The 72089-nt window shown below is 32.0% G+C and overlaps 5 protein-coding genes and 2 long non-coding RNA genes across 13 annotated transcripts; 5 read left to right on the top strand and 2 right to left on the bottom strand.

Annotated features, from left to right (window-relative positions):
- Positions 1-356: 356 nt before the first annotated feature.
- Positions 357-5103, bottom strand: LOC123261846 (26S proteasome non-ATPase regulatory subunit 1; the record flags this gene model as incomplete). The annotated part of the gene is given in 6 exon segments (XM_044723700.1): positions 357-421; positions 532-747; positions 1423-1611; positions 2699-4028; positions 4525-4642; positions 4917-5103. Coding segments are annotated over 6 exon segments (1943 nt in total), but the record flags the coding sequence as incomplete, so codon positions are not given.
- A 5829-nt stretch (positions 5104-10932) lies between these two features.
- LOC123261868 lies at positions 10933-13395 on the top strand. Of its 2 annotated transcripts, none has more exons than XR_006508789.1 (5): positions 10933-11033; positions 11144-11319; positions 11432-11571; positions 11643-11781; positions 13090-13395. It is a non-coding gene; the product is annotated as an uncharacterized LOC123261868 (long non-coding RNA). The 2 variants fall into 2 exon arrangements; XR_006508790.1 differs by having other exon boundaries at positions 11643-12457.
- A 10199-nt stretch (positions 13396-23594) lies between these two features.
- On the top strand, positions 23595-24674 carry LOC123261865. Its single transcript, XM_044723734.1, has 2 exons — positions 23595-24516; positions 24601-24674. The coding sequence occupies exon 1, from the start codon at positions 23745-23747 to the stop codon at positions 24408-24410; it is 666 nt and encodes a 221-aa protein (XP_044579669.1). The 5' UTR covers positions 23595-23744; the 3' UTR covers positions 24411-24516; positions 24601-24674.
- Positions 24675-25615: 941 nt separating this feature from the next.
- Positions 25616-35900, top strand: LOC123261856. Of its 5 annotated transcripts, XM_044723725.1 has the most exons (9): positions 25616-25789; positions 32565-32610; positions 32993-33082; positions 33154-33340; positions 33410-33699; positions 33765-34628; positions 34690-34813; positions 35211-35267; positions 35355-35900. In XM_044723725.1, exons 4-9 carry the CDS (start codon positions 33172-33174, stop codon positions 35489-35491), a joined length of 1641 nt encoding a protein of 546 aa, XP_044579660.1. In that variant the 5' UTR covers positions 25616-25789; positions 32565-32610; positions 32993-33082; positions 33154-33171; the 3' UTR covers positions 35492-35900. The 5 variants fall into 5 exon arrangements, with proteins under 5 accessions (XP_044579660.1, XP_044579655.1, XP_044579658.1 ...); XM_044723720.1 differs by having other exon boundaries at positions 33154-33699; XM_044723723.1 differs by lacking the exons at positions 25616-25789; positions 32993-33082 and having other exon boundaries at positions 32593-32610; positions 33154-33699.
- Positions 35901-36446: 546 nt separating this feature from the next.
- On the top strand, positions 36447-56493 carry LOC123261858 (putative uncharacterized protein DDB_G0277255). Of its 2 annotated transcripts, XM_044723728.1 has the most exons (12): positions 36447-36676; positions 36774-37027; positions 37118-37203; positions 37324-37572; positions 37726-38118; positions 38232-38544; positions 38992-39230; positions 53463-53719; positions 54138-54201; positions 55258-55506; positions 55750-55907; positions 56022-56493. In XM_044723728.1, exons 7-12 carry the CDS (start codon positions 39024-39026, stop codon positions 56332-56334), a joined length of 1248 nt encoding a protein of 415 aa, XP_044579663.1. In that variant the 5' UTR covers positions 36447-36676; positions 36774-37027; positions 37118-37203; positions 37324-37572; positions 37726-38118; positions 38232-38544; positions 38992-39023; the 3' UTR covers positions 56335-56493. The 2 variants fall into 2 exon arrangements, with proteins under 2 accessions (XP_044579663.1, XP_044579662.1); XM_044723727.1 differs by lacking the exons at positions 36447-36676; positions 36774-37027; positions 37118-37203; positions 37324-37572; positions 37726-38118 and having other exon boundaries at positions 38130-38544; positions 55750-55892; positions 56001-56493.
- On the bottom strand, positions 51833-55810 carry LOC123261874. Its single transcript, XR_006508796.1, has 4 exons — positions 55722-55810; positions 53084-53230; positions 52842-53017; positions 51833-52433 (listed from the first exon to the last, which is right to left on the bottom strand). It is a non-coding gene; the product is annotated as an uncharacterized LOC123261874 (long non-coding RNA).
- A 9879-nt stretch (positions 56494-66372) lies between the features above and the next one.
- LOC123261861 lies at positions 66373-68817 on the top strand. Its single transcript, XM_044723731.1, has 4 exons — positions 66373-66537; positions 66631-67079; positions 67166-67486; positions 67545-68817. The coding sequence occupies exons 3-4, from the start codon at positions 67237-67239 to the stop codon at positions 68045-68047; spliced, it is 753 nt and encodes a 250-aa protein (XP_044579666.1). The 5' UTR covers positions 66373-66537; positions 66631-67079; positions 67166-67236; the 3' UTR covers positions 68048-68817.
- Positions 68818-72089: the final 3272 nt, after the last annotated feature.

Raw genomic sequence — 72089 nt, 5'->3', positions numbered from 1 at the left:
TCCTTCAATTAAAGTGTTGATTAAAACTCTGCGAAGCTAGATCTCTTAGCCAGGCACCTAGATCTTGTTCCTTCCTCGGTGTGCCTTCTTACACGTACAAATAATAATATAAAGCTTGACGAGATCTTATCTCATTAAAACCTAGCTTACACAATATTATATTATGTGCACGCCTTTTGCAACGGGGAAGTTATTATGCGACACAGATTGCCGCATTAATACCATCAGCATCGTTTATTAAATTTCATTATTTACTTTTTTAAATTACCCATCCTGAAGGCTAACTTCCGCTCCTCAGTAATTAACACGCAGTGTTTCAATTTTTAAAATTTTAATAGATATTTAAAGAAACTCACCGAAAGAGCAGAAAACCGAGGCCAGTAACCGCTGCCCGACGAACATCGTCGTTAACATCCGAGACCTAGAACGATTAAAGATTTATTATTGTTTGACTTTATTTTCTATTACACTCTACTGAGTATCAGAGAGGAGAGAAAATAAAAACTATTTAAGGGTAAATATTTAACGTACAGCTACGTGAAGAAGTTTACGGATCGCCTGATTGTTGCCAGTTCCACAGTAAGCCATCGCCAGAGTGTACATTCCACTTCGCCGGAGAATTGGATCCTTGTCAGCGCAAAGTGACGTTACAAGGGGATCCGCTTCTTCTAGCCGACCATACATTGTAAAGGCAATACCTACTGCCAGTCCACGGAGGATTTTTTCGTGCTGAGTTTCTTGAGCGTACTAAAAAAAAAAAAAAAAAAAAAAAAAATTCATTAATTTTTAGTACAAGATTTAAAAAAAAAAATTTTAGTCAAAAATAATGTTAAAAAAATATTAGTTTTAAAAGCTTTAAATAAATAAAATATCTTTTATTAATTTTACCATCGTTTTTATAAAAAAAAAATATTTATATTCATAAATATCAACTTAAAAGAGAAAAAAATAAATAAGAGAACTTTATTAGAATTTTTAAAAACCAATTATCAGACAATTAACCATTGTAATGCAGACAATAAACGTGAAAGAATAAAATGAAAAGCATGAAATACGGTAATAATCGTTTGTACTCAGGTTACTTTTTTTACAGCCAACAACTGCAAAAGCTATCGGTACAACAGAGGCAATTTGTACCTCATTTATTCTTACATACTCTTAATAACTCCAGGACATTGTGATTAAATAGCTTGATTCAAAGTTTTACTGGCTCTTTTCTTCATCTATTGATTGAATTTAATTATGCAAATTTGAAATGAAAAATGTAACTCGAGAGTTGATATTAAATGATTAATATTCAACAAGGTATTTGAGATTTTATATCAACTTAATAAAAATTTGTATTTGCGTTGTGAAATGCCTGATTTATACTTGATGTTATATTAATTAGATTTCTGTGAAGGATTAATATTAATAACTTACAGCAACCATGTCTTCGATAGCTTGAGTGGATTTAGACCCAAGCATAACCATTCCCATTGAGATACCTGCGGCTTCTCCGGTTACTGCGTCGTCCTGGTATAAATTAAACTTCAATTGTTCGTAAACGTCCTGTCTGTGTGACCCCATTGCTGCTAGACCTAATCCTAAACATCCTCCGTGACGAACCATCTGAAATATTATTATTATTTTAGTAAATATTAAACAAGAGATTAATTATAAATATAGAATTGATATATCAAATTAAATTAAAATATCAAAGATCAATAAACAAAAATTTTATCCAAACTTCGTCATTGTAGTCTGTCAACAAGTATATATTCATCAATCATTGTTATTTTAATTCAACAAAAATAATTATAATTAATTCTTTTTTTAATTATCACAATATTGATATATCATTGAATATATGATTAAAGTTATTTAATTACAACACGGAAAAAAGTAAACTGTAAAATTCACTCAGATTTCGGTCAATTTTTATAGTTTCAAACAGTACAGCAGACATCGGGGTGGCACAAATGTAAATATTACAAAACTTAATGTAGTAAGTGTAAAAGGCACAATTTATAATTTAATATCGAAAATGTGATTAGTAGCTGTCACTATAGTAAATAACGACTCTCTCATCTTAAAAAATTACATTTTCAAACAGTAAAAATTGCCGTTTCAATATTTAGTTTATACTATGAGGAGAAGAGGAAGATCTCACACTCGGAGAATTTAAAATTTGAAACAGTAAAAATTTTACTCTTAAAATATATATTTTACCAGTCCAAGCAAATCAATAATTATAGTTTGATTTTTAGCGTTGCTTTTAAAATTTACCATTTTACTTTGTAAATATTGACGTTGCTTGTATAGAAATTTATTAACTGTAGTTTATATTTTTTACATATCATGCAATCATTTTTTAGGTACGAAATGACAAATATCAAAGTCACAATTCTTAATTATTATACTTTAACATTTTCGACATTCACATAGCGAGTATTACTGTTTGAAATAGCATTTTCTTCCATGTAAAGAATAAGTTGTAGCATTTAAATGATAAATATTCTAAAGTGATTGTTAAAATCACGATTTTACTGTTTGAAATGGTAATTTTTTCCAGTTGATCATTAGTTCATTACTTATTATAAATCGACTACTATTTATTACAGTTTACTTTTTTCCGTAAAGACTAGATTAATTAAAAAAAGTTATAGTATTGATTAAAGTACCTGTCGCAATTTAATAATTAAAAAAAAATGATTACCTCATTCTGAGCATCTTTCAGCTGTCCCAGCAAATAATCAGTAATAGTAGCTCCATGATTCGCATGAATAAGTCCCAGCGCATAGAGACCACCACCCTCAGAGTATCCAGCTCCAGCTCCTTGGTCTCTAGGTAAGTAGGATTGCATCAGAGCAAGAGCTTCTTGTTCATGCCCACGATGAATCACTCCAAGAGAAGCGGTAGCAGTGAGCTTAGCCCAGTTTGTAGCTCTGGCCAGCCAGTCAAGGTTGTCCCTTAAGAACTGGTCGCTGGTGGTTCCGGAGTGCATGAAAGCGTTGGCAATAACCGTAGCAGTGTGACAGATAGAGACTCTGATCGCATCCTTGGTGTTCTTGAGAATCAGCATATCCGTGTGGTTGCTTCTTATCAAAAACTGCAAGTGCAAGTCGATGGAAACCTCTCCTCCAAGAATGCTGGACAGCGCATCAACGCGCTCTTGCTGCTCGCGCTCTTCTTTGGTCAGACTCTCGACACTTCTCTCAGTCTTTTCTTCAACGGGAGTTTCTTCTACTGGAGCGGCAGTGGTTTCCGAGGTAGAAGCCTCAGAATTTGCAGCAGGTGTCTCCGCAGCTTTGGCAGGCTTCACGATGGGCTTCACCATCAAGGCACTGGGAATAGGTGCGGTGGCTCTCAGCGCTTGCAGAACTCGTCCTAAAAATTGCTGAGTCGCTGACTCGTAGAGGTCGAAGGCAATCTGGTAGGCCATCAGCACGCACTCCTGCGTTCCTCTGCTTAGTCTGTCCAAAAGCTCAGCGACTGCCAGAGGGTCGTCCAGGAATATCAAGCACTGGCACATGTTGACATAGTCTGGCGTCCCTAAATTACGATAGAGGTTCACCAGGCAACGCAGAACTGTATTGCGGAATCCACGATTCTGAATCAGGCTCATCGCCACCTGGAACGCGTAGGAAAGCATCCCCTGGACGTCGTCGGACTGCATTATTGCGGCCTCGAAGATGTCCATGCGACGGGTCTCCAAAGCCAGACCCAAGGCTTGCCTGAATTGACCGTCGTCTAAGCACCGCTGGAACATTCGGTTAACGATTCCTTCCAATCGAGGATCAATGGCCTTCGCACCAGCTGGCAGCTTTCCTTCAGCCTCCAGTTGACGCTGCTGAGTGTAGAAGTCTATGCATTTCGCAATAGTAGTGTCAACGTACTCATTCCGTGCGTTTACGTCGAACAGCTCTCCAGCTCCCAGAGCGTACGTCAGCGAATCTTCGAAGCTTCCTAGGTGGTAGTACACTTTGCTGGCCACCAACGCTGCCAGCTCGTGCTGATTGAATGTCTTATCCTCATGGAGAATTTCACTGTAATTGTTTTTTTAATCTTTATTATTTAATGATAATGAAATTAAGAAACATGTAATAATTTTTAAAATCATTATAGTAGTTTAATTATTATAAAAAAGTTTACTGAAAAATTTCACATGTAGAAAATGAATGATATTAAATTTAGCTGTCACTTGACAATTTTTTAATTTTCTTTAACAAGCGAATTTGCTCCAAAAAATTATTTTTAAAAAATTGCATTTTTAATTTTTTAAAATTTCATCATGTCAATTTTTTTTTTTCAATTTTTTTTGTCATAATTTATTTTTTATAAAAATTTTAAAAATGATCAAATTTCTGCTAATTTAATTTTCATAGAAAATGAAAATAAAATTTTCAATGCAAACATTTAAAAATAGTTTTTTAATCACAATTGATTTGTTCTAAATGTCAAAAATTGTCAGATGTCAAATAATAGATTTAAACTTTTTTTTTCTTTCAACAAATAAGTTATTGTTGAGACAATGTCACTTACATTTTTTCGATGGCTTCAGATATTTCAGGCCAGAACTCATCAACAATCATGTCTAGCTTTTTCAGAGCAAAGACTTTTAACTCCGGCATTGGCTCCTCTAATAAGGAGATTATTCCAGCTAAAAAAATTCATTTGTTAATATTTTTTGGAGTGTGTATAAATGAAATAATAGAATTTTCAAAAATTTTTATGAAAATTGTTTGATAATTATTTTTTTAAATCAAGAAAGTACAATGTGTTTTTTTTTTTTAAATCGTTTATCATTTCTATTTTGTAAATTTTATTTCGGTAATATTAATACATTGCAGATGAGGTTATGGCGGCCATGACATGCAATTCATGGTTCAATATAACAAAAACATTTAAATTTTCTTGAAAAATAATAAATTTACCTGCTGAAGTGATATTCATCTTCATAGTTTAACTTTTTATTAATTGATCAGATATTAATTATCAATAAATGCGATAAAAAACAATTGTTATCTTAGAAAATTGACAATTCACAAGTCACTAGCAGTTGCAGGAGACTAGTTTAGAGCAAGTGGAGCTACCGTCAGTGTATAAACTTGTGTGTGGCACTGTTAGTACTATATTAATTACAAGATGGCAGTAGTATAGTCGCGCGGTTTTAAAAATGTAAAAAAAAATATAAATCAGTAAGATGAAAGAAATGGGATCCGAGTGGTGATGGTTTTTATCTTTTTTACTCTGATTTGAATATTCTGTGAATTTGAGATTGAAAATCACCGGAAAACAGCAGTGGTGGATCCTTGTCACTGTACAGTTAAAAAATTTGTTACAAAGGTGGGTCCGCAAAAAACAAAAAGTCCCAGAGGCACGACCTGTGAGGGTCTAACCTCAAAAAGTCATAGCAGACACGTGGCTGGGGGCCCGATCCCTCAGAGTAAGGTCAACATCAGTAAGATTTCTGAGGATGTGATTAGAAAGTTTGTTGAAGAACAAAGACAGGGTAGAAAAGAAATTAAATTCACGGAGTATTTACTACACAACAGTAAAAGAAGTAGAAAAGAGGATAAGGCAATCGGAGTCACACTGAAAAAAACAAAAAAAAATAATAAAAAGGTCATAGCGCGGATGGGAGGTCGAGAGAAAACCCCTCTGGCAAAGCAAGATGATCTACTTCAGGACGACACCAGTAGCACCTCGGAAATTGAAATGACTGAGGATGGTTTCCCCGAAGCTGGTCCTCAGAGATATGAAGAGGACTACAGAGGTCCCTTTTTCACGCTGATATGCCCGGTAGAAGGATCAAATACCCTCAATTTAAGTAAATTGAGCATCGCGAGGATTCTTTTCAAAGCTAAGATCAAATTTGCTGATATTGTGGTAAGCAAAAAGGACACAATGAATGTGTTGTTCGAGACAAGAGAAGAGGCAAACCAATGTTTACAATATGATCTGAAATCGGAAGGATTGAAGGTGTTCATACCCAAAGCGGTGCTCTCTCGTAAAGGAGTAATTCATGGGATCCCTGATGACATATCCGTCGAGGAAATAAAGGAAATGCTTCTGGGAGAGAACACTTTAACAAATATCGGCTCTGTCTATCGGCTGAAAAAGAGGAATAGAGCAGATAAATCAGGTCTTCAACTACCGCGAGGTGACAAACCTGAATGGATCGATTCAGGAGCTTTATGCATAGAATTCTTGGGACAGTCTCTGCCTGATCGGGTGAAAATCATGGGTGTGTCACTTAGAGTATCTCCATATATGCCAATAGTTAAAATCTGCTATAAATGCGGGGGTCTTAACCACATTAGTACCAAGTGTACAAAAGAAGAAAGGTGTCTCAAATGTGGTGGCGATCACCCAAAGCAGAAGGATCATCCCTGTGAACTGGCAAGCAAGTGCTTAAATTGTGGGGGAGACCACTCAGTATTTGCCAAGGACTGCCAGAAGAAGCGGAAGGCTGAAATGATAAATAAGGTCATGGCAAAGGACAACATCTCATACTATGAAGCTAAGAAATCAATGGAAACTCCAAGCAATCGGGTGATAAAGACAAACAAGAGTATTGAAACGTCACAAAAGGAGTTTCCTCCACTACGAAAAAGACTTGGAGAAGTACTGGTCGATACAGAGCCAGTAATGAGCAATCAATTACAGTCAGAATGGACAGAGATCGGTCGGAAGAATAAAAAACCAAAGAGAGGGCATCCAGATGAGGAAATAAATCAGGTTCCTGGGTCAATTTCCAGCATAGAAGACAGTAACAGAAGAGAGAGTAATGTACCAGATACGGTTGTTAATTGCCTCATTGATTTGGTAAAAGTACTAACAAATGTTCCAAATGTCAACTTGCTGCTATCAAGAATTAGGCACGTGATAAAGCTTCACTGTGATTTTCATCATGGATAGGAGCAGAAAAGTATCCAGTTTAAGAATCATACAATGGAATGCACGTAGTATTAAGAATAAATTACCTGAATTAGAGTTTAACTCGGCTAATGTAGATATTTTCATTGTTTCAGAAACTTGGCTTAAGCCTAAAGATGTACTGTACTTGAAAGGTTTTGACGTGGTCAGGAAGGATCGAAGGGACCAGAATGGAGGTGGTGTAGCGATACTGATTCGTAGTTCTCTGAGATATAGAATAGTTCATGATTTATATTACTGTCAAAGTAAAATGGAGGTTTGCGCAATAGAAATAACCTTGTGTGATGACCCAATGACTATCGTCTCGTGTTACCGTCCTCCAAAAGGTAATGTCAGAGTAAGTGTTCAAGAATGGGAGGATTTCTTCAAGCAGTTTAAAGCAAGAAAAATAATTTCGGGTGATTTCAACGCACACCATGATCTATGGGGGGATGTGCAAATATGTGAAGTAGGTAGGAACATAGCTGCAAGTATTGAATCTAATGATCTGGTTTGTTTAAATAGTGGATCGTCCACTTTCCTCAGTTCAAGTTATGGTTCTAGCTCTTCCATAGATCTAACAATCTCTGATGAAAGCTTAGCACTACAGACTCACTGGAAGATCGGAGAAGATTCCTGGGGTAGTGATCATTCGCCTATTTTCATTGATTGGGGTGTACATGCACAAGGTGAGCGTGAGTCTATGATTTCTAAAAGGAGGAAACTATACAACAAAAAGACAGATTTCTATGAATTTCGCAAGACAATGACTCATCTGCTGTCTCAACAACCAGAACTGTGAGAGCCAATGGACATCAAGATCAAATATTCTACCTTCACAGCGATCATTGAAGATTGTCTTGACCAAGCAACTCCTAAAAGGTCAGGTAATAACCGCATGAATAGAGCTCCCGTAAAAATACGAGCAGCGCCTTGCCCATGGTGGAATGAAGAGCGTGAAGAGCTAATTCAACACCGAAAGAATTGCCTTAAAAAGTTTAAAGAAGAGTTTAGCTATGAAAATTTTCTTGTATACAAAAAAGCAGGGGCAGAAGTAAGTAGAGGATTGAAGAGAATCAAGAAGGAGAGCTTTCGTAATTTTTGCGAGGGTTTGAATAAGCATACTAATCCATCATATATCTGGAAAAAGATCAAAGCTTTTCGAAACAGATGGAACTATCAAGAAACCTCCAACGAATATAATGATGAAAAGTTTTTACAGTCGACGCTCTCTGTATTGGACCTCTCTGTATTTGACCACATTCTTCCTCTGTATTTGACGATTTTACACAGCTCTTATGGACAAGGACGAGTCAAATACAGAGAATGGTCCTGTACGGGCGAGTCAAATACAAAGAGCGTTGACTGTAAACGGGAAAAAAATGGTTGATGATCTCTGCCCACCCTGGGTGTCTACGAAAAAACCGAGTTTTGTGAACGCAGACGGCGATGCTTTCCTCGATTTACCCTTTGATGAGGAGGAGCTAGCTTTTGCAATTGAAAATTTAAATATTCGTTCCAGTCCAGGATTGGACGGAATAGATTACAAAATTATAACTATGCTTTCCCAAGAAGGTAAAAATTTGCTATTAAATATTTACAACGAAATTTACGCTTCTCAAGAATTCCCTGAAGATTGGAGGAGGTATTCAATTTTTTTTATTCCCAAAGAGGATAAAAATAAGCTAAGACCCATCTCTCTAGCTCCTTGTTTAAGCAAGGTTATGGAAAAGATGTTAAATAACAGATTAATGTGGTGGTTAGAACACCATAACAAACTTCCTAAATCACAGTATGGCTTCAGAAAGGGCAAGTCTTGTATGGATAATATTGGGATCCTTAGTACGACGATTTTGCGGTCATTTAAAGAAGACAAAGCTACATGTGCAGCTTTTCTGGACATTAAAGCGGCTTACTTGCTGACATTTTAATTGACAAGCTTAAAAATCTTGGTATACCAGAAAATCTAAATGCATTTATATATAATCTCGTTTCCAGAAGATCTTTATCATTTCAATTTGGAGAAATCGACGAAACTCGATGGTCATTTAGAGGTCTGCCGCAAGGAAGTGTTTTGAGTCCTCTATTATACACAATTGACGTGCAAGAACTAGAAAGATTAATTAAAGAAGATAATACCTGCGAATTGGCTCAATATGCCGATGATATCTGTGTACTCTCTACTGCCTCTCCTACATGTCTAGGCCTTAATAAACTGGAAATCGCGGTGAACAAAATTGGACATGCTCAGGAGCTTCAACTAAGAAACCAAGGAAAGATAATTGCAGGACGGAAGGTTTGGAAAATCATTATCAATGGTACGGAAATCCAGAATTCGGAGTGGGTTCGCTTCCTTGGAATGTACTTTCAGTCATCTCTGAGCTGGGACAAACACATCGAAGAAATTAGGAAGAAATGTTAAAGTCCCCTGAAAACAATCAGCTGCCTTAGACACACTTGGTGGAGTGCGAATCCGACGCTCTTAATAGGATTATACCGAGCACTGATCCGCTCATGGATTGAATACGGAGCCATGTTCTTCATCAAATTGACACAAGGACAGATCAATAAGATGGATAAAATTCAGTTTAGAGCATTGCGAGCCGCTTTAGGATATAGAGCGTCCACTCCCACTAATGTTATTTTAGCAGAAGCGAAGGAACCCCCGCTACACCTCCGATTCGGTTATATATGTAACAACTTTTTAACGAGGATGCTGACTACCAGCGATCATCCTCTCATCGACAAGTTGGAGAATATCATAGAGCTGGAGGATAATCCGACCAAAATTAATAGAGATGGAAAAATATTATTTGTAGACTGCTTCCGGGATCACCAAAAAATCCAACATTTGATCAGATCATCGTTAGCTCCGGGTTGTTATGACTACCAACTCAGTACTACATGGTATAGACCCTTGATATCCTTCGCGGAGGGAGAAGAAATTAAAAGATTAGATGCTAGTGATGCTTTTTTCAATGAAATATTTCAAGAGGTACTCAAGAGTTCAACATGCTTTTTCACAGACGGCTCTTGGTCTCCCAACTCCGTGTTTGGCAGTTTTGCCATCGTAGGAGGTAGTGACAATGTGGAGCTGGAGTTTCGAACTTCTAAAATAGCATCGATCTTTACATTGGAAGGAATGACGATCATGGAGGCTTTGAAGCTAATCCTCAAATCTTCTCAAAGGAAATTTGTGATATTCTCCGACTCAAGGAGTGTGTTAGAAGCTCTCGCCTCCAATAAATATTTAGGTAAAAAGTCTTATATTATACTCTGCATCCGGGACCTAATTCTAAAGTTCCAGGAGGAAGGAAAAGAGGTCAGGCTGCATTGGATACCTGCCCATGTGGGTATCAGTGGCAATGAGTGGGCGGACCAGGTGGCGAAAAGGGCAGCTGTAACAGGGAAAGACTCTAATCTAGAGTTGCCAGCCAATGACTTTAAAAAGAGATGGAAAATGAAATTAAAAGAAGATTTTAACGCTTGGTGTCTTGAGTCTGCAGCTTTAAAAGGTACAAATTACTTTAAAAAATTTTATAAGGAAGAAGCTAGACCATGGTTTGAAAGTGTTCAGTTGGCCAGAAGGCCTTTAGTTTCAATAAATCGACTAAGAAGTGGCCACACGTCTCTTAAGGCTAGTCTATCTATACTTAATATTGTATCGTCCTCAAGATGCCCGTGCGATATGGATGAGGAGACCCCGGATCATATTTTTTGGATTTGTCCTCGTTTTATATCTCAGAGAAAAAAATTAAGAAAAGCACTCCAAAAAGTCTCAAAGTCTTATCCTGATAACGTTGAAGCCTTACTAAATAGGATAGATAATGGTAATATTTTAAATGCACTGTCTCAATTTATTTTAAATATTAATATTTTTATATAATGTAATTAGTTGCAAATGTTAATGAAATGAATTATTTTAACTAAATTTAATGTACAAAATGTGAATGGAATTTGTAAAATTAATATTGACTGATTTGAATATAGACGACAGATGGCACTCGCTGTGTTAGACGTAGTGTAAGACTATATATTTTATGTGTAATATATTTTATATGTAATATTATAATAATATTGGCAATCTTGAGCTCGATGGATATTGTTCCAGAACCATCTGTATTTTTTCATGTGTAATAAAAAAATAATAAAAATATAAATACTAATCAAAATGATTTATTTGCTAAAAAATGATTAAATATCTGCTAAATTAATATTCATAATTAAAATAATTTTTTTACAGCTATAATAATAATTACTGATGCGTCATAGCATCTCTGTTGGTCCTGAAAGAGATGTAAGTATTCCAAAAAACAGCGACTATTTGATTGACAAGAACTTGATAATTAAGTGGAACAAGACCAAAGTTAATTAACTGAACCAGAGGCCAAAGCTGAAAAATTAAATTATTAAAAATAAGTAAGTAATAATTTTAACTTAAATTAGCTTTTACCTTGTAATTATTTATAAGAATGTCTTTGTACTCTTTGGACAACTTTTCTTTAACCCCATCGACATCATTTCCTTGCAGAAAGCCGATGGTCGCCAACAATGCAGCAATGAATGGAGGCGCAAATAGAAATTGGTCACAAGCGACTTTTTTTACGGCAACGACACTGCCCTTGGAGCCGAAAAATTTGTCGAGAACTCCATACCAGCCTCTCACAGCAGGTCCCTTAGACAATGATAAATATATATAATTATATATAAAATATATTTTGGATAAAAAATTAAATTTACAGCCATGAAGAAACCAATAGCATAAAATTGCGCCGTTCTAACAAAATCCAGTTCGCTAATTTTTCGCTTCTCGACCAAATTTTGGGCGATTTGATCACCAACACCCATCAGTGTGCCTTCAAAATTTTTAATTACACATCAGTAAGTAGTATTTAATTCATAAAAAGTGAAAAATACTTACCAGCTTGAAGCGCTTGCATACCCATAGGATATTTAACAAGCATATTTTTATAAACTTTAAAAAATTTACTCATATTTAATTAATTTAAATAAATAATTACAACTAAACAAACTTATATAAATAATTAAATGACTTCCACAAAAGGTTAAAATAAATTGCATAATTTTATTACTCTTAAATCCTCATCTGTCAACAGAACATTTGTTTCTTAATTTTAAATCACTTTTACAATTTATCAATAATTACATTTTAATTTATAAAAAAATATAAATAATTTTTATTTTAAAAAATGTCAATTTTAACTTTTTTTAAGTAATTCACAATATTTTTGACTACAAGTGATTTTTATTTATAATTTTTTTTGACTTTTCCCACATGATCCGCATCGACTATCGATACATCGACTTGTTTCGATATAAATACTAACAATAATAATATATATTTATAGTTAAGTTTGTTTATAACCTCAATCATGTTGCCATGGATAGAGTTTTAGTAACAAAACATCAGTAATAGATCAAACAAATTTCAATTGTCAGCAATATAGTTAGTAAAAATATATACCAGCTCAATTGTTAATTACTAACTAAAAATAATTGATTTCCTCAGGAATTTATTTATTATCACAAATATCAAGTAAGCATTAATTTATAGCCTAAAAATTTTATTTTTTGAATGAAAATAAAGTTAGTTATTTTTTAAATGAAAATAAAATTAGTTATTTTTTCCAAGTGACTAGTAAGGTTCTAGGTCAAGAATTCCCACGAAATATATCCCAAGCAAAATAATTCTTAGACAAATACATTCCCTTCACATAAATATCCCTTGATAAAACATATCTTGATAAAATATCCCACCGTAAAATCTTGCCCTATGTTTCTAATAATTTATTTCTTTTCAAATAGGGCTTCGCCCTGCTCTGAGGCTTCGCTATAAATCTCGACTCCTTTTTTTGAATGGGGGCTAGGCTCCCAGCCCCTACCGAGACTTCGCCCCGGATCCCGTTGTTAATTTTTGCAGAAGAAATTTTTTTCATTTTGTTAGACCAACACATAAGCTTGTTACCGTGTTGCGCCCTTTTTTCATGGTTGCTGTGTGTGTTTATTCGACATTAGACCAACACATAAGCTTGTTACTGTGTTGCGCCCCTCCCTTTCCCTTTTCCCTTCATTTTAGATATTTTTGTTATGGGATATTTCTGCCAAAAAATATTTGTGTTTTGGAATATTTTTTCGATATGATATATTTACTGGGATATTATTTACTAGGATTTTATGACCGGACACCGACTGGGACATCATAGTGGTGGACCCAAAAACGAAGAACCAATATCAAGATACGGATACGGTTAGCTGTGGGACAAGGTTATTTTTACTATGACAGCTAATGTTAGAAGATCTTAAGGAGAAGCGGAGGCAGCAAGAATGGAAACAACGGGAAGCTGAACTTCAGGAGGAGTTAGAACAATTGAAGCGGGAATGGAAACGTCAGGAAGCCGAATTTTAGAAGAAGTTAGAACAATTTAAATCTACTGCCCTTTCCCGGAAACGAATCGACCTGACCAAGATGAAGAAGAATGAAAAAGAAAAAATGATGACACTGTCTACGGCGGATTATTCTTCCTCAAAATGGTTGAAGGTTCCTTTGAAGCAGAGTGAACCAGTACCTCCCTTGTTTGTGTGTCGTCGGTGCCACAAACCTGGGCATTGGGTTTACCAGTGCACTTTTACGACCAACAGGAAGTCGGCTTCGTTCAATAAAGCTTACAGGATTTCGCGGACGATGATGAGGAACGGCCCGGAAGTTCCAGGGGCTATGCTTACTACAACGGGGAAATTCTTCATCTATACATAACCATTATCATCACCATTATCAACATCATCATCGTCATCGTCATCGTAGAATATAAAGAAGCAGAGATCGGCATCAGCGATATTTTGGCAAGCGATACTGCTTTTATTGATTATTTTTCAAGAAATTTTACTACTTTATATTTTAAATATTTCTAATAAATAGAATTACTATAATTAATCAACTAAATATTTTTATTTTTTTCCTAAGCTTTTACTATTTCCATGATTGATGAGTTAAGGGATCATTCTAGTTTAAAACTTTTATGAAACATGTTTATTTCCATTTTTTGAAAGTACATATATCTACAAGTATTGTGTTAAAATTTCTAAGTGATCGGACCACTGTAACTATATAATTTTACGAGGTTTATATGGATTTTCGAATGAAAGAAAATCAAATTTTCAAACAGACTGAAAGGATTTTGTATGGTGCTGGCATCGCTGATTGACTTTAGGTAAGATTTTTTTTCTTTTATTAAAAAAACTTTGAACGCGTTTATCTCAGAACTACGTTTTTCTGGCTTACGTAAATGATATCTCCAGAACCACTAACCCGATCTTAATAGAATTTAAACCACACATTCTACGTAGCAGTAACTATGGCACGAAATACAACCAGATGAAAATTTTGATTTTTACTATTTTTCTAGAACTAAAAACTGGGGAAAAAAGGCTTATTTAAAAATTTTCAACTTCCCGCTAAGAAAATAGAAGATTTTCGGAAATTGGGAAGTTATTGATTTTACCCCGTTTTGCAAAAATCGAGTTTTCATCAGATCTCGACGTTTGAAGGTCATAGGAAGCGTCCCTGACTATCTCCGCGAGGGTGTCCGTACGTCTGTATGTATGTATGTATACATGCATGCGCGAGCGTGTGTGTGTGTGTATGTATGTATGTATGCATGCATGCATGCGCGCGCGTGTGTGTGTGTATGTATGTATGTATATATGTATGTATGTATATAAACCTCTTATATAATTAATTCGGAAAAAATGAATTTTTCAATTTTCTCTAAAATTTTTGGTTTGATCAGTTTGTCGTTAAAATTAGAGTTAACGCATGCACGTGAAAATTATCTAAAGACTGCCCTATCAAACCTACCTAGTGGCACTACAGTTTGGAGTAAGCTTAGGCACCTGGGCCTAATTAGAAATAAGTCGTCTCCTCTTAACTATTTTGATGCGTCTGAATTAAACAAGCACTTTGCTGCTATGGTGTGTCGACATCCTTCGTGCCATCTAGAGTTTCTCGACTCGCTTTCATCGTATCGTAGTCAAGTAAATACTTACTTTGAATGGTCTCGTGAGTTATCTTGAGGATAATGAATTACTTGATAAGTATCAATCAGGTTTTCGTAAATACCATAGTACACAGTCAGCATTATTAAAACTAGTGAATGATATCAGTAAAGCTATGGATGAAAATAAATTAACAGTATTAGTGCTCTTTGATTTAACAAAAGCCTTTGACTTTGTTGATCATAAAGTAATCCTAAAAACCTTAGTAGAGTTGGGCTTTACCCTGAATACAATATCTTGGTTTTATTCGTACTTAAGTAATAGGTCACAGTCAGTGTTAAATAATGAGGGTTTACCAACTGAATTTCTTGAAACTACCTCTGGTGTTCCCCAAGGTTCAGTCCTTGGGCCCATATTATTCCTTCTGGTAATGAACTCAGTTGCTGAGCAGTTGAGTCACAGTAAGCATGATCTTTTTGCCGATGACAAATACATCTACCTACATGAGTGGCATGATGGCCGAGCGGGTTAAGTCATTATCCCGTTAGTTCGCTCGCACATCATGCCGTGAGGCGAGGGTTCGAGCCCCGACGGTTGTTCGAATAGTTCCAACACCAACCGTCGGGGGTCGCTCCGGTAGCCGAACTGTACTGGCATGGGTTTTCTCTGTGGTTTCCCCTTCGCCACTATTCCAACAACCGATAGAAAGGGGTGAGGAATAGGGTAAATACAGTACAGAAAGCACAAGTCGGTCCAAAGCCGCGTGATAATAATAAAGAGTTGAGTATACAAATGTGCGAAAAATAAGGTTGATTATGTAGTGAAAATACAGGAGTGAAAAGAGGATGTGCTGGGGTCCAAAAAAGCGTTGAATAAAAACAAGGACAGTATAAAAACACAGGACGGTGGCGCACTCGCGGAATGCGACAGCTACTATCTACCCAGCCTTGTAAAAACCAAGAACGGTATACAAGTAAAAATCGAAATAATAATACATCTACCTACATTTTTATCGGTACCAGTCTCAAGAAGCGATCAGGCAAATCACAGTCGACGCTCAATCAGTTGTTGACTGGGCGTCTGAAAATGGCCTTGAAGTAAATCTAAGCAAAACTAAAGCTATGATTCTTGGTTCTAGTAAAAATCTGTGGTTAATGAAACAGGAGCCTTTGTCTTCTATTGTTGTAAATGGAACAGAAATACCCTTTTCGGAATCGGCAAAGTGTCTGGGACTTCATATTACTAATACATTATCGTGGAATTTACATGTGTCAAAGGTAGTAAATAAAATAAATTCAGCCATGTATAGCTTAAAACTGAGGAAAAACATTTATACTTTGGATATTAGAAGGTTATTAGTTTCAGCAACTATTTTACCACTCATTGATTATTGTTCTATTATTCTAACAAATGCAACTACCGAAAATAATTCGAAATTACAGCGAGCTTTAAATTCTACTATTCGTTTTATCTATAATCTAAGACGAGATGAACATGTCACCCCTCACAGACGTGAACTGAAATGGTTATCTATCACTAGTCGTAGATTATATTATTTATCTACCTATTTTTATAAATTATTAGCAGTTGAAAAACCTACTTACTTACGAGAATTATTTATAGATGATATTGATGCTAGACGCTCCGATCGTCTAGCCATTATGAGAAATGATCTCAATTTTAAGATACCTAACTTTGCGACTACTCTTTATGAGGGTGCGTTTGTTGTTACTGCTATTAATTTATGGCAAAACTTACCATCTGAGATTGTAATGCATCTAGTCTTGATTTATTCAAGATCAAAATCTCTGACTATTTGCTAAATTTGGATACTTGAAGGTTAAGTTAACACTCTCAAATTGTTTTAAAGTGAAACTGTCAATTCCATTTTTGTTATTAGTATTAGGAAAATCTTATAAATAAGTCTTTATTCAATAATCGATGTAATTATCTTTAATTTAATTTTAAGTTATGTTAATAGTATGGTAAAAAACTCTTAGAGTTTAGTTACACTTTTATATTAGTAGTAATTTACTTATAATACTGTATATTTTACTGTTTTATCATGTATTCTTTTGTATTTTTTCATATTTGCCATTTGGCCAGTAGACCTTGGCATAAATAAACAAATCAAATCAAATATCATAAAATTTAAAAAACTCCCTGGAATTCTACCAACCACGTGAAAATCGGTTCATTCATTCAGAAGTTATTGCGATTTGAAAATTCAAAAAATACTGCTCGAAGAGCTCAATAGCTTAGAACCGCTAACTCTTTGAGCTCGGAGAGCTCGAAAAAACATATAAATTATATTTTTGAGCCCAAAGAGCTCAAAAACGTCATAAGTGAAATTTTAAGCGCTTAGATATGGAATTAGCGGGAAGTTGGAAGAATGGCCTTTAGGGTCAACTGTTTTCCAGATTTTTTGTTTCCCCTGAATAAAAAAAAAGTATCGAGACAAAGAAAAAAATATTGAAAAGTATTGGATTGACTAGAAAACCAATACTTTTTTCTTTGTCTCAATACTATTTTTTAATCAGGGTTGATAAGTAAGTTATTGTTAAGACGTTTGAATGAAAATTTTGAATAACTATAAGCATACAATCAACGAGATGACTTACATTTTTTCGATGACTTCAAATGTTTCAGGCCAGAACTCATCAAAAATCATGCCTAGCTTTTTCAGAGAAACTACAGAAAAACCCATGCCAGTACAGTTCAACTACTGGAGCCACCCCCGGCGGTTGGTGGTGGAATTATTCTAAACAACCGTCGAGACTCGAACCCTCGCCTCACGACACGATGTACGAACGGGCTAATTGATAATTGCTACTTGCTGGCATCATGCCGCTTCTTAAAATTAAATATTTAGTCTGATTAATAATTTTAATTGTTAATAATTTTTTTTTAGCACATACACAGAAAAAAAAATGTTCTTGAATCAATTATATAATTTTGAAGAACTTAAGATTCTTGATTTGAGTAGAAAAATTCTTGAACTAATAAATTTTTCTTGATTTAAGGAAATTTTACTTGATTCAAGAATTTTTCGTCTTGATTCAAGATAATTACCCTCTTCAAAATTATTTTCTTGGTTCAAGAATTTTTCTCTCGAATTAAGTTAATTTTTTTTTCAGTGTATTTAGTCGGAAAGTTTACTCAACTTGAACCAGAGTTCCAACGTTAGTGGATATTTGTTGGGATGCTGTGTTATATTATCATCCAAATTTGGCAAATGAATCCAAAGATGATGTTCAAATCAAATTTGAAATTCCTTGAAATTTTCTACAAGAAGGAATTAAATAATTTTTGTAGTTTTCACCTTGAAAATATTTTTCAAGATCAAACATCCTATACATTAATAATAGTAGTAAAAGTAATAATTAGTTACTTATGTTAAGTTAAAGATAATATAATGAAGAATTATTTAATACAGAAAAAAGAAAATAAAATTTACTATACAGCTTATAGTAAGGAATGTTAAGCTGATGCTCAAAAATATTCCTCAGAATTTATGAGTAATTGTTTGTTCTCCCTCTTTGTGAACTAAAACTAAGAAACAACATTATTTCATGAATTCTGTGTGAGCAAGTTAACTTCTTAAGTCAAGAAAAAATATATGTTAGTGAAAATTTACAATAAATTTAATAAAATTTTTCAATAAAAAAGTTATTCATTCTTTTGTTTTTAATAGTGCTTTAAAAAAATGTATGAATTTAAAATTAGTCCATCAACGTTATGGAGTACTCAAGACAATCCAGAAAAATCTCATACAATTTTTTTCATTACCTGTGACAATGATCATTTATACACTTATAACCTTCACCAGCCAACTCTGCTATACCGGTGGCAAGCCCGGGGCCTCTCTTCTCGGAGGGAGGAAGGAGGAGCCGGAGGAGTAACAACCTCGTTAAAAAACCAGGGTCCATCTGGCTCCGGATGGTAGCACCCTGTAAGGGCTCCTGGCAAGGATTACAGCAAACTCTCTTTTGGTTTATGGAATGAACGCCACAAACACGAATCAGTTTACGGTGCAGGGGAGGTATACCCCAGTACCGGCGGCAGACAGTTTGCAGACGGGCTGTATGTCGTCGTCATCCAGCGACCGTTTGGACGGAGGGGTGGACCCCAAGGCCCCCCGTCTAGTACAGCTACTGGGAGTACTATGACGGAGACAACCTCGCTTCTCGATAAGAGGGACCAGGCTATTGGAAGGGAGGACCGGTTCTTGGAGGAGCTCCAGGAACTAATTAACGAGACGATCAGTACCATCAAAACGAAGGACAGTATCTATGGAGGTTACCAATAGGGTCAAGGAGGCACAAAGGTTGCTTTTTGAGACTTTGGTGAACCGTCGGTGCTGGAAAGTAACTCAGCGCACACTGGCGGAAAAGGAGGCAGAGGAGAAGAGGACGCTGACCGAAGAACTGATGAGACTGCAACAAGCCTCTCAAACAGAGAAAGAACGGACGCCGGCTTCTAAGAACAAAAAAAAGAGACCGGCAATCAGCCCACCAGATGGACCGGAGAAAAATGTGCTACGGCAGCCTGACGGCAGATTTACAGTTGTCACTGCCAGGGGAAAGAGGCAGCGCACTGGAGCCGATGGAGGATCTACGACTCTAGAGCCTAAAAAACAGCAGGAACCAAATGTGCAAAACCAAAAGACGCCGGAGGAGGAGCCGTTCCATCTGGTGGACAGTAAGAAAAAAAGAAAAAAGAAGAAAAAGAAGCAGGTGGAGGAAACAGTGGACCAGACAGCAACCGCGAAGCCAGCAGAACCAGGACCGGAGACGACGGAACAAGGACCAGCAGCAGGACGGACCACAGCAGCCAAGGAAGACCGGAGGCCGAGGAGGAAGCAACGACCGGAGGCAGTGCTGATAAAATCAGGTAAGATCCAATCTTGTGAGGGAGTCCTGAGGGCTCTGTGCTCTGGACTTCATCCAGAGACATTGGGCTTAGAGGTAAAGGCCGTGAGGACTGCCAGTAAAGGTGGTCTTCTTATTAAGTTCGAGGGATCTATAAAAGATCGCTCGGCACTCGGTAGTAAGATCACTGAGATAGTTGGCTCTGAGATAGTTGGGAAGCTACCGAGGGGACTGCGGATGGACTCAACGTGACTATCACGAAGCCCAATAGATGGGGAGCCATCCGCGCTTTCATCGAGGCTGAACTTGGGGCTGCTGCGACCTTGGAGACCTTGGGAAAGGTCAAAGTCGGCTGGACGGTTTACCGAATCCGCCGCTGGGAACAACTGGACCGGTGCTACCGATGCCAAGGACTGGGTCACTTAGCGGGCTCGTGCAAGGCAGAGGAGGACTGAAGTGGTTGCTGCTGGCGTTGTGGTGAGGCGGATCACCAGTCGAGGGCCTGTACCAAGCCTCGGCGCTGTCATCTCTGTGCAGCGGTGGGGAGCGGGCGAGCCTCTGATCACGTGGCGGGTTCTGGATGGTGTACAACCTATCGGGAGGTACTCCAAAAGAAAAATGGCTAAGGTGCTGCAAATAAATTTACACCGATGCAAACTGGCCCTTGATCTTCTTTACGCTAGAAATCGTGACAACGGGATGGATATTGTTTTGGTATCAGAGCAATACCATTCTGTGTCTGGACCAAATTGATACTGTGACCCTACGGGCACAGCGGCAATCTGGATTCCGGATCGAAGTCGCCTCTTTGTGCGTGATAGTGGATCGAAGAACGGCATTGTGTGGGTTGAGACACCAGCAGCTACCTTCGTGTCATGTTATTTCACCCCCAGCGAGCCTATTGCGGATTTCCGAAAGAAGGTTGACAATCTCGAGCGAGTAGTCCGCCATCTTGAAGGAGAGATAGTGATAGGTGGTGACTTTAACGCAAAGTCCATCGATTGGGGGATGGAATATAGTGACACGCGGGGTGATGAGCTCCTGGACATGATGGCAGGTTTCGACCTTGTCATTATGAATAGGGGAAATACATCCACCTTCCGAAGAGCTGGCGTGCGTTCGTCGATTTTAGACCTAATGTTTGCTACTCAACGGATAGCGGGAGTAATCTAAGACTGGGCTGTTTTGGAGGAGTATACGGCAAGTGATCATCAATATATTTCGTATACGGTCAACAGTGTGAGGGGCAACCCACCTACTGTGCCGGAGCGACAAATGAAGCAAACAGGATGGAAAGTGTTACTCCTGGATGAGAGCGCATTCCAAAATACTGTCTCAGATAGAATTGACACGCTTCCTGAATCATTTGCAGAGTCGCGCGAAAACGTTGAGTCACTTGTTGGTCAAACGATGGATGTGATCGTTGCAGGGTGCGACGCTGCTATGCTTCTCCGTTCCGCAAGCTCTCGTAGGAAGCCGGTTTACTGGTGGACAGCGGAGATCGCGCTGCTCAGGGCTGAGTGTTTGCGTCTTCGGAGGCAAGCACTTAGGTCGCGAAAGCGAGATACTGGACAGCAAAAAAACGATGAGTACAAAGCGGCGAAGAAGCGACTCGTCACGGAGATTAAGGCGAGCAAAGGGAGGTGCTGGAAGGCGATCTGTAGAGGAGTGGATGATGATCTATGGGGCAACGGCTACCAGATCGTCACTCACAAATTTGTTGGTCGCGGTTCAGTAGCTCCTATGGAGCCCGATAGGATGGAGGAAATAGTCCAAACTCTGTTTCCTGATCGCGAAGAACGGGTATGCACTCAAAGTGTAATATCCGATGACGAGTGCCCACTTTTCACAGCAGTGGAGCTGCGGGCAGTTGTTAAGTCCCTCAAGGTAGGTAAGGCTCCGGGTCCTGACGGTATCCCCGTCGAGGCCTATAAGGTCCTTATAAAAAAGCATGAACAACTGCTCCTTGATACTTACAACGCCTGCATCTCGACTGGAGTTTTTCCGAAAAGATGGAAACTGCAACGGTTGGTTCTGTTAGATAAAGGAAAGGGTCCGCCCTATACACCTTCGTCCTACAGACCACTGTGCATGTTAGACGTCGCAGGGAAGATTTTCGAAGCCCTTATTAGGAATCGACTGCGGAAAGAAGTGACCGATGCTGGTGGCCTGGCTGAAAACCAACATGGCTTTCGGCCGGGTCGCAGCACAATTGGTGCCATCTCGGAAACGCTCTCATTTGCTCAACAAGCCTGGACGGGTCATCATCGTTGCCGTCCAGTGTGCATTATGATGACGTTCGATGTCAAAAATGCATTTAATTCGGCAAGATGGCCGGATATAATGAGGGCGCTTCGGAAATTAGGTCTATCGGAGTATCTCATTCGCATCATAAATGATTATTTAAATGATCGTTACTTGATGTATGAGACTACTGACGGACAGGTCATAAAGGAGCTGAGTGAAGGAGCAGCTCAGGGTTCAGTCCTCGGACCAGAACTCTGGGTTATCCTTTATGATGCACTTCTGCGCCTGGATCTACCGCGGGAGGTAAAGCTGGAGGGTTTTGCTGACGACGTGGCAGCACTAATACTTGCGCGGAGCGAAGACGAAGCGCAAGGATTGGTGAGGCTGGTTGCGGCCTCCATCAACGCATGGCTTAAGGAGCATGGCTTGATGCTGGCCACTGCGAAGACGGAGGTGGTGGTACTCACAGCTCAGAGGTGGTTTCCGAGCCCTTTCCAGAGTCAAGTTGTGGATTAACACATCGAGAGTCGGGGAGCCCTGAAATATCTCGGAGTGACAATCGACTCAAAATTAACGTTTCGAGACCAGATTGTCAGTGTGGTCACAAGAGCAGCAACGACAGTGGCAAATCTTTCCCGGCTTATGCCAAATATCCGGGGACCAAAGAGCAGCCGCAGACGAGCTCTCATGGGTGTCGCTAACTCGATCATGCTCTACGGATTAGAGATATGGGGAGAGGCACTCAAAGTAAAGAAATATCGGAAGCAACTGGCATCGGTACAACGAAGAGGTGCGCGGAGGATAGCCTGCGCCTATCGAACGGTCTCAGAGGCAGCCATGTTGGTCATCTCAGGTGTAATTCCAATCGACCTCCTGGGTCTCGAAAGGAAGCGGATCTGGGATGCCCGACGGACTGGCGAAGGACCTTTGAAAGACGTAAGAATCCGCGAACGTGAGGGGACTTTTGCGCTCTGGCAAGAGCTCTGGGAAACTGGGGAGACAGGGCGTTGGACTTATAGGCTCATTGGGCAGATCCGTGACTGGGTACTGAGGGATTGTGGGGAGGTAGACTACTATCTCACACAGTTCCTTGCTGGTCATGGTCAGTTCAATGCCTACTTGCATCGTATGGGGATCCGAAACGATCCTTACTGTGTGTACTGTCCGGGAGTTGCTGACTCTGCCGAGCACACCTTTTTTGTATGTCAACGTCGTTCCTTGGATGCTGAAGACGTCGTTCCTTGGATGCTGGCGTCGACGAACAACTGGGCAACAATGACGGGGTATGTGAGAGAGGTCCTGCTGGAGAAGAGGAAAGAAGAAAAAGGAGAAGAAGCGGAGGAATAGTTAACTACAGGAGGAAATAGCTACACGAGTAGTGTTGGAGGGGGCCTGGTACCGCGAAGTAATGCTAACGCGGTCCCGCAGTATCAGGTTACAAATGAGGGGAGGGTTTTAGTGAGTAAAAATCTCACACTATCGGCAACCAACATCATCAACATCTAGCCGGTGTCTTTTGAAGATTTCCTTCCTCTCACCCAAAAAAAAAAAAAAAACCTTCACCATCCGGGAATTTGGTCATACAACATATCAGAAAAGTCGTGGACTGAAGTAATAAGCTTGAGTAATAATTTACTGGCATATCCAAAGAACAAAATAATTGGAATTGTGAAAGAAGATCAGAACAGTTCAAAAAAATTAAAGATATTCAGCATGCACAACAAGATAGCTAGGATACATACTTGTGATTTAGAAACCCAAGTCATTGAAGAACAAATTTTGGATGGATCTCTTCCAGACACTACACAGTTTTGCCAAATGAATGTTTTTTGTTATAACAAAATTTATTATTCAGTTGTGTGCGTTGAAACAACGAATCGCCCTGATCTGCTGAGAGTGGATGTTTATCGTTTGAATTTGGACACTTGTGAGCGTGTTTCCAAGCTAGTGGAAGCATCAAAATGTGATATAATTGAAAAATCATCAATGGAAATTATTAATAGCAGCAAGATGTATTTGTTCTACAATAAAAACATCAATTCTATTCAGGTGTTTGACTTGGAGAAGAATACTTGGAGCTGGGTGGAAACATCAGACCTCAATCAGGATCAAAATCTCAATGATTACAATGATGACGACTTAGAATTTGAAAAAGACTTAAATATATTTCCACGAGATAAGAACGCGAATGAAAATGTTGTAAATGTAAAGATGGACCAGCCGCCAACTGGGTCTTATAATTACAGCATGTCACAATATTGTGATCCGGATACCAAAGACACGTACTTAATAGTATCTGCGTCTAAATACAGGCATATTAATAATATACCTACGGAGATTTGGAAGTTTAATTTGTCAACTTTACAGTGGGGACATTGATAGAGTTGGAAACTTTGTTAATCAACAACGCGTCAGTCGCTGGGCCTGCATCACTCCAAACGGCAGATTAGTCACTCGCGATGGATTGATAGTTAAAGATCCTCAAGTAATTATCTTCCTTTTATTCATTGAACTCTATAAAAAAAATAATTGTAATTATGATGTCTAATTTTATTTATTTTTTTTTAAGAATCCACTTGCTGTGATCCACCGAGAGTATATTTACACTACTTGGACCAGATTTGCTGATAATTGTTGAATGATAATACACTCATAAAAATTTATTAAGCCTAATCAAATTATGATACTGAAATCAGCTGACAGGTGACAATTTTTTTAATAAATAAGTTATTTATGAGTGAAATTTATTTTTTTATTAGTAATTTATCATTTAAAAAAAATTTTTTTGTCAGCTCTCAGCTGATTTTAGTTTTATAATTAAATTTTGATACATGTTAAACTTTACAGAAAATAAATTTGTAAACTATTTTTAAAATTACCGTCAAAAAATTTCATATAATAAAACTAAAATAATAATAATAAATAATTTTTGAGATTTAAAATATATGTACATACAAATAATAGATATTTCTTGTCAGTTTTAATTTCTTTTGACAATTTTTGTCGTTATCAAAAATTTTCATTTGCACCGGATACAACTTAAAGTCCACTTGCATTAAAAGCGACAACTTAAAGGCTGATATCGATTCAAACTTCCCACGTCCTTCGTCCAAGACTATTACAGTAAACTTTCTATAAAGTTTCGGTCTCGGGGGTAGGAAACTATTCAAAGTAGATCGTAAAGAGGCGTGGCTTATTTTTTATAAACCAATGAATCCAAAGAGTGGTAACTCACCAATACACTGAAATAGTGCCCGGGAAATTTAAATATTCGTTTTATATTGATAACTTTTAAAATTTGTCAGAATTAAATACAATTGACACATATTTTATATTAATTGTTTAAAGTTATATTATTTCAATTACATCATAAATAAAACTATTTATTAAGTATACGTTTTTTTATACTATCTAAAACTTTACAATCATTAATAACATCTTGATTGTTAAAATCACAATTTATTTGATGCCAGTGTTGTAATATGTTAACTGCTTCTAATGCTTTTTGATCAAACAATTTTTTATCATAATAATTATCGATATTATCACAAGTAACATTATTATTATTATTATTTAGTATCTTGTCACGAGCTTTATATATTTTGTAAATTGCAGTTCTTGTTACTCCGTATTGATCAGCTATGTCAGTTTTTGAGTGATTTTCATCGAGCAGCTTAATAATATCGAGTTTTTGTTGAAGTGTTAAGCGACAGGAAGGCTTATTTTCCAAAATTAGCTGTTTTTGAGCAACTTGATGAGTTAAGTTATCTGACATTATGCACTGAGACTTAAGGATGATGAGTAATATTAGAATAATTATTAATTAACTAAATAAGCATCTATTTTTATAATGTTTATATTACATGTTTACTGATACTTATATTTATACAGCAAGGGTTATGTTTATATTTTTATGGTGATAAGGCTAAGACGGTTTAGAAAATAACTATCTTATTGACCTCACACTTATGCTCTCACACATATAAACATGCTCCGCCTAATGTCGTGCGAACGAAGGGGAAATATTAAAGAGAAGGGGAAAACATTGAGGAGAACGGAACTATTCACAGCGGAACTTTATAGAGATTTTACTGTAATTACGAGATAGCAGTAGTTAGTCGAGGACAATCGAAAATTTTAACAATCGATATTTCAGCGAGGAAATCGAATTTTTCAAATTAAAAAAATAGCAGTTGTTTTATTTCTAAATACTTGAAGGTGTATTTATTTGTAAATGAAATACGATTTTTTTTCGAGATGAAATTTTTAAAATAAAACTTTGACTAGTGCTCTGATCAACACTTTTAGATAAAGAAATCTAAAATTGAATACTAACCTTTTTTTTTAAATAAATTTAAACCTGTGTTTAAGGAAGTTCGAGCGAATCTAATGTAAAAAATAATTTCCAACTTTGAGCTTTGAAATTAAGTATACGTATAAATAAATACGTCATTTATCTAATCCCAAAATTTGAAAAAGATTCACCGTTTAGTTACTTAGATATTAAATTTTAAAAATCATATATTTTATCTCCTTATACACGGGCTCTTATGGCGGACAAACTTTTGTCGAGACTTTAATTATTTTTTTCAATATTAACCTCCCAACTTTAACGGATAAAAACTATACACAAGTAACTTGGATTATTGCAAAATATAAAAACAATTTAATAATAATACATTACCGATATAATTTTTGAAATATTTAAAGTTAAATTTTATGTTTGTAACTCGTTTATCGTCAGCTATTTATTCGAATAAAGATTTGACAACATCGCGTCAACAGCTGAAAAAAAAGAAAAGTTTGGAAAATCCAAAAGTGCACGCCTCATAACGCTCATTCATTTTTTAAGAAAAAATAAATTGTGTAATTGATTAAAAAAAAAAAATTATAATTAAGTAATTTCTTAGAGTATTTTTTTTTTCTTTTTAATATCAGCGCCCTTTTTTCTTGTCATATGCGCACGCAGTCTAAAAAAATCTAGCTTGATCAAGTCACGCCATAGTTTTCACGTGACAAATAAGAAAAATTCATTTGTCTTTGTACGGTTGTATCGTAGTGAATTTTAATAAAAATTCAATTTAAAAAAAAAATACGTAAACTAGGCTACTGATATTAAATACGGACCCAATTCATCGCATTCCTAAACTAATAAAAAAGGTCCGGTCTTGAAATATCAACTTGTTCGGGAGTAATCGTTGGTACATCCAAAATGGGATGACATCCGGACGTCCACGTAAAATTTTTTTCAAAACGTTTTTTTTTTTTCAAAATGGCTACATGAAATGATTTTAGAAAGTAAAAGATGGTTTAATTTAAGTGTTTTCTCGGTGTACATCTACTTATATTATTGTATAAGTGTAATATGGTTGTGATAGAGACATTTAAAGATCACAAAATTGCTTGACCTTGACGAGTCGAGTATATAAAGCACAACCTCACGCGCTTCGCGCTATGAGGCGTGCAAAAGGATAGAAATATAGTTACAGAGAGAGAAATGTTTAACTCACACACTCATCCACGTCTCAGTTATGGGTATAATCAAGCGCACTATTGCCAAATCTATTTATTTATTCCGGCAAGTAATAAATACGAAAGTCATTTTAGTACTTTAACTTTATTAAATAAGTAAAAATCATCAATTATTAAATTGTTTAAATTATTTTAAATTAAAATAAAGAATTTTGACGAATATTGGGAAAACTAAAATTAAAAAAAAAATTTAACACTATTTTGACTCATTAGTTACGCTCGAACTTCCTTAACTTTTTTTTTTTTTTTTTTTTTTTTTGAAAAATCACTAGAACGTTAGGCAAGCAATAAAAATTAAAAAAAGAAAAAATTGGAAAAAATAAAAAAATGCAGGCCTTTATTACACCAAAATCTGCATCTGTAATTTTTAAAATTTCATTTTTTTTTTATTTCTTACCAAGTTATCAATTTTTTTTTAAATAAAAGATTTTTTTTTTTATATATATCTCGTTTACAAGCTTTTACTCTACTATACTTAACCCTCTCAACCTTCTAGACGTTTCCCCCACTCTTGGTGAAACGCCCCCTTCTACATTTACTTTACACGCTCCCTACTTAACTCCGGTGCCACGCGGGACACTTAGGGCCACTTCGGCGTTAAAGGGTTAAACAATACCCTGATAGCCAGCGCTTTCTCAGTAAATGTTGACTTCCAGCAGTTACGGTTAATTTATACATCAAGTTGGCGGTAATTCTTCACTCAACAATAGTTGTAAGCAAATTGACGGAAATCTACGGCCGCAACTTGAATACAAGTTAACAATCAAACTTGTAGTTAAATTTCCTTTCAACTTTACTACAATTTGACGGAAATACTTGTACAGTAAGTTTTGACGTCTATTTGCAGAGTAAGTTATAGGTAACTAATAAGTAATCGCCCGCTTTCCCAACTCTTTCCGTCAAGTTTGCTTCAAATTGCGGACGTAGATCCACAGATTCGGTAGAATCTGGCGCCAAGTTCCGTTCAAATCCGTTGTAAACGGAGCGCCAGACTACCGACTGTGTTTACTGTAAGCAGAACGGTATTTCGAGGTTGCAAAATTTTATTTAATTATATGGTTCTCCTTTTTCCAAAATAATATATTATAAAAGTAATTTATACTTTATTTTACTGATATTAATTAATTATAATCAATTATAACACTTAATTCACTTAAAATTATTAAATTTTATCAGCACAAACTATAGTAAGCCCAGAAAGTGCGATCCTGACTTTTTTTAGATGGGGAATATCAGCGCCACAGACTAGATAAAATAAAAATGTGTAGTAATCCTTCCTATAGACACGCAACTACAGTAAAAAGTGATTCATAGCTTGCATCTATGGCCGCCAGGGTGCACTGGAATTACATCTACATAAACTGTAGCTTTAAGGGGATAGTTTGCAGTAAAAATGCAGTCAACACGAGATTTAAGTTGTTATCAATTGTAAATTTTCATTATAATTACAAAAATACTAAAATCCGAACAAAAACAATTTCACTGTAAAAAGTCGCACCAAGTCCACGTTCATAAGACTATTAGGAAAAAAATTTTTTTTTCTTTACAAAAGATACAAAATAAAAATTAAAAATCCGAGTAACCGATATGATTGTTTATGATTTTCGGAAATTAAAAAAAATTTTTTTGTAAATTTAAAAATTAAAAAAAAATTTTAGAACGTACTTGGTGTGCGTCATTGTGTATTTCAATTTTTTTAAAGTCCTAGTAAATAGATTTTACGAATTTCATTAAAAGTAAAATATTTTGCAACCGCGCACACTAAATACGTTCTAAAATTTTTTTTTTAATTTTTAAATTTACAATAAAATTTTTTTTAATTTCCGAAAATCATAAACAATCATATCGGTTACTCGGATTTTTTAATTTTTTTATTTTGTATCTTTTTGTAAAGAAAAAAAAAATTTTTTTTTCCTAATAGTCTTATGAACGTGGACTTGGTGCGACTTTTTTACAGTGAAACTGTTTTTGTTCGGATTGACAGTAAGTTATAGGTAAGGTGGCTATCAGGGTACATAAAATTCACTCAATTTTCGAAAAACTACACCTGCATTTTTATCAATTTAAAAATCATTAAAAAAGAGAATACTAAATAATGATTAATGAAAATGATGCAAAATGTAAACTTGTAACAACCTTAAGAAGGGTTTACATTTTTTCTCTCTCTCACCCTCTATTGGACAAACGAAAGTATCTCTGTCATACTTGTACAACAAATGGAATCTTAAAACGCATTTTATGCATAAATAAATGAAAATTTTCCAAAAAAGCGCTTCGCTCTTCGATAGATAATTTAATTATCTATCGAAGAGTGAAGCGTTTTTTTTCAAAATTTTATCACATACATGAGAAAAACACGTTTGAAAATCAACTATAAACCGCTCTTAAAATGTCATAAAATAAAATTCAACCAATCAAAAAAAAGAAAAACGTTAATAAACTCGATAGTAAAGCGAGCAAATTTTAAAAATTGACATTAATAGAATAATATATTTTTAAATACGGCTAAGTAAAAAAAAAGTCGTTAAAAAAAAACTGAAATAAAAAAAAACAAACAAATGTATATCTTGACATTAGAATAAAAATAATTTTAAAATAAAATATTTACGTAATGTTGACATTTGTTAAAATTAGTGCATCGTGAATTTTGTCAATTCAAAACTTAGCCACGCGATTCCAGCCAATAGTAAACTTTGCGATTCATGAAATAAGTGAATGCTAAATTTTGTTAACAATTAAAATAGCCGTTTGTAAACTCAGCGGTTTATAAAAGTAGCAGATTTTTTATTTTAACGCTTATTAATTTATCTATTATATATTTATCTATGATATTTTTGAAGCTATAAAATTTAGACAAAAGCCTTTTCTCAACAACAGGTCAGCTGAGAACTGATTTTCCGAAATTTTACTTACGACGAATATTACGGAGCTGAAAATGATAAAAAAAATTCTTGTAAGGAATAAATCATGGAGGTTTGTGTATTGTATAATAATTAAAGATTTTATTTTTATTTTTATTTAATTATGTACATATTCATGTATAAAAATATATTTTTTTTTATTTTTAAAAATTATATATACTGACACAAGGTTACCCAGAATTTTGAACTCGGTGAAATCAATGTCCAAAAACTTTCTTCAAAAATTTCTATTGGGCAAGATACCAGCTTGTGTCAGTATATATAATTTTTAAAAATAAAAAAAAATATATTTTTATACATGAATGTGTACATATTTAAATAAAAATAAAAATAAAATCTTTAATTATTACACAATACACAAGCCTCCATGATTTATTCCTTACAAGAATTTTTTTTATCATTTTCAGCTCCGTAATATTCGCCGTAAGTAAAATTTCGGAAAATCAGTTCTCAGCTGACCTGTTGTTGAGAAAAGGCTTTTGTCTAAATTTTATAGCTTCAAAAATATCATAAATAAATATATAATAGATAAATTAATAAGCGTTAAAATAAAAAATCTGCTACTTTTATAAACCGCTGAGTTTACAAACGGCTATTTTAATTGTTAACAAAATTTAGCATTCACTTATTTCATGAATCGCAAAGTTTACTATTGGCTGGAATCGCGTGGCTAAGTTTTGAATTGACAAAATTCACGATGCACTAATTTTAACAAATGTCAACATTACGTAAATATTTTATTTTAAAATTATTTTTATTCTAATGTCAAGATATACATTTGTTTGTTTTTTTTTAACGACTTTTTTTTTACTTAGCCGTATTTAAAAATATATTATTCTATTAATGTCAATTTTTAAAATTTGCTCGCTTTACTATCGAGTTTATTAACGTTTTTCTTTTTTTTGATTGGTTGGATTTTATTTTATGACATTTTAAGGTTGTTACAAGTTTACATTTTGCATCATTTTCATTAATCATTATTTAGTATTCTCTTTTTTAATGATCAACTCATTTTATTAACGGAGTCATTTTCAGTCTTAAAAACATGTTCAGTCTTAGTTTACAAACGTTCAAGTTTACAAACGGCTATTTTCTAGTAAATTTAAAAACATACTTAAATTAATGTCCACGATTGTATGTATATATATATATATATATATATATATATATATATATATATATATATATATATATATATATATATATAAATATTAAATTAAATAAATAAGAAAAGTTTTTTTGTTTAAAATATAATTTTTATGAATAAAACCTAAATTTATAAAAATGCAGGTGTAGTTTTTCGAAAATTGAGTGAATTTTATGTATTATTCAAGTAAATTAAGCTTGTAAACGAGATATATATAAAAAAAAAAAAATATTTTATTTAAAAAAAAATTGATAACTTGGTAAGAAATAAAAAAAATGGAATTCTAAAAAATTGCAGATGTAGATTTTCGTGTAATAAAGGCCTGCATTTTTTTTATTTTTCCAAATTTTTTCTTTTTTTAATTTTTATTGCTTGCCGAACGTTCTAGTAATTTTTAAAAAAAAAAAAGTTAAATGCAGGTCTAAATTTATTAAAAGAAAAAGGTTAGTACTCAATTTTAGATTTCTTTATCTAAAAGTGTTGATCAGAGCACTAGTCAAAGTTTTAATTTAAAAATTTAATCTCGAAAAAAAAATCGTATTTCATTTACAAATAAATGCACCTTCAAGTATTTAGAAATAAAACAACTGCTATTTTTTTAATTTGAAAAATTCGATTTCCTCGCTGCAATATCGATTGTTAAAATTTTCGATTGTCAGTTATCGGCTAAGTTCACAGTCATATGTAGTCGCGCGGTTTTAAGAACTCTGAATATCTTATGTAAATATCAACGCGTCACTTGAAATATAAAAACATAAATACTAATCAGAATAATTTATTTCTCATTATTTAACGAACAATGAGAAATGATTGTGAAAAGACACCATGAAAATTATCAGCTTCTTTTGTACTATTGATTTTATGATCAAATATTTTTATACATTATTTACTTTAAAATAATTTATTATATTCGGAATATTTTTCCTGTTCTAGAAATGTAAAATTTGTTGGCATGATTGACACACAAGATGCGTAATGAGTTAAGTGACTAGAATTATCAGAAATTTATAATAATATAACAAGAAAAAAAAATTATGTGTGGTGATTTAAGAAAAAATTTTTCTTACAGTAAATTAATTTATTGTAAAAGTTCGGAAAATTGTCAGATGTTTACAAAATTTAATATTATTAAAGAGATAATATTATTGATGATACTGAAGTTATCTGTCAATTGTCACTTAAAAATTTATATAACAAATCAATTACAATAAAAAAATGCTTCTAAAAATTTTCACTTATAATTTTAATTAATTTTCACATGCGGAATTTTTTTATTAAATTTTTTTTTATAAAATTCTAAAAAACTTTTTAACATCTGTTAACTTCAGTATCATTGATATTCTTACTATTTTAAGCGGCAGATGGCGCTACGGGGATGAAATGGACCAAACATCACACTTGTGGTACAACTTACTGATTAAACACATCTCAAAGATTAAATGTTATTTTATGTATGACTAAAATATAATATTTACATTATTGACATTGATCCACCACTAACTACATCTGTTTTCAATTTTAGAGGTAAGATAAGATTACGATGGATTTAAATAGTGAAGAAAATAGTGACACTGAACCGTGTTCAGAGCTACTGGATATGATTGTCGAGGATGCCAGTGATGGAGATTCAAGTGACGAGGATGATGGTGATAACCAAGAAGATTATGAAGCTGCTGACAATGAAGATAATGAAGTAAATGGAGAAAAACGTAAGCTGAGTAAAAGTGTACCTAAAAATTCAAAGACTAAGTACGAATCGGCTTACTCGCAATTTTTAGAATGGCAGAAGGAGAAAAAATTCAAAACGTTCTCGGAAAAAGTAATGCTTGTTTATTTCTTCGAGTTGTCAAAAATAAAAAAATCCACGACTTTGTGGAATACTTACTCGATGTTGAAGTGTACTTTGGGGTCTTTTCACAAAGTCAACATCGGGGAATACAAGAGACTTATTCAGTTTTTGAAAAAGAAAGAGGTTGGCTTCCGGAAGAAAAAATCTAAGGAGTTTACCGCAGCTGAGATCACTGAATTTTTAAATACTGCTTCGGATAAAGAGTTTTTGGTTGAAAAAGTACGTATTAAATAAATTAAACAAATTAATATTGTATTAAATATTTTTTAACTTGTAAATTGTAGGCCGTGCTGATTATTGGAGTTTGTGGCGCGACCAGGCGAGCAGAAATCTGTGGGTTAACTATTGACAATGTTATTGACACTGGTAGTAAGTTCGTCGTGACGATACAACACGTTGTAAAAAAAATTCCCGTTCGCAGATTTTCAATAGAAGACGACTTTTACACTCTCGTTAAAAAATACGTTTCTCTGAGACCGGTCCCGAAATCACCAGGGCAAAAGATGAGCAATAGATTTTTTTTGAACTATCAAAAATCAAAGTGCACACGACAAGCTATTGGGATAAACAAAATTGGGGGAACTCCTAAACGAATTGCTCAGTTTTTAAAACTGTCTGACGCTAATGAATACACGGGTCATTGCTTCCGTAGGACTACGGAAAAACTTCTAAAGGATGTTAACGTAGACATGAGATCTCTTAGCAGATACGGCGAGTGGAAATCTTGTCACGTGAGCCTAGAGGACATGAACAAAATTTTCAGCTGGATAACGTCGGAAATTAAATTAAAACTCCTTCCTGTTTCTCCGAAACCGGTGAAAAAATTTAGCAAGCCGAAACCAAAAGCTGTTGATCAACCAACGGCTGACCAATCAAATACTGAAAAGTCTGTTGTTGATTTAATTATGGACGAACCGGTTGCTAATCAGCCAGTAAGTCACCCAATAGTTGATCAACCGGTCATAGAACAACCAATTGTTAATGAACCAATAATCGATCAACCACCTATCGAAGAACCAATCACTGATCTATCTCCAATTGATGAACCAATGACTGATGATCCAATTATTATTCAATCAATCGAAGCATCTACTTCAAAAATCATTTCACAAAAAGTTTCTACGTATATTTCAAAAATAAAAACAAAGGTATATTTTTATTTTTTAATTTTTTTATTATTTAATTTTTATATAAAATTTTTTGCTATAGAGAATTGACTATCATACATACAAGTACTCAGTCGTAGAAATCGATAGAAGAAGGCTTGAAATTGTAGCTCGAGGGTGGACTCCTCTGGAAGGAACCCAAACCGTTACAAGTCTCGGAGGTTTTAGTAAGTAATACCTTACACTCTTCTTTCTCAAGAATCTAATGTGAATTTAGGTCATGCGTCTTCAACAAAGTCAGGTAGTAATTAATATATATATAAATATATATTAGTGACTCTTATGAGTTTTATGTACTCTCATTACACATTGTTTGTATTAATTAGTATAGAGGAAAAAAGTATCATATTTAATTTATTAATCTGAGTAATTATACTGAAGAAAGTTGACAGTAAAAACAATGCGACATTGTGACGTCACAATCGGGCGGTAAATTTTTATTTTAATTAATTTTCTTTATTCATTATTTTTCTTATGTTAATTATTGTTTATTATTTATTATATATTATATTATATATTCATTTTAAACACAAGGAAATAATTAATGCGTCGGTTTTACTCTAGATGATTATCAAAGCGCGGCTGATTGGGCGGAAATTCTTGACAGAAGAAAAACTCTTGGTATGTATTTATTCTTTATTATTATTATTATTATTATTATTATTATTATTATTATTATTTATTTAATTATAAATTAATTTTTTATAGATAAACAAAATTGGGAATTTTTGCAAAGGCATCTTGAAAACGCCGCGGTCGATATGGATGACATAGAAGAAGAATTAGAAGTCAAGGAAGAAATGACTGAAGAAGAAGAAGAAGAAGAAGAAGAGATGTGTCTTTAGTTTTAATTTTAAATAATTTTAATTTAAAAATTTTTAAAAACAAAAAGATTATTAGCCTAATTTTAATTAAAGTGACAATAAAAACAGTAAAATAAATGAAAATAAAGCTGACAGCGTATGTTGTGAAGAAACCGAACAAAGCACTTGTATGCTTGTATGCTTATATGCCTTAGATATAAATTAAATGGAGGGTGGAAAAGTGCGATGAACCGCGCCTCCTCGAGGGTGCGGCCCCAGGCGTACAGAAACCCAGGTGTGGCTGACAATTTATAGAATCACTCCAAGTCATGCCCTCCATCAAGGAAACGCGAAACTCGCAACCCCATACAACTAGTAATCCTCAATCTTTCACGCAAACAACTCGTAAAAATTAATAACTCGGACCATTAACGCTAATAGAAGTCAAACATCAATACTTATTATTAAATATTATTTTATATTAACTAAAAGGCGACTTAGGTTGAAGATATTTATATATCTTTGTCTTCACACATTAATATATCAATATTTTCAGGTACAAAGGTTTTATTTTTCGCATTCTAATCTAATCTTTTATTTATCATGACGCAATAGAGATAAAGAGAGAGGAAATTTTTACCGTATCCCTTATTTGTATATTTATATGTTATATTATATTATATTACATTGTATATAAGCGTTATGTTCGAATTGAATAGAAAGATTATAATTCTTATTAAATTGTAAGTTTAATACTTACGATTCACGATACGTAATCATAAATAATAATAATAATTACTAACGTTTTAAAAAATTTATTATTATTATTTATACAAAAAAATCAATTAGTGTTAATAATCAAATTTTGATTAATAAAATTAATGTGTTAAAATAATAATAATAATAATAATAATAATAATAATAATTTTTTAATTTATTATTATTATTATTATTATTATTATTATTATAATAGTAATATTACTATGTAGGTATTAGTATCGATCCACTCGAGTGAACAAGAATGTATCACCTTACAAGATGACATACCATATTATATTTATATCATATTAATCCATATTAATTTTTTTTCTAAACAGGACCACAAGTTGAGTATCAACGTAAATGAAAACAAGTGTCCGGGGCATTAACATGCGTAACAAGCGGCCTTGTGTTGGTCTGTGTCTGCACAGGTGGATGTGGGCGATCGATACGGACGTAAGTAAGTAAGTAAGTACATATAATATTATTATATATGTCTATACAATATTTATTATACGCACGTATGTGGGCATAATACGGTGTATATTTGGTAATGCGTATACAGGTACACACGAAGGACTTTGGCATCCGTGAAAGTTGTACGTCGCCGTGGTGCTCTCTCTACAAAGTGTGTAGTGTTGTTGATGTTGGTGTTGCTTGTAGCCTGTGGGAAAGTAACGCAACACCATGGGACCCACAGCCGGTTCGCTGGTTATACTTTATACTGGACCGCGATATTCCCAGATCCCAGCCGACAAACCATTTCCAAAACTCCCACGAGCAGCCCATCATCACTCTAATATACACTACAAATACTCTGTAAGTTATCATGATTTCAAAACCTCAATTTATTTACCGTATCTCCTTTATCATTTGATACTCTCATTTTTTTATTTTATTTTTTTCAAGGGTTACGCGCACTTGGAAGGTCGAAGAAAGCGATTTTTATTTTAAAGAGACTTTTTAATTTATCAATATGAAAAAAAATATAGCAGGTACTTTAAAGTTTATTTTAAAAAATAATTTATTTTAATTATAAAATATTCTTATAAGAAGAAATGAAGAATGGGTATATTTCTTCAGAGCTCTAAATAAATCAAATATTTTTTTTCTAGTCAAAAAAATGTAAAAATACACAAATCCCTTGATAAAATAACACAAGTGGTTCATTGTTCATAACCGAGATAGAATAATCCTCGATATAAGAATGTACTGTAGCAAATATATGAAATTCAAAGGCGTCGATTCTTCATCTGAATCGGAGATGTTAGCCGACAACCGAGTTGTGCGCCACAGAGCCATGCCAGGTCTGCTTGGCATATCATCTAGATGACTGAGAACTGAGGAAATAAAAGGAAACTAATGTAAGTAGAAGCAGAAACGCATTGGTAGCACTCAAAGCAACCCGAACCGTAAATAATATCCATTAGTAAGGTGCAATGGACACTATTATATTTATCCATGGGCCCTATACCTCCAAAAAAAAAATAATATGTATCTCTTTTTTTTTACACAAGCCAACAATCACCACAAAGTGCATTGGATCCCGGCTGAAGCAACAAAAGCGAAGCCCATTTCATGAGAAAGAGATCGGGGATGGTGATTTGTATTTGTATTCATCGGCGTCACAATAAAAAAGAGTGACACGGAACAAGGACGCCCCCGCGATTGACAATCTTGGATATGGCCATGGAAAAAATACACCATGCCCTGTAATGTTCCTATGGTGAATATGGACACTTCACCATACACCGTATGCGGTCGCGCATAACACCGTTCCCCGTTCCCTCTTCCTCGTTGTCCCGACACCGGACGTGGGCTGGTCCCTGAGTACGACAGAGAGCCCCAACACCAGAGAAGAAAAGATGAAATAAAACCGGAGAGGGGAGAGCCACACGAGTTAAATACAAGTATGATTTTCTTCAGTCTTGCTTGCGCTGGTCTGCCAGTCGTTTCGTATGTCGTATCGCTTTTAATTCTTTTCACTATTATGATATATTAATTTATTTTTTAATTTCTCCAGTCCAGTGTCATGTCACTTATATGCCAAATTAAAATTCATTTTAATAAATTTAACAAAATCAATCAATTATTTGGATAGTGTACAGTAAAGTGGAACTGACTAACAATCAAAACTCCAAAAAGTTTATTACTAATCCACGGTTTATTTATCGATGACTGTACTTGGATGCAGTGGTGACTCCGAGTGTGACTCGTTTTATTATCATTTTGTTTCGAAAGATCCTGAATTACGCATAAGTGAATAATAATTATTAAAAGAAAAGTTTTAAACTGCACACGGATTTAAGGTGCATTTATTGAGAGTCTGAGGCAAGGTGAGTCGAGGTGTGGTTTTTTACTCATTTAATCGACACACGTGCGTCTACTTTTCTTCTTTTTATTAATTTTTATTCAAATAGCTCATTTGCATGCGTCTGGTTGAGTTGTTTATTCTATTGTTATTTTGAGTATAATTATTCTGATTATTGTACCAAAGTATTAACCATAAATTTTTTATTTAGAGAAATTTAAATTATAATAACTAAAAAATTAAAAGTTATTTTTTTTATAATAATTTTTATGTATGTATTTATTTTTATTGATAATTTTAATTACACTGAGAAGCTTTGTGGCAGTTTATTTTAAACGCGAAGATATGATAATTATTTGCATGGCGTCAAACTACGTCGGAGTATTTATATTTATATTTATATGGTAGTAATATAATACAATATAAAAAAGTATTCGATAAGAGCTATCATATTATATTTTTGTGGATGCAGGACTTGAATTCCGAGGAAAGAAGATAAGAGGGATGCTGAAACACGTGTCGATATCGCCGTGGAGAGGAAGATCAGACAGCGTCAGTCTGGCCTCCAGCAATGGAGATACCAGTAGCTGCGGAAGCGGAAGTCCAACCCCTAGTCATACTCCACCACCCTCACGTGCGTCTTCTTGCGCGTCTCTCGTTCCACTTACTGCGCTATCTAGCTTTTCACCTGCTGATACCGCGTCACAACAAGTAAGTCCGCTACTGTCCTTAATTATTTATTTAATGTCCTCTATGATAGTGATTTAAGTCGACAGGTCAATAACTTACGATCCAAGTATATAAATAATTAATGGATTGCGAGATTTGTTACGAAATTATTTAAACAAACAGTTTATTGTAATTTATAAATTATTTTTTACTGACCTTTCAATTGAGTCCTATGGGCGTAATGTTTTACGCCAATTCAACGTTTTTTGTCGCCCACATTTGCCGTGGGAAGACCAACTGTTGATCTTGTTGTGGATATCCATACACATATATATTTGTATATATATTTAATACAGACAGTGTATCGCCAGATCTGTAAAAAAATTTAATGAACCCAGAACAGACTACATCGCGTTGGTGGTTTTCGTTAACTTGTAGCTTTTAAACATATGTGCTTCATAATGTAATCATTTCTTCATTTTTATTATCATAAAATTACAGAATCACTTTTACATATCTTTTTATTATTTAACAACAATTAAATTTTAATTGAACTAGTGATTTTGTATTTTTTAATTAAGTTTTATCTGTAGCTTCAATTTCAAAAAAAATTTCACGGCTTAAATAGAAAAATTGATTTTATACAGGAGGAAGAAAACTTGGAAAATTATAAATCTATTTTAAAATTTATCTGGTTGAATTTATATTTAAATTTGAATCAGTTTATAATACTAAATGTTTATTTAAATTGTTAGTAATTAATATTATAGATAGTAACATAAAGGAAAAGAGCCATGAATTGAAAACATTATATAATACAAATAACATATTCATTTATAATTTTCACTCATTATATATTTTCATTGAATAATTACTTAGTTTAATAAACTAATTACATTGATAAAGCTGTTGTGTATAAACGCGATAATTATAAAGATAAATAATTATTGTGAGTTAGCAATTATTTTTTTTAAATCAAAAATCACTCATATGTTAACACTATTTATAATAATTTTATTTTTTTTCCAATTATTTATTATTATAATTTTTGATAAATTTTTTTCGACATCATCAGACAAAAAAAATATTAAATTTTAAATCATAAAATTATAATAACGAGGAATGTGATTATAGATTGAGCGATATTACGATACAAACTAATTACGAAATATTTAAGGAAGTCCTTTCGCTCCAGTTGAGTCATAACAACTGTAGTAGTAAATTTTCAATAAATTAAAATACAAAACCCATAAAAATTCCTAAAATTAAAAAATAAATAGTATATGAGGCATTAATCGTTGAAATTTTGAAAATTAAAAAAAAAAATAGTTAAATATAAAAATTAATTTGACTGTTGTAAATCAGCTGTTAGTAACCTGTCCGTGATTTGGCAACGCTTTATTTCGGTTGTTTACATTTTTATTTGAACAATATAACCTTAACCGTGTTTAACTTTTTGCAGTCAGTGTAAATAAATAAATTAATTAAAAATGTTTAATCACCAAACCATAACATTCTAATGTCTCATGGCAGGAATGCTAGTATTTTTCAATTATTGTTTTATTTTTCAATTATGAATTATGAAAATTTGTTAACAATAAATTAACTAATAAGTATGCATGAAAAACATAAGCGCGTTAAAGTTTAGTTTGAATTTATTGAATGGTCTGAAGCTCGCGCGCTACGCAACGGTGCCAAATCTTTTGACTCCATTTTATTGTAGGTAACTTGAGAATTTTTTGTGATTTTTAAATATTAATTTCTCAATAAATATCTCGGTAACTGATATATTTTATTGCAAAAAAAGAAACCTGAATATTTCGAAAATCTGATTTTTAGTTTTTTTTTACTTCATCTAATCCATGACTGATAGTATAATTCGAGAAATACTGCAAACGTCTGATTTTCTCGTAAGACTCTGAACAAATACTAACATTTAAAAATTTTATTTTTTCAAAAATTTGTCCGGTAAAGTATAATTTAAACCTCACTATAAGATAAATAAGGACCTTAACTATTAGAAAAAAATTAAATTTACTCATAATCTAATATTTTTTATTTTACATTGGCGGCGAAAAGACCTCCTTAATTGAGGAAATATAATGTTATTTACGGTACGTGGAATTACCGATTAAAATATATAAGTGTTATTAAAAAATCGACGACAAATATACCGTAAAAAATTCATGTACAGCAAGATTACCTACTGGACTGGAGAACGTCCTTCGAAGAACGCCAACTAAGAAGAAGATCAAAAAGAAGAAGAAGAATAAAAGTGGGGTGAAGATGTATGATGATGAAAGTACTTGATAGTACGTAGGATTATAAAAAAATGAGTAAAATGCTGATGACGAAGAGGAAAAGGAAATAAACAAAGAGAAACTGGATCCTGGTACTCGAATCAAGTGATGTCTGAATTGGACGTTTAACATTGGCGCCCGCACGCGCGTCAACCATCAGTACATCAACCAGTGTACTAACCAACTCTGGTAGACCATCTACCATCAGGTTGTGTGCAACAACCAGCAACCAGCAGCGGTAGCCAGGATGTGAGGCCTCAAGAGTATAGATACAGATAGGCCTCCAACAGCTGGGAACGATCAAACTACTTCACTACCTATAGTATAGTAGCATTGCAGTATTATGTAGCAATACTAATACTCTGCATACCATGTTATGTTACTAAAGACTCGAGTGGAGTGGAGTGGAGTACGGGCAGTCCATCACCAGAAAGAGACAGAGCTTCTGATGTGATCGGGAGCAGTAGAATTGTAGAGAAGATAGAGGATAGTCAATCCATGCACCGGAAGTTAAAAGTGGACGGCTGAGCAGCCCGCGGAAGTCCCTTGCCTGGTAATTGCATGAGGAAGCGACGTGACAAGAAAATTTCTTTGTTTATAAATGTCAATATTTTTTTAGATTCTTTATCTATTCTTATAACGACACGTACTATTATTGTTTACATGTTGTTATTTTACCTAATGGGCTTGTCTTTTACGCTTCAATTATGTTGGGATTTTTTAAAATTATTTTTTAGCTATTGGGTGTTTAAATATTGAAGCCAAGAATTTTATTGTGAAATTTTTGAGATTAAAATTCTAAATGAAATATTGAAGATACAAAAAAAAGTTTGGAATGTTTTTTATAGAAAATTTAATTTACTACAGAAAAGATTTCTTATTATTTTTTTGTTTTTTTTTTTCTTTTATATTTTAGGCAGAATTTTAATTTTTAATGGTGATAATTTGAAATTTATTGATCGATTTGAGCTCAAATTATTATCATAACAGTACAAGTCTTTAAAATTCTATAAAAAAAAACACCATTACGTAAAAATTGCAATTAATAATAATCAATTGCAATGGAATTGTAGGTCAATTTACAAAGATATTTATGGAAAAAGTGTATTTAAATGGTTCTTTTCCGCTAACGCGGTGAATTAAGCGGAAACCGATAGATAACTTTCCAAGTGCATAACTTTATTATTTTTCGATTAGTCTAGCATTAGATTTGATTACAACTCTATTGACTCATCACTCAAAACCTCGTTTAATTTAATGGTTCTACTCATCGCTGCCCATCAACTTAGCTCAGTAGCTAAACACAATAATTACCGATTAGATATCCACAGATTCGGTAGAATCTGGCGCCAAGTTCCGTTCAAATCCGTTGTAAACGGAGCGCCAGACTACCGACTGTGTTTACTGTAAGCAGAACGGTATTTCGAGGTTGCAAAATTTTATTTAATTATATGGTTCTCCTTTTTCCAAAATGATATATTATAAAATTAATTTATACTTTATTTTACTGATATTAATTAATTATAATCAATTATACCACTTAATTCACTTAAAATTATTAAATTTTATCAGCACAAACTATAGTAAGCCCAGAAATTTCGATCCTGACTTTTTTTCGATGGGGAATATCAGCGCCACAGACTAGATAAAATAAAAATGTGTAGTAATCCTTCCTATAGACACGCAACTACAGTAAAAAAAAGTGATTCATAGCTTGCATCTATGGCCGCCAGGGTGCACTAGAATTACATCTACATAAACTGTAGCTTCAAGGGGATAGTTTGCAGTAAAAAATGCAGTCAACACGAGATTTAAGTTGTTATCAATTGTAAATTTTCATTATAATTACAAAAAATACTAAAATCCGAACAAAAACAGTTTCACTGTAAAAAAGTCGCGCCAAGTCCACGTTCATAAGACTATTAGGAAAAAAAATTTTTTTTTTTTCTTTACAAAAAGATACAAAATAAAAAAATTAAAAAATCCGAGTAACCGATATGATTGTTTATGATTTTCGGAAATTAAAAAAAATTTTATTGTCAATTTAAAAATTAAAAAAAAAATTTTAGAACGTACTTGGTGTGCGTCATTGTGTATTTCAATTTTTTTAAAGTCCTAGTAAATAGATTTTACGAATTTCATTAAAAGTAAAATATTTTGTAACCGCGCACACTAAATACGTTCTAAAATTTTTTTTTTAATTTTTAAATTTACAATAAAATTTTTTTTAATTTCCGAAAATCATAAACAATCATATCGGTTACTCGGATTTTTTAATTTTTTTATTTTGTATCTTTTTGTAAAGAAAAAAAAAAATTTTTTTTCCTAATAGTCTTATGAACGTGGACTTGGCGCGACTTTTTTACAGTGAAACTGTTTTTGTTCGGATTAGATATTACTTGTGAACTTTAAGAAAAATCCCGGCAACCTAAAAAAATGCGTTGGAATTTAGTTTCATACAGTGTAATAAATCAAATTATGAACAATGCGCACTTAATTGGTTTCTCTTCCCGTGTATGTAATCTACTCAGAAGACCCTAAATTACATTCCAAGGAGCTACTATTTTACAAGTTAAGCTCTGAGTTTAATACCTGCAATAAGATTTACATCTTCTTTAAAAACACTCACTTAAAGCTTATATTTATACATTATACATCAGTTGAACCGTATTGAAAATTTTTCTTGATTTAAATTTGTAATTTTTTTTTTTTTCTCAATAGTAAAATATTCAATATTTAAATCAGTTTTTTGCGCTAATTTGTTCCGACTTAAAAAATAAATACAATATGACATCTGATAATTTTCAGAATTTTTTTTAACAAATTAAAAAAAAAGTAAATTATTTAACAAAAAAAAGTTATATAAATTTTCAGGTGTCCGATAACTTTTAAATATAACACAGATACCTCTTTAATATAAAAATATAAAATACCAAGAATCCTTGCGACTGATATATTTAAACCTTAAACAAAGGTTTCTTTTTAAAAATATCCTGATTCTTAATTTTAAGCACGTGCCTCTGTCCTCCATCGTCACCTATGAAAAATATGAAATATAAAACCCAAGAAGACCTTTTTACCTATCCAAGCCCTAAAAAATAAAAGAAAGTAAAAATAGACGTACTTGTTAAAAAAAGGCCAGCATAATAAAATTTAAAAGTGAAGAGGTTGGTGGATGAGAGGAAATGACAGCTGGTGATCAAAGAGTTTTGCCTTTCGCTGATCTCAGTTAGTTAAAACTTTAAATAAAATAATAACATAAACAGTATACTGTTATTACGGTTGATACCATAGATTATATTGTACGTGGACGGTACATGGGCGTAAGACAAATAATTGTTAATTGTTATGAGGACTGGTCCCTAGGGACAAGTATAAATATTACACGCTGTTACTCTAGATCATTTAAAACAGACGGATATGGGCTTAGCTGATATTAATTGGTTCTTCCTCCATCCACTCACATCAATCCATTTTCAGCTTGGACTTTTAAATGCTGGATATATATTTATGAATTGCTATGTAACATAAGCGTATCATATATATAATACGATGTACTTCTGTTGATTGTTTTAAACGAGAGAATAACTGATGGCGCGACATCGTGGCACGTTATTATATATATATATATATATATATATATATATGCATATATATACATATAGCATATATATATATATATGCTGTATATATATATATATATATATTTATATATTTATATATGAGGATGTTTAGCGCACGCTTACGTACGTATGAATGAGCATCCGGTAAAGTTCTTGATGGGCTTTGTTAGCACACGACACACCATACGGGCCCTTAAAATATTTTTTTTTTTCCGGTCCTTTTCTTTTGGAGGAAATCTGCCTTACATCTGCCGACTCTGATGATTGTTTTACTCTGAAAAAAAAGGTAGGGAAGGAAAAGGTTAAAAAATACAAAAAGGATCAGGGTGAGGATCACCGCGGTCACGGAAAGAACAATAACCCACTGTACATCCTCGTATAGTATACTCCGTGGTATTTGTAGTGAAAAAAAATTTCAGGCTATAGTCAATATCCTTCAAAGTATACTAAATTATTTTTTGGACTGTACTCAGTGAAGTCTCCGATTTAATCAATTAATTTTTCTGGTTATATCGCGTAAAACTTCACGGGATATAATCTGAAAAATTATTTCGTGTTAATTAAATTATACTCGGTTGAAATTTGGATTATGCCCACGGTGACTCCGCCATTGTTTTTTCTAGAGCCTGCGCGTAAAGTGCTGTTTATAATTTGTGAGTTATAGTCAACCAGCATATTGGTTATTAATTAAAATATAATTAGTGAATTATATGAGTGTGTGACTATTTATATATTTTGATATGTAAAAATGTTTTTTTCTTAGCCTAACATTTTTAAGTTCGAAAAGTCTAAGAAAAGAAAAAACAATTTTTTAACCCCAAATTATCGGAAAAATTGTGCTTTAATGCTCCTTAAATGTTTTTGATGTATGTAATAATTATTTAAAACAATATTTGACTAACCTAATATTTAAAATACATAATAGATATAATAATGATAAGTGCGCAGACGCTAGAAAAAAAATTGGCGAGTCACCGTGGGCATAATCTAAATTTCAACAGAGTATAATTTAATTTACACGAAATAATTTTTCAGATTATATCCCGTGAAGTTTTACGCGATACAACCAGAAAAATTAATCGATTAAATCGAAGACTTCACTAAGTACAGTCCAAAAATAATTTAGTATACTTTGAAGGATATTGACTATAGTCTGAAATTTTTTTTCACTACAAATACCACGGAGTATACTATACGAGGATTTACAGTGGGTTATTGTTCTTTCCGTGGTTAGTTGGAAAATTTTAATTTGAATTTTAAAATGAAGATGACGACGTCATTTAACCTACAGTTGATCTCACTTGACCAAGTGTCAATAAGTCGGTATTAAAGTCCTACCAAGATTGCCCTTGAATCGGTACGGGAATTAATGCTGGAAATAAAAACAAGAGTTTATTTAATGAGTAAATAATTTTATGGAGGTATTTCAGGTAATTTTATTTTTAAAAAGAAGAAATATGAAAAAAAATTTTTAATTTGTAAAAAAATTAAAATTTAATAATTTTTATGAAGAAATAAATGACTTAATTAATTGAAAAAAAAAAAAAGTAAATTAAAAATAAAAAAAAGGTAATAATTATCTAATCGAATAATTATCGAAAAGAATTCTATTAAAATAAGGAAATAACTTTCTACATAACTTAATAAAATAAAACATCATGTTACCCAGTCAAGTGTAACAGGAATGAAATTGTTGAAATGAGAACCTTTATATTGCGTGATTGGAAGCTGTGGGTTTTTTTTCTTTTTTTTGGTATCTTTTTTCAACAAATTTTTTCACTTTACCTTCAGCAATTCATCTTCCTCCGTGGATTGACGAGTAAAAGACTCAACTCGGTTTACTTGTGAAGATGTAAAGCCTTTTGATGAAACCGAGAAACCATCGACCACTATTTTCGTTGTTGTTACAAACACCACTGTTATTATTACTTACGAGGTTTTTATTAAATTAGATAATGAAAACCACATAGTATGTCTGCACCCATTGTGGTGGAGCCTGCAAGTGAAGTAGCATGAAAAGTTGTGTTAAGAATCAACATTTTTCAGCATTCCATTCAAATATCAAGTATATAAATTTTAAGATAAATAACAATATTAAAAATATTTGTATTCACATTTTATTTTTTATTATACTGATCTGATAAGGATAATAATGGTTAAATTTTCAGGGTATGTCATTGACCGCGTTGCAAAAATGCCAGTGTAATGCATCTGCTCCTGCGGGTTTTTCACGCAATTGCTTCACGATACACACTCGCAGGAAACCTTGAAACCAGATGGCTCTTTCGCAATATAAATTTTACTAACAGTCTCTTTGAGTTTAAGAAAGATCCGTTGCTAAAAAAATTTTCTTAAGTTCAGTCTTATATATATATATTATATATTATATATATATATATATATATATATATATATATATATATATATATATATATATATATATATATATATATATATATATATATATATGTAATATGTGAAGAGAGATAATTAAGAAGGGGGATATCCTCAAGGCTTTTAAAACTCTCATGTGTTGTCTTTTAATGTCACAAGGGCTTTATTTATGTTTTTTTAATAATTAAATAAAAGTATTTTATTAAAAAAAAGTTTTTTTATAGAAAGTTAAAAAATAATTAGAACAATTTTTAACAAAACCGGTGACGTTAGCCGAGTCGTCTAAGGCGCATGGCCTATAGAGAACTCGGACTAACTTACCGGCCAGGCGTGGGTTCGAATCCCAAGTTGGTCTTAGAAACCAGCTTGGTTAATATTCGGCCCTTGCCGCGTAGGTTAAGATTTACACAATCCAAAAAGACCCCAACATACCACTCCCAACAGTTAAAGTCGGCGATATGACCACAGCAGTTAAAACCGTCTCTAAATAATAATTAATAAAAAAAAAAAAAAAAAAAAAAAAAAAATTTAACAAAAAATTTATAGAATTAATTTTCCCAAGTACTTTCTATTGAAATTAATTGATGAAAGTCTGGACGAAAAATTGAGGCTACTGTTTGAGATGCGAAGTAAAAAAAAAATTTTTTTTTCTAACTTCCATCACAAAATAATTTTTGTCCGACGAAGGCGGAAAGCGGCAACTTAGTTTAGCGCAGCGGGACGAAAGTTGCCACTTTCCGCCCGGAGGGCAAAAAAATAATTTTTCTCACCTCCGGGCGGAAAGCGTCAATTTTCCTCCCGCTGCGCTAAACGAAAATGCCGCTTTCCGCCTCGGTCGAGGAGAAAAATAGTATACACACCACGGGCAGTAAATAAGAAAGCCTCAGATCACATGTTTATTGACCTCGGCTTCGCCTCGGACAACAATTACATGTGATCTGAGACATTTCTTATTTTACTGCCCTAGATGTGTAATATACTATAACTGTACTCTAATTATAAATTGAAACTTTAATAAAAAATTGAAAAAAAAAATTTTTCTCACCTCCGGGCGGAAAGCGTCAACTTTTGTCCCGCTGCGCTAAACGAAAATGCCGCTTTCCGCCTCCGTCGAGGAGAAAAATAATATACACACCACGAGCAGCTCCGCGGCTTCGCCTCGGACAACAATTACATGTGATCTGAGACATTTCTTATTTTACTGCCCTAGATGTGTAATATACTATTAATTCAAAGTTTAGAAAAAAAAAAAAAAAGTAAAGGAATTAAAATAGTAATTTAAATAATGAAGAAATGTTTAATTAAAATAATAGTAATAAAATCCGGGAAGTGTAATAAATAAAATAACGACATTATGTAAACCGGGTCGTGTGACAATCTCTTGATTGACGATCCACGAAAAAGTTTCCCGCGAAAGAAAATAAAACGCGTTTGTTCGCACGAGTAATTTTAGAGAAAGAATTGAGAGTTTGCGCCAAAGTTTCTTTTTCCCTTTTCATTAATTATCTACTTCCAGAGAATAAAACAAAAAAATTTAGTCGCGACTTTATTCCGTGCGAAATATTTTGCGGTGAGCCGAGAGCCTCCATTATTTTATATTACTTTAGTATCATATTATTGTACTTGTACTTATCCATTGAATAGAAAGAGAGGGAGAGAGAGAGAGAGAGAGCGGTAAAAAACGTAAATTTCCTAGTTTAGAATTTAGTTTGCTAAAAATCTCCCAGGCTCTCTCGTAATTTACCTAAACACCTTCAAGTTATATACTTGTCTCATTGTTCCTCTTGAACACTTGCTCACATTGTCATTATTACATCCCCATAAAGACAATACAAAGCAAACGTGAAAGCGAGCATCTTATTTTATTAACTAATTGTCTTCTTGCTCCTAAAATTTATTTCTTCTTATAAATAAAAAAATTAGATCTGAAAGTAATTATTTTTATTGTATTATATTAGTTTATTTCGTTGTAATTAAATACTTGGAGTCACATTCCGCTTACTTTTAATGACGCTTGTATGTCACCAATGTTATCATTATAATTATCAGTTATCAGATACTTTATTATCTTGACAATTGTCCTGCACAATTTGCTGTTTTATTTCTTCTTTCTTCTTCTTATTCTGCTTCTCCGGCTTTAATGACAGTGGCGATCAAATAAAAGCATCAGCTTGCTATTATCTAATTAAATTAACTATTTTAATATGCGGTTTAAACTTATGTAGGTATATATATATATATAAAAAATATTATTCACTTACTCAGTTACATTTATATTGTGGAAAACGTTGAGAACTCACCATTCACACGAACTAATTTAGTTTTTTTTTTAGGCCAGTTTGCGCAGCCTAATAATGTCACAAGTTGTCGTACATCGAGTAAAATTTTTACTGTCGCATATCGCATATTGTACATACTTATGTTTTCATATAAAAATATGTAACACGCAATCTAAAATTTTAATAAAAAGTGCACACAAAAACAATTTGGAATGACAAGTAATGGGCTTGTTAACTTATTTAGCTCAAATTTCAATATTTGTCAATCCGGAAGACATTATTAATGCACTTACTATGTTTCGCAATGAAATAATTATTATGAAAAAAAACATGGATGCATATATTGTGGGTTTTTCAATTGTTTTAATCCCACATCCGCGTTTCAATTGATTTTAAGACTGTAATCTAACGGTTTACCTTCTTTTCATATATTTCATAACTCTTGGCATCATAACTCAGGGATCAAGTACCGAGAAATTCATTGTTGTTATTTATTAGTCATTGTTTTTAATTAATAATTATAATGATATGAATTTTATGGGTTTTGAGTTGCTTCTACACAATGAGATTTAATAGGATTTTTATACGTAAACTCTCAATTAAGTTTTCTTCTTTGTAAATTAAATTAATAACTATCAACCTTACAGTCACTATGTGACTGCCGTGACTTGTGAACTATAAATAAATAAAATTTTCCTTTATTGAAAAATGACTTTTGTTAAATTGCACTGTACTTTTTTAAATATTTAGGTTTTTAAAGATATAAGCTCAACTCGATGTTACACTCATCAAGAGCTTTCATTTGAGTACCCACATGCATTTTGATATATTTTTCATACATGCCTATATATAATATATATAAATGTATGAAAAATTGATGTGGGTATTCAAATGAAAGGTCTCGATGAGTGTTATGTCGGGGTGAGCTTATATCTTTAAAGATGTCAATAATTTACAAGATACAAGGTATTTTCTTAACTATGTATCTAGAGATAGAGTATTTTCGAATGCAGCCTAAATACTTATCATAATAAATTGACTAGTCAAAATTTAAGTCAAAACCTTTACTATGTCACTAAATTTCTCTAAAAAGACCGATTTTATCATATGACTATCCTGGATACAAAATTTTTCTTATTCTCTTAATAATATAGATTATGGAGAAAAAAAAAAAACATTTTTTTTATTATTTAAATTTTTACCAAATATAAACAATTTTCTAAATTTAATATTATGATTTTGTGAAGAAACAGTTTGAAACTTGGTTACTTATTTGAGAGTTGAACTTACAATGAATAGTTTGGAATTTTCAACCTGAGACTTAAGATTTATTATAATCTAAGATTAACGTGTACTAAAGCCCGGGAAAAATTCAAGCTTTTGTCCTCAGCTGCAAGATGAGGTTTTCCACAATTCTTTCTTCCGCATTTATAACTCATGTAAATAACAGCTGAAAAATATATATCTTTGTTATAATCCGGGATAATATTAAATCTTGAATTGAAAAACTGGTCTTGAAGTAAATTTTTATTATTAATAATAATTTAAATTTATTGCTACATATATTATGAAATATATTAAATAAGCATAAGTATATATATTTTATTTAATTTGACCACTGGACAGGAAATTAAATTTCCTACTACTCTGATAGTCTCACACTGATAGAAGGATTTGTTTATAGTTAAAAAGATTTGTTAATATTTAACAAATCATTTATTTGAAGCCATTTGTTAGTCCTTAACAAATATTTCTTAGTATTTAAAAAGATTTATTAATATTTAATAAATGAATATCAGATTTATTAAATACAAACAAATCATTTTAAATACTAAGAAATATTTATTTAATATTAAAAAATGGTCTCTAATAAATGATTTGTTAGCTATTAACAAATATTATTTAATACAAATAAATCCTTCTATCAGTGCATTATAAATTTTCATAACTTCTCCAAATTCTCAGATAAAAATAATTTTAAAAATAAAATTTGTATCGCTAGAAAAAGAGGATAAAAATTCTAGATATTATTTTTATAAATTCTCTAATTACCTCAAAAATAACATTTACATTTTTAAACCAGTCAATAATTTACCTCATGGGATTAAAAATTAGACAGAAAGTTTTTATAAATAGTCAACGTTTAATTCCTAAAAAATCCACTTTCAGCAATTACTTAAAAGCATCACAAATTTTAAAATAGTTTAGAAAAAAATTTATAAAAAAAAAAAAACAGAGACAAAAAACTAAATATAAAATATTTATAAATAGAAAAAAAACAGAAGCTGTAAAGGTTGTTTTTGAAAAGTTCCTAACCCATGGCTGAAGATAAACCAAACTGGTGTTCTTGGTTAGTCTAATGGCTATATATGCCAGATTAAGATTTTTAAAAACCAATAACAGAAGGTCGGATGCAGATGAATATTCACGTCAACTCTTATGATGCAGGGTCGAAGTAAAAGGGCGTCGTATGATAGGATAAAAATGAGAAGCTGATATCCGTCACACGTGCTATATGCTCTGGTGCTCTTGAGCACGTGCTCTCTTGTATTATTATAACATCGCTCCCTATCCCTATTTATTCATTTATATTTTGTTATCCACATCCACGCCATATAATACGTGTTCTGCTCCTTGTTCTCGTACGCTCTGAAATAATAATATAAGTAACAAGTAAACATCCAGCTAGATAACTACTTACTAGATACGGAGCTAAACTCCAAACTCCTGTCTAATGTAGAATATTAAAGTTAGCAGTCTTTAATTTTATTTAACAAATAAATTAATTTAAAAAAAATTCATCTTTAATTTCTTAAAATTTCTACATGTAAATTTTTTTTGCCGTAATTTATTTATCAAAAAAATTATCAAATATCTGATGAATTAATTTTCATGTCTAATACCACCATAACCTCAATAATCTCCTCCTTTCTATTTCCTCTTTACTCCTTTTATGTTTACGCTTAAATAAAACAAAACACTTCCACAACACATCACTCGTTTCCGCTTTTATTTATATCCCTATATATTTCAAATCTTTATGGCTTTTATACTTACTGCATTTAATAATTTTCTTTTCCGAAACCCATATTCGTATCAATTGACATTAATTGTTATTTATTGTTAACATTTCTTCGCGGCGCCCTCTACTATTTTTAAATCCAAAAGTAGTCTTCAAAAGAAGTTACTTCGTGACAGTTTTATTAACAAGCTTAAAAATATTTATGCACTCACTGATGAAAAGAAAATGTTATTCATTTTATTTTACTACCTTATATATTAAAAAAAAAAATACTTACAGTTTTTATCACCCAGTAATTTAATGTTCTTGAGAAAATAAATTTCGAAGTGAGAATGAGCACTCAAAATGGCGGATCGCAGTTGAATTAGTTCCGAATTTCTCCGGTAGGTTTTGTAATTATTTTGATACTGAGGTCAGCTGGCAGCTGTCAATTTAAAAAATTTGTACAACAAATGAATTACAGTAATAAAAATGCTTTTAAAAATTTTCACATGTGAAATTTTTTGATTAAATTAACAATTTATAATCAGTATTGTTTCTACAGAAAATTTTTAGCTTCTTTAAATTTAACTAAACAAAAGACCTTGAATGATAATATGTATTTAATATTTATTAGTGTGAAGAAATCTTATAATTTTATTATTTTCTTGTTGCAGACGACAATAAAAGTGTACGCGAACTGCCTGAGACCAGATATCGAATACAAAACGCTGTCAATAACGTACGAGACGACGTGCCATCAAGTCGTGCAAAATTTATTAAACAAATATCGAATGAGACATCGGGACCCGAGATTATTTTATATGACCATGGAAGTCACTGTCAGGCGAGCTAATGTCAGGACTATTTTACCGTTAGATGAAGATGCTAGACCTGCCGTACTACAATCTTGCCATCCACGTGGTGATTCTAGGTACGTAATTGTTCATTACAATTATTATTCTTAAAATATCTATAAATTTATTTTTTAAATTAAATAATTTAGATATAAATATGTGTTACATTGAAATTCTGGGTTATGAATTCTTTTATAATTGTGACAAGCGTAATTATTTGAATTATGAAAAAAATGTGTCATTGTGTTGGAAAAAAATTTTATTTTCTCACAAACTAGAATAACATTGTCAAGGAAAAAATAATTATACTAATTACGAAAAATATTTTGGCTTATTTTCCATAATTAAGGCTAACAAAAAAATTTAATTTAATTAATTGACATAAGTAGTGCGTTACTACCGTAGTTTGTTTTCAAAAATTTTTTTTCTTTATTAAATTATTTTATTTTTATAAAATATATAAAGTAAATGAATAATATTTTTTTTTATTTATAGATTTTCATTACAAACACGACGTGGAGGATTAGTTAAAATTTATGACAGCGCATTAATGTCCGGGGTAAGTAAAAATAAAAATATTATCTATATTATTAAGAGAATAAGAAATATTTTGTGTCTAGGATAGTCGTTTGATGAAATCGGTTTTTTAAGTGAAATTTAGTGTCATCGTAAAAGTCTTGACTTGAATTTGTGCCTTTTCAAGGTTTCATATCATTCTTACCGATAGTCAATTTATGATAATAAGTATTTAGGCTGCACTTAAAAATTCTCTATCTCTAGATACATAATTAAGAAATGACCTTTTATCTTGTGAATTATTGACATTTTTAAAGATATAATCTAATCTCGATGTTGCACTCATCGAGATCTTTCATTTGAGTACCCACATCAATTTTTCATATATTTATATATGAAAAATATATCAAAACGCATGTGGGTACTCAAATGAAAGCTCTTGATGAGTGTATCATCGGGGTGAGCTTATATTTTTAAAAACTTCAATAGTTAAGAAAGTACAGTGCAATTTAACAAATATCTTATGAAATATTGACATTTTTAAAGATATAAGCTCACCCCGACATTACACTCATCTAGACCTTTTATTTGAGTACCCATATCAATTTTTCATATATTTTATATATTTATATAAATGTATATATGAAAAATATATCAAAATGCATGTGGGTACTCAAATGTAAGCTCTTGATGAGTGTAACATTGGGGTGAGCTTATATCTTTAAAAACGTGAATATTTAAGAAAGTACAGTGCAATTTAACAAGAGTCATTATTTAATAAAGCAAAATTTTAATTTTTTTAAGTTCACAAATTACAACAGTCACATAATGACTGCAAAGTTGCTAGTTGTTATTATTGTTAATTTTATAGTTAAACAATAATAATCCACAACTAAATTTTGATTATTATTATTATTATTATTAAAAATTTTATAAATAATTAAATAAATAAATTAATTTAATAATCAAAATTTTGACATCCAAAATGTTATTAAAAATTAAATTAAATAATAATTAATAAAAAAAAAAACTTTAAAAATATTTTGACATTAATGATTTTTTAATGATAAAAAAATAATTAATCTAACTATATTTTTAGTCAAAATACAAGAGCCTATTAATATCAGAGCGGACAACAGTAGACGAGTTGATTCAAATGCTGCTGAACTGCTATAATTCAGCGGAGCCAGTTGAGCAATTCTCTTTGTACGAAGTGTGCGAAGGTGAAGAATACCAGCGTAAATTACACCCCGATGATTCGCCACTTAAAGTAACGCAGAAGTGGACAAGTATCGATAGACACCTTCGCATACGCAGGAATCCAGACTACGACCCACATAGGAGAAAGGTAAACAACTCATAAAATAATCACAACAAAAATGATAATGATTAATGACAATAGTAACTAAATATTAAGTTATTTATATATGCAGTAGTTTTATTGTCTAGCAACTCATAAATTAACTAGACAACTACTCTAACTATTGGACATTTAAATTGGAGATTTATGCGTGACTCATCATTATCAATTGTATCGAATTAATATTAATATTAACTACTTACACTTATTAATATTTTTTTTTTATTACAGAGTATGTGGGCTTCTGATTCAACAATAAGTGCAGCGTTATCACGTCTTCATCTTCAAAATAAAATTCATTTATCCCAGCAAAATTTGTCTTCTGAAAAATCAAAGACTCACGATCATTTAAATGATAGTAATAATAATAATAATAATAATAATAATAATAATAATAATAATAATAATAATAATAATAATAATAATAATAATAATAATAATAATAATAATAATAATAATAATAATAATAACAATAGTAATAGTAATATTAATAATAGTAATAGTAATAATAGCAGTAATTCAAACACAAATTTATCAACATCATCTTACTGCCTGTTATTGCGTCAGCGCGGAAAATGCAAAGTAAATAATAATAATAGAAATAATCATAATCATAATTACCCAAATAATGGAAATGTCAGTATCAATAAAAGTAACAGTTCTACAAGTGCGAGCCAGGAATGTGGAAGAAACCAACTGACTCGCAGCACTAAAATGTCTAATTTACTGCCGCAGAGTTTGCCATCCACTCCGCTGACTTCTAAACACCTCATGGCCTCGCACTTTTCAAACTACGAAAATTTTTTTTACATTTAATTTATAAAATGCCTGTCAAGTATTTATTTTACTGTTAAGAAAATTTTTTATTATTTTTAATTGATCCAATTATTTTTTTTCGATTTAATTGACAATTACACGTTTTGATAAAAGTATGGCGTAAAAAAAATTCTGGTTAATTTTTTTATATTGTTATTTGCACAGAAATTTTAAATTATATTTATATATGTATATTTTAAATATTCGGCTAGATAATATAATTTTAATATTAAAATTAAATTATAAAACCGATACAAAGAAAAAAACTATGTCGTTAGTTGGTAAGCTTTTTCTTTTTTCTTTTTGTAAACAATATTGTACCAAAGGTAGTTTTTTATGGCATCTATATTTTATAGTGTATTTAAAAATATACAAAGTATATTACTGCGTATTTTTAGAGAACTGTACTTGCTTATTGTAAAACATTTGTATATAATTTTTAAAAAAATTACGCTTTTATTTATTATCTAAATTTATAAAATAAAAATTTTTAAAAATTTAAATACATATATTCGGTAATTACTTACAAGTGGGGTTAACCCCATTTTGGGCCATAACTAGGTGAAAGATTAACATTTTTTAATTTTTAAGTAGATTTTGTTAGAAATCTCACTATTGCATTAGTCCTCATGGTGAAATTTTCACCTGATTTTGCTATCATGTGTCATAATTAGTCAAGTAAATTCCAAAAATACCACTGGTTAAAAAATTTATATATGTATGTATATATATATATATATATTAGGGTGTGCCAAAATGTAACTCCCGTGGAGAACCTTTTAAAATTGGAATTTTGAGTTCCGCTTTTGACAGAGGCTGTGTTTGGGCATTTCCTAAGATATTTTGGTGTGAGACAATGTATTTGATTTTCATAGAATTTTTTAACAGAAGCTTAGTTTGGGTATTTCCGGTGAAAATTCAAAATTTATCCGGAAGTGCCCAATTAAATCTCCTGTTAAAAATCCTATATATAATCAAATGAATTCTCTCAACCCGAAATATCTCAGGAAATGCCCAAACGCAGCTGCTGTTAAAAGTGGAACTCAAAATTCCAATTTTAAAAGGTTCTCCACGGAAGTTACATTTTGGCACACCCTAATATATATAAGGGGCATTCCACGCCAAATCGGATAGCATTCTGCCTTTGCATCTGCGATTTTTTTTAAAATTTTTCATGTAATAGTACCCATTGAAAAAGACCTCCATGATTTTTTTCAATTTTTTTTGCCCAGCCGTTTTCGAGATATCAATTTTTGAAAAAAATCGCTTTTCTTTTTTTCAAATGTCTGTAACTTTGCGGAGAAGTGGGCCAATCGAGAAGTTTTTTTTTTTTGAAAATTTTTGTTTTTAAACACACTTTTAGGATATAAAATCAAAAAAATTTTAAACTGTATTTCTATAAGATTTTCAAATTTTGACTTTAAAATGTTGATTTCCAAAAAACACGTACTGATCGATTTTCTTGAAAATTTTTTCTAAAAAACTGTCAATTATCCCCCAACTTTTAAGCCTAGTCCCTTAATGGGCAATCGATGGGATCCATTTTTTTCCGATTTTTCAAAATTTCAAATTCCAACTTTTTGTAATAAAAAATTTCTAAAAAAATTCTATGCTCAGGATTTACCATAAATAACTTATTGACACAGTTTTCATCATAATTATTAAATTTTATTTACACTAAACGATTATTATTATTATTTCACATTTATTTCCTTACACGTTTAAATACTTTATAAATACGAGATTCACTGGATGATGAAAATTCTTCAAATCTTACATAGTAAATTTGTTTATTTTTGTGATTGTAAAGCCTCCGTTACTTGAAACTGATTCCAACTGTTCACTACAGTCGGTAAGGAAGTCTGTAGTAGATTATTTTTAACTTCCCGCTACGAAAATCGAAGATTTTCAAAAATCGGGAAGTTATTGTTTTCACCCCGTTTTGCAAAAACCGAGTTTTCATCAGATCTCGACGTTTGAAGATCACAGGAAGCTTCCCTGACTCTTCCCGCGAGGTTGTCACGGTGTCTGTAGGTATATGTGTGTGAAAGTATGTGAACCGCTTATAACTTTTGAACGGCTTGACCGATTTCATCGCGGTTGGTGCCATTCGAAAGGGCTTGACCAAACTTAGATTTTGAAAACTATTTGGACCGATTCAGATCAATAGATTTTGAGAAATCTTAAAAAAACTGAAAACAAAATTTTTTTCAAATGTGGTTTTTTTGGAATAACTTTTAAACGGCTTGATGGTTCAATTCCAAAAACTAATCAGCTCTTAACCTCAAAAAACCACGTTGATCGCCACCAGTCCGGTCAAAATCGGTTGATTCGTTCGAGAGATATCGTGAACGAAAGAAAACTGAAAAAAGTGTTTTTTCGGAATAACTCCAAAATTTTTAGCGCGATCAATTTAAAGTTTAAGATTCTTTGTGTGGCTTGAAAAACTGCGTCAAATGCTGCCAACCGCGTGAAAATCGGTTTATTCATTCAAAAGTTATTGCGGTTTAAAAATTCAAAAAATAGTGTCATCAAATCTCTATCAGACTTTTGAGCTCGAAGAGCTCAAAAGCATAGGAAAACAATCTCTTTGAGCTTGGAGAGCTCAAAATAACCCATAAATTGTATTTTTGAGCTCGAAGAGCTCAAAAACGTCATTGGTGCAATTTTATGCGCCTAAGTATGGAATTAGCGGGAAGTTGTAGGGATGGCCTTCAGGGTCAACCGTCTTCCTAATTTTTTGGTCAAGTATTTCTCTTGTTTACATTTTGATTTCAAAACAAGAGTAAGGGTATTGTTGTTAATCACATTTTCTTAGTGTCTTTTCTCCACAATCTGTACTAATTTTTTTGCAAAGAAATATGTGTATAAAGTTTATTGTAAATAAGCAAACAACGTTGTGAATATTTACGCTATGGAAAATTTTGGAAAATATAATTTGTGCTGTAATCCTCTACAATTGGAAGATCATAGAGTGAAAAATGGTCTTCGACGAGCTTCTATGACTCAACAAACTGCATATAATTTTAGTACTAATAACCCCTGATTAAAAATACTCATTGAAAAGTATTGAAAAAGATGAGAATTGAATACTTTTGAACAAATCCTATTCCACAAGTTTTTCATCTGAACATTAAATTAATACTTTTCAATTATATTGAATCTAAAAATAATATAAGAATTTCTGAACACCTAAAGAATTGAAAAAGATTCAAATGAATTGATATTTTTAATCTTTTTGAATCCTGTCCAATAACAAAAAAGTTCCGCATTTTCGGGTTACGAGTAGGATTGAAAAAGATTCAAATGAATTGACAGTTTTCAATCTTTCTGAATCCTTCTCAATACCAAAATAGTTCCACATTTCGGGTTATGAGTTGGATTAAAAAAGATTTAAATGAATTGACATTTTCAATATTTTTGAATCATCCTCAATAACAAAATAATGTCGAATTTCGGGTTACGTGTAGGATTAAAAAAGATTCAAATGAATTAACAGTTTTCAATCTTTTTGAATCCTTCTCAATACCAAAATAGTTTCGCATTTCCGATCATGCGTTGTATTAAAAAAAATTAAAATAAATTGAAAGTTTTCAATCTTTTTGAGTCCTCTTCAATACCAAAATAGTTTCATATTTTGGATCACGTGTAGGGTAAAAAAAAAATTAAAATTAATTGAAAGTTTTAAATTTTTTTGAATCTTTTTCAAAAACAAAATAGTTTTCTATTTCGGGTCACGTGTAGATTAAAAAAAAATTCAAATTAATTGATAGTTTTCAATGTTTCTGTATTTTTTATTAACTAAAGCCAAAATATCTATCTCCAATTCTTTAGAAAGTTTATCTCTTGAAATCAACTGAAGTTTTTTTTTCTCAGAAACCGTAAAACTCAAATTTTTTCACTGAGTGATCAATTAAAGATCACTAAGTGGTCTATTCTTGATTACTGAGGGATCTATTATTGATCATGAGCTAATCAATAGTGATTTACTAGGAAATTATTTATTGGTCATTGAGTATTCATGAATTGATCATTCAGTGATCATAAATTGATCGCTGAGTAATTTAATAAGGTGAAAAATTATAAAGCTTTATTAAACATTGAAAGAAAAATTTTTTTTATAATATTATTTTTGATCCGTTTTCTTATGATTAGAAGCTACTTAAAAATGATTTTTAATAATTTTTATCTGCTATTGTTTAAAAAATTGTTACAAAAAAATTAGGAAAACGGTTGACCCTGAAGGCCATCCCTGCAACTTCCCGCTAATTCCATACCTGGGCGCTTAAAATTGCATTTACGATGTTTTTGAGCTCTTCGAGCTCAAAAATACAATTTATATGTTGTTTTGAGCTCTCCAAGCTCAAAAAGATAACTTTTATATGCTTTTGAGCTCTTCAAGCTCAAAAGTTTGATAGAAGGTTGATAAAACACTATTTTTTGAGTTTTCAAACCGCAATAACTTTTGAATGAATGCAGTTTTTTAAGCCTTAAGAAAAATCTTTAAGTTTGAATTGATCAAAGTAGAAATTTCGAAGTAATTCCGAAAAAACACTTTTTTGGGTTTTCTTTCCTGCACGATATCTCTCGAACAAATCAACCGATTTTTACCGGATTAGCGGCGATCGACGTGGTTTTTTAAGGTTAAGATCTGATTAGTTTTTGGAGTTGATCGATAAAGCCGTTCGAAAGTTATTCCAAAAAAACCACTTTTGAAAAAGTTTTTTTTTAGTTTTTTTTAGATTTTTCGAAATCTATCGGTCCGAATCGATCCAAATTGTATCCAAAATCTAAGTTTGGACAAGCTCTTTCGAATGGTGCCAACCGCGATCGAATCGGTCGAGCCATTCAAAAGTTATGAGAGGTTTACATACTTACATACACACACACACACACACACATACATACATACATACAGACATAGTGACACCCTCGCGGGGATAGTCAGGGAAGCTTCCTGTGATCCTTGAACGTCGAGATCTGATGAAAACTCGATTTTTGTAAAACGGGGTAAAACCAATAACTTCCCGATTTTTTAAAATCTGAGATTTTCTTAGCGGGAAGCTAAAAATTCGTTGTTTATGAGATAATTAAAAATTTTTTTTGATAAAATTATAATTTATAAACTAATAGAAATACGATGAAAATACAGAAAGCATACTAATTCTCTATTAGCTAAAGAATAAATTAAACCAAAAAGTTTAGTTGTTACTAATTTATTTATTAAATTTATAGAAATTGTTTATGAAAAATCCTTCGGAAAAAAATTTTTTTTGCTTTAATGATTAAAAATCTTATTAACTATTAAAAATATGACTACCTCATTCAAGCATCTTGTCATTTATTGTCCATTACTAAACATTTTTACCTTTTAAATTTCAATCTCATTCATAATTGTCATTTATAAATTATCATAAGCATCATAGAAACAGAACCTGAAAATAAAAATCTAGATATCCGTAAATTTTTCTGGTATAATAAAGTGAGATTGAAATGAAAATGGATCAATAATAACATTATAAAAAAAAATTTTCTTTCAATTTTTAATAAAACTTTATAATTTTTCACCTTAATAAATTGTTAATAAAAAAACGAAAATTAACAATTTTTTAATTTTTTCAACGGAAATCTATTCTAAGACCTTTGAAAAATAGCTCCACGAAAGGAAAAAAATTCTCAGATTAATAGTTTAACAATTATCACACTTGCAATGTTAATGTCGTGCTACAAAAAATTGTTAATTAATTAATGAATAACTTATTAAAAAATCGCGATAAAAATTTTTTGACCACGGATTATTGTTCATTAATCTGTCCTGCAGGCGCCTGAATTTTTTCAATTTTTAATTTTCATATTAAATAAGTTTAAATAATCTTTATTCATTAAAGGTCCGAAGGGGGCGTGGCTTGCGCAAGCCGGAGTACCCGTTTTTGGGCGTATTTTCAACTCTCTGGAAAAATTATAAATATTGGTCCGACATTTCTGGGAGTCAAAGCTTTTTTTAGCAAATTTCCTCTCCTTTTTGAATCTTTTTTCAAATTTAAAAAATCTTCATTAGTTTATGAGATATTTGCAAAAAACTAAACCCTCTTTTTTTTAGTTAATTGTTAATAACTTTTGCAATTTTTGCAAGCGGAACTTCATTTTTTTTCAAAAATCATCCAGATGACATTCCGAATCGAATGACACTTTAATCATAATTTTCGGAGACTGCTGAAAAAAAGTTGACCAAAAAGGCACTTGTTGACTAGACTGTTTCTCACAAAAGTGAATAATAATTGACACAAAGAAAAAATTTTGAAATGAGCATTTAACGTTTCAGTTGAAGTAATTTCAGGTGTCATTAGTGAAGTTGAAATCTACCTAGCTTTAAGTGCGTCGAATTTTTCTGTTAGTTAAATTGTCTCAGTAATATAAATTTTTTATAGAATTACAATTGTACATGTTTTTTACGAATTCTGTTAAAATAAGTAGCCAATAGTATATTACAACTCAAGGCCAGAAAGTTGGATTTCCTGGCGTATGGGATATGATGGCCGAGGCGTAGCCTCGGCCATCATATCACATACGTCAGGGTATTCAACATTCTGGTCATGGGTTGTATACTATTTTTCTTGCTCTCCAGCCGAAAGTACGCAACCCCGTGGAAGGGGTTTTGCCGGGCGTGAGGGGGGCGCCGCCCGACTTTTGCAAATCCGAGGCTTTGCTGGTCGGGGCGGGTATAAAAAAAAAAAATAAAAGTTAATAAATTGAAAAAAAATGTTATTTTAAACTTTACTAACAAATGCTCTGATTAAGAGTGATATCATGCCCAGAATTTGTCACAAATATTTAAACTCATTCTAATTACATACTTCAGCTGAGAAAAAAATTTTGTCACCTTGAGAAAATTTTTCTTTTGAATATTTGATACCCATTTTATATTATTTTAGCGTGCAATTATACATATTGAATAAAAAAAAAAATAATTCAATACTTGATCTTTCCATTTGACATGTTAATCAATAAAAATTTACTTCTATCGAAATATTTAATTTTTTGGAGCAAGAGAGAAATTTTCTCAAGACAAGAAAATTTACTTCTATCAAGAACTAAATTTTGTGGAGTAAGATGCTGAATTTTCTCAAAACAAAAAGATCTTCTTGACTTAAATCAATTTTCTTGGATCAAGATACGTATTTCTTAAAGCAAGAGAATTAATTTTTTTGGAATAAGTGAAATTTTTTTTTCGCTCAAGAAAATAATTAGGAAAAATAGTATATTACACATCTAGGGCAGTAAAATAAGAAATGTCTCAGATCACATGTAATTGTTGTCCGAGGCGAAGCCGAGGTCAATAAACATGTGATCTGAGGCTTTCTTATTTACTGCCCGTGGTGTGTATACTATTTTTCTCCTCGACGGAGGCGGAAAGCGGCATTTTCGTTTAGCGCAGCGGGAGGAAAATTGACGCTTTCCGCCCGGAGATGAGAAAAAATATTTTCTTGGCTTAAGTGAACCTTTTTTTCTGTGCAACAGTCTCCTGGGCTGTCCTTTTCCCAAAATTGAAACTTTGATATTAAATTTCAAGTTATTCGTCTATAATATATAATTTTGTCTGTAGTTTTTATATACTTAATTAGTTAACTAACAATTTTCTTCAATAAAAAGTACCGGAAATTCATTTGTTTCATTATAAATTCATTAAAACAAAAAAATTTATAAATATAATAATTGTAATAAATTTCTGTTTATTGTAAACTTTGTTTTTTTATTATTTTGAAATAATGTTAAATTCAAAAATTTTTGATGAATAATGAAGTATATTAAGTTAAATCATTGATAAGTTGAAATAATAAATTTTGTTCTCTTATTAATTAATTAATTATTTTTTTCCTCCTATTCGGCTCTCTGTAACTTAATTTCTGTTGAGTTTAGAAAAAAAATGGACATCTACAACTTTGTAGAGAATTAAATTTTCTGTAAGATAGTTAAGAGCGAAATTGAAAATAAATTTTATTCATGTAGTTATTTTAAAAATGAAAAAAAAAAGAAATTTCACAGTGTTATTTAAATGAGAAAAGAGACCCCCCTTGCGCCAACTCAATTTTTAAGATATTAGGCTTAAACTTTAGGAGAATTTTTTTTTATATTGAAACTTTTAAGATATCGATACTGCTATTATAATACGTCGTATCCTACATTTAGAAAATTTTACAGCAGACGGTAGAAACGATTAATTTTTAACATTGATTAAATGGGATTCGACTGACGAAAATATTTATTTAAAAATAGTTATTAAACTATTTGACCTTTAAAATTTTAATACGCCTTGCACATTATTGTTATGATTCCATTTTTCAAAAAAAGTCAATTTGTCAAATTTTGTGGGATACGACACATTAGAATGGCAGCATCGACATATGTTTAATCGAAAAAAAAAGAAAAGTTATTTTGACACAGTCTAATATACATTTTGGTATTGAGAAGGATTCAGAAAAATTTACAAACTTGAATTCACATTAATTAATTTCAAGTCAATGCATAATCGGAAATGTGGAACTTTTTTGGTATTGAGAAGGATTCAAAAAGATCGAAAACTGTTAATTCATTTAAATCTTTTGCAATCCTACTCACAACCCGAAATGCAGAACTTTTTTGTTATTAAAGAGGATTCAAAAAGATTAAAAATATCAATTCATTTGAATCTTTTTCAATTCTTTAGGAGTTCAGAAATTTTTATATTATTTTTAGTATTATATGAAGATTTTTTCTTTACAAATTTAATTAATTATATTAAAAAATTGATTATAATTTTCTTTTATTTTTAATAATAGTATTTATTTTTCGAGTGTAAAAATTGTCTCTCGTTTGGCTCTTTGTAAGAGGCCCGGGGAAATTCCCGCAATTAGTTTAGCGCCCAGATACATTAAAGGCATTAGAATCCAAATATATAGAAAGAAAATGGTAGTTTTGTTATATGTAAACAAACTCACTTATACTTGAAATAAGAAACACCTAAATAATGACAAAGAACATTGACGAAAAGGATTTACCTCAAACAGAAAGATTTTAGAGTAACAATATTCAAATAAATTTTTAACAATACTCACTTAGAAAATCGAAGTTTACGTGTATTTTAAATAAGAAATCTTCTCACGCAATCTTTGAATTTTAAGATGTTTAATCAGATTTATTTTGAAAACAATCAACTCTACGGCTATAACTGATTTAACTTGATTTGTAGAAAAATGAATTTCTTATTGAAAAGTATTTGTGCAATTTTGTTGTAAAACCAGTACTTTACGAGAAAAATTGAAAAAAACTGATAAATTTGAGCAAAAATCGACTCAAGAATTTTTTATCAGTGAGACGGTTTAGAGAACATATACGGATTAGCCATATACTTTCAAAGATTTGCCTACTATTTCAGCTATGGCCGATGAAGTTACATTGAATGACGCGAAGTTATAGATGATTGAAAAATAAAAATATAAATTTACGTGTTAATTAAAGGAGAAATTTCCAAATTCATTCAGCAAGTACTTAGAATTGAAATTAATAGATAGATAGATAGATAACTTTATTTTATGCCTAACTCTTGTATGTGTTGACAACAATATTTTGTGAATGGAATTAGAAAAAAACAATAGTCGTCTCCAACGAAGCATTCTAATAATTATATATACTTATCTATAATTATACATGATTATATTTGGCCATTTTTCATATATAATCACATATAACCAATTTATATAAATATTTTTTCTCGGGTAAAGATAGTAAAAGTTTTAATTATATTGAATACTTTTGAATTGTATCTGAGAATTGAAAAGTATTCAAGAGATACCAGAATGAATCCCGTTCAATACTTTTGAATTCCACGTCAGAATTGAAAAGAATTCAAACGATAAAAAATTTAATCCTATTCAATACTTTTGAATTCCATTATAAGAATTAGAAAGTATTCAAATGATCGAATTTTCAATTCCATTTAATATTTTTCAAAATCTCCGTATGGATTGAAAAGAATTGAAATAATTTTCAATACTTTTCAATGAGTATTTTTAATCAGGGACTATCTCTGTACATCGTGCAGAAAAGCATTAAGTTTACAAAGTACTGCATCTAGTCCTGTTGCTGAGATTAACACTCATGTTGAAGAGCAATTGGAAGATAATCGTACTGGAAGTACTCTTTCATCAATTTCAAACATTTCATCAGGTAAGTTTAGCCAAATTTTATGGCCTGATGTTATTTTTGTGGTACAAAAAGTTTATCATTTCAAAATAATAATTCAATCTTTTCACTTTTTAGGGTTAGAAGATTTTAGTGAAGAACTGACAGCACAAACCAGTAGTTTATCTGGATTAAGTTTAGGAACAGTATTGCCAGTGGTCAATGATGCATTTGCTTTACTAAATCAATCACCTATTATAAGAAAAAAAACATGTCGATAAACAAACGTATTTAGAAAACAAAGTCAAAAAAGTATATGAAAAATTGAATACCTCTTTAGGAGTAACAAAACTTTCTGATGATGAAATCACCTCTCAAAATTTCTTAGAATTGCTCGATAAATTAAAAAATAAATTCAACGATAGTAATACGCAACGATGTGAAAAAATTCAAATTCTTACTCTTTTACCTGAATCATGAGGATTATCTCGAGTATGTGAAGTAATGGGTTGTACAATATACATGGCGTCAATTGCAAAATATCTGAGATAAAAAAGGAATTCTTTCAACTCCAAATGCCAAATTAGGTTAAAATCTTTTCAAAATCATATTCAAATCAATAATGCCTATTAATGTTTTTAGTGATAATAAATTCAATTTATTTACATTTTAGGTCGACATCTATCGAATGACATTAAATCTAAGATTTTAAAATTTTATGTTAGTGATGAAATTAGTGTCAATATGCCAGGGATGAAAGATTATCTTTCTATTAGAAATGATGACGGAAAACGTGAGCATGTCCAGAAACGTCTCATTCTCTCGAACTTAAAAGAGTTATATGAACTTTTCAAGGAACGTCATCCAGATTGCCGGGTTGGTTTTTCAAAATTTGCATCATTGCGTCCTCAACATTGCGTGCTTGCTGGTTCGAGTGGAACTCACACTATTTGTGTGTGTTCTATACACCAAAATGTCAAGCTTATGATGTTAGGTAAGTGACACACTAGAAAAGTCTTTTTCAAAATCATTCATGGTCTCGTTTATTACAGGGTGTAACTTGGCAGCACTTACTGAACAATTAGCAACACCATTACTGACGTATAGTGACTGCCTGAAGATAATCATATGTCAAAACCCTACCTCTGATTGTTTCTTTTACAACTGTGATAGGTGTCCAGGAATACAAACTTTGAAAGACTTACTATTAAATGTACTAGAAGAAAATGGAATTGATGAAATTACTTATAAGTATTGGATTTCAAATCCTCGTACGAGCTTAGAGACATTTGTGAAAACTTCATCAGATTTTGTAGACAGTTTTTGTGAGAATATCACAAGTCTTCTTCCTCATAATTATATTGCTAAAGAGCAAGCGAGTTATTTGAGGTCGTTGAAAGAATCATTGAAGGAGAATGAATTTATAGTTATCTGTGATTTTGCGGAAAATTATGCTTTTGTTAAGGCATATCAAGCTAGCAGTGACAGAGCCCATCTTGGACAGTCATTATTATTGATTTCTCGGAATCTAAACAAGCAACAATATTCTAAATAGAGCAACTAATTAGCAACAAATAAATTTTGTTGCTTTAATAATAAGTCAATGCCTGATGGATGAGTCCATGCTAGCTTGATAGAGCTCTTTTGTTATCCAGAATGCTGCATCTGGATTCCACTGGAATAACAGCCAGGCAACTGTTTATCCAGTTGTAATTTATTATAAAAACAATAATAAGCTGGTTCATAAGTGTCTAGTAATTGTATCAGATTGCTTATCTCACAATGCAGTTGCTGTTCATGAGTTTACAAGAATCACCACTAATTTTATCAAAGGTCTTTCCAATAATATCTCAAAAATTATTTACTTTTCTGACAGAGCACCCCAACAATTTAAAATTTTCAAAAATTTTGTAAATCTTCATTATCATGAAGAAGACTTTGGAATTAAAGCTGAATGGCATTACTTTGCAACCACACATGGGAAAGGACCTTGTGATGGAGCTGGAGGGACTTTCAAAAGGATGGCAGCACGATCAAGTCTTCAACTTCCGTATGACCAACAAATTTCAACTCCTGTCGAACTATTTGAATGGGCGGAAAAACCAAATTCTTTACCAAATATAAATATTGAATTTTTTTCAAATGAAAAGTATGTTCAGGCTGCACTTTAATTAGATTAACGATATTCACGAGCAAAAAAAATCACAGGGACGCAGAAATATCATTGTCATTCCAGACGGAAAAGATACTTTGCGATTTAAAGAATTTTCATCATCCAGTGAATCTCGTATTTATAAAATATTTAAACGTGTAAGGAAATAAATGTGAAATAATAATAATCGTTTAGTGTAAATAAAATTTAATAATTATGATGAAAACTGTGTCAGTAAGTTATTTATGGTAAATCCTGAGCATAGAATTTTTTTAGAAATTTTTTATTACATAAAGTTGGAATTTGAAATTTTGAAAAATCGGAAAAAAATGGATCCCATCGATTGCCCATTAAGGGACTAGGCTTAAAAGTTGGGGGATAATTGACAGTTTTTTAGAAAAAATTTTCAAGAAAATCGATCAGTACGTGTTTTTTGGAAATCAACATTTCAAAGTCAAAATTTGAAAATCTTATAGAAATACAGTTTAAAAATTTTTTTTGATTTTATATCCTAAAAGTGTGTTTAAAAACAAAAATTTTCAAAAAAAAAACGTCCCGATTGGCCCATTTTTCGCAAAGTTACAGACATTTGAAAAAAAGAAAAGCGATTTTTTTCAAAAATTGATATCTCGAAAACGGCTGGGCAAAAAAAATTGAAAAAAATCATGGAGGTCTTTTTCAATGGGTACTATGTTTTGTCGAAAACGATCCAATGGGGATTATTCTCGTAATTCGTTTTTAAAAATAAAGAGGATAAGGTTTGAAAAATAATTAATGCGTGATTTTTGGGGGAACACAACAAATAAATTTATTGGCCCCAGAGGAGGAAAACTCAGCAGTGCTGAGAAAAAACCTCCTCGAAGTAGTGTACAAGTATGTGTGTGAATGTGTATGTGTGTAAATAATTTGTGTTGCGGAAACACAATAGGGGTGAGCTCAACCGCCTTCAGGTAATTCAACAGTAGGAATTAGCAAAAATAAATATGCTAGCGTAGGAGCTAGTTGATTTCAATTATTAGTTAGAAACTAGTTAATTGATCGTAAAACACTAGTGTAGGAACTAGCTAGATAATTCGATAGTATTTATCGAATGTTAATTAAAATGATTTTCATTAGTTGTAAAAATTAGTTAATATTAATTGAATTTATTATTTAATAGAGCAAATATATTTAATTATGAATTAAACAAAGCCGCGTGGCTGATGCAATAATTTTCTACGACGCAATCAATGGCCGCGTGGCGTCACAGTTTCAATCACGTTAAAACTGATGCTAATAATTCACGAAACTCTTTAATTTGAAGTTAATTGAGTTAATCAATTGATTTGATATTTAAGAAAATTAGAATTCTCAAGAGAGTAATTAATTTATTCGTTTTTAAGCAAAGTGCGTAGTAGCAGTGTAATAATCAGAGATTTTTGACACGGAATAGCCGTACTAGTACAAGCGTCCAAGCACAACTGGTGGTTGCTTCTCTCCCGCTTTCCATGGCGCGCATTAGCAGCAGCCATATTGGAATACGAACTGCTACGAAATTGAGCGATTAAGCCCGAAGGCGCAGCTCATGTACTGAATTGACTATACGTTCGTTTATAATAGAGATTAGCTCTTAGTGAACTTAGACTCTACCTTAGCTTGCAGCTAAACATACTATACATATAAAATTTTCAAAAAAATCGCAGATGCAAAGGCAGAATGCTATCCGATTTGGCGTGGAATGCCCCATATATAACCGACCTTGTCATCAGGATATCTGAAAAAGTTTTCAACCGACCTTTATGAAACTTGGTACACATATCCTTTGGGAATTACCTTGAACGAGTTCGAAGATGAGCAAAATCGGGCAATTAGTTTCAAAATGGTGGCCATTAAAAATTTTCAAAATAGTGAAAATCACGTTTTCGGTCACTTTATTGATGTATAACTTTTGATTGAAAAGAGGTAGCTAACTTTTGAAAAATTCATATGATAGCTCATGAAATTGCATTTAATTTGACGTAAATAACATTGAATTTTTGTCAATTTTTAGTTATTTTATGAAAGTTAAGAGGTCTATTCAACCATTTTCAGGCAATGTGTAGTACAACCGACTTACAGTCGACGCTCTCTGTATTGGACCTCTCTGTATTTGACCGCTCTATGTATTTGACCACATTCTTCCTCTGATTTGACGATTTTACACAGCTCTTATGGACAAGGACGAGTCAAATACAGAGAATGGTCCTGTACGGGCGAGTCAAATACAGAGAGCGTTGACTGTATGAATGTTATTGAATCAAGAATTCTCAACAGATACTGATGAAATTTGATGCACAGATTTCTTGGACAATTAGCTCGCATGAGTCCTAGGATGGACGAAATCAGTAAATTAGCTTCGAAGTAGTAAGGTAAAAGCCCCAATAGATGATCACGTACCAGTATATGATCACTCCATGTATCTGTATATCTATATTCACAAATATAGGTATACAAATACATGGAGTGATCATATACTGGTACATGATCATCTATTGGGGCTTTTACCTTAGCTCTTCAAAATTATTAAAATAGTGAAAATCAAGTTTTTTGTGGCTTCATTGATGAATAACTTTCGATTGAAAAAAGATAGCTAATTTTCGAAAAATTTATGTGAAAGCTCATGAAATTAACTTTGATTTGATGCACATAACATTGACTTTTTTTTTTTTACCTTCGATATTATAACTAAAGTTAAATATTTTACATTGACTTAATTTTTTTTACTTATCAATGATCGAAATATTCATATCACCGTGAATCTAGTAGACATAACGATTTATCATTTATTATTAAAAAATCATATACAGATTTTGCTCATCTTCAAATTAGTTCAAAACAATTATCCAAATAGTCAATACACCAAGAAAACTTTTGCAGAACTTTTTTATTATAATTAATTTAAAAATTTGGTTTTCAACAAATTATATTAGTGAAAATAAAGAGAATTTTATATCAAATAAAATCTACCTTCCATTTCGGGTGAGGCCGAATGGCATTTTTTTTTTTTATATTCTGCTTGTTTTTACGGCGCATTTATGATAAAAAATGTTGTGAAAGAAAAAAATAAAGATTTCGATAGCTTTTTTGCTTTCAAAAGTAGGAAAAAATTTTGGCTCTTATGTTTTTGGATAAAATTTCTATTTTATCTTTTTTTGAAATTTTTAATATATTTTTTTTTGAAAAGTAGATAAAAAAACGAACAATTAAAAAAAAAAAAGTTGAATATCACAATTTTCTAAAAAATTTATAAATTTTTTTGAAAATTTGTTAAAATTGTGATTATGAAATTTTTTTTTTTATTGTTCATTTTTTTATGTATTTTTCAAAAAAAAAAAAAATATATCAATAAAATCAAATAAAAATTGAATTAAAAAAAATGAAAATAAAAATGGTTGACCCCACTTGTAAATATTTACCATATATTCTT

Source organism: Cotesia glomerata, linkage group LG3, assembly GCF_020080835.1.
Source record: "Cotesia glomerata isolate CgM1 linkage group LG3, MPM_Cglom_v2.3, whole genome shotgun sequence".
NCBI lineage: Eukaryota > Metazoa > Arthropoda > Insecta > Hymenoptera > Braconidae > Cotesia > Cotesia glomerata.
The sequence above is the reverse complement of the archived record's forward strand: the minus strand, read 5'-3'. Positions and strand labels throughout refer to the sequence as shown.

Coding starts and splice junctions, on each gene's coding strand:
- LOC123261861 (XM_044723731.1), top strand. CDS start 67,237: ATGCCAGGGATGAAAGATTATCTTTCTATTAGAAATGATGACGGAAAA. Junction 67,487..67,544: donor TGTCAAGCTTATGATGTTAG/GTAAGTGACACA, acceptor CGTTTATTACAG/GGTGTAACTTGGCAGCACTT.
- LOC123261865 (XM_044723734.1), top strand. CDS start 23,745: ATGCACAACAAGATAGCTAGGATACATACTTGTGATTTAGAAACCCAA.
- LOC123261856 (XM_044723720.1), top strand. CDS start 33,172: ATGGATTTAAATAGTGAAGAAAATAGTGACACTGAACCGTGTTCAGAG. Junction 34,814..35,210: donor TACAAGTCTCGGAGGTTTTA/GTAAGTAATACC, acceptor GTTTTACTCTAG/ATGATTATCAAAGCGCGGCT. Junction 35,268..35,354: donor TGACAGAAGAAAAACTCTTG/GTATGTATTTAT, acceptor AATTTTTTATAG/ATAAACAAAATTGGGAATTT.
- LOC123261858 (XM_044723727.1), top strand. CDS start 39,024: ATGCTGAAACACGTGTCGATATCGCCGTGGAGAGGAAGATCAGACAGC. Junction 39,231..53,462: donor CTGATACCGCGTCACAACAA/GTAAGTCCGCTA, acceptor TTCTTGTTGCAG/ACGACAATAAAAGTGTACGC. Junction 53,720..54,137: donor CATCCACGTGGTGATTCTAG/GTACGTAATTGT, acceptor TTTTATTTATAG/ATTTTCATTACAAACACGAC.